Raw genomic sequence first — 72,089 nt, 5'->3', positions numbered from 1 at the left:
ATTAAGAAGCAGAGTTTTAGCGTGAGCTGTTGACTTCATTTTTAAAAAATTAAATGCCAACATTTCTTTCTTAGTAAATAATACGTAAAAGCAAGAACAGCTCTTTGTTATATATTTGTTGGCTTACCCACAAGCTGGCTTTAAATGGCCTTACCTGGCACAGTGAGTGGGTGAAAGTTACTGACATTCTATGCAGACATGTTCCCATATCACCAAGAAAATAGCTCACCAGTTGTGAAATAGCAAGAGGATAATGAATGCCATTGCTGTTGTTTAATGAATATATAAGCAAAGGTAACAAGGGAGAATCAAAGGCCGTTACTTTTAGGAGTCATGGGGAGAGGTGGAACTATTTGTACATTAATAAACACTGAGAGTTTTTTGACATTCCACATTTCATCATTGCGCAGAATCAAATTTTGATTATTTGAGTTAAGCTTTATGTCTTTATAGGGAACTCCCCTCTGGCACTTAGGACTCGCGTATGCCATGTGGTTATTTATGCTAATTTTTCATCTGTCATTATTCCATCTTTCTTACAGAAAGTTGATAGAACCAAACAGGTGGCCAGAAAACTGGAAGGGAAGTTGAAAAATTTAGGGCTTTATAATGAAAGATCTTGAGCCAAGATTTAGAGTTTTCAATGACTGACAGAGAGCAGCAATAGGAGGGAGAGAGGGTGCTCCATTTGAGATTATGGGCCTCAAAGGAGGTTTCATGTGACAAATCCAGAGCCTTGAAGAAGGCCTAGGGACTGGGGCATCTTCTGAAATTTAACTACTGAGTTGTAGTGAACAAGTTGCTCCCATTGAAAAAGGAGGTCAGGGGAGCAGTGACTTAAGAAACATCTTGCTTCAGTTAAATCATGGAGGTGGCAAAGATGAAGCTGAAAATAGGGAAAAGTTAATTGAGAACAGAAGATGTTTGTAGGAAGCTGAGGAGGTTGACGTTCAGACTAGATTTCAAGAAAAAAGGCAAAGAGAAGGCTTGCATTTCCAGCAGTGAACATGTAAAACTGGGATGGGAAGTATGGTAGGAGATCCCAATAGTTTCTGACAGAAAAGTGGGTGATTGCTTCTAATGCAAGGCTCTATGCTCTAGCAGATTACAGGGCAGTGGCTTCCCAAATCACGCTGGGCATCATTTTTCTAGATGCCTCTAAAAGGCACCTGGCATCTAAATATTCTTATTTATCAACACTGAAGAATTAGTTACTCTTCTTTTCCCATGGGATTTGGTGGTTTTCTATATATATTTTAATATATTTTCATATCTTATATATTTTAATATATTTTATATAAAAATATAAATATATATTATATATTTAATATATATTATATATAAAAATATATGTCATATATATTTGTATATATTGATGAAGTTGTACTTTTTTCTTTGACTGGAAGTGTTATATCTTAGATTATAAAGGACAGAGTGCTTAATAAGGTACTTGGTCTTAGACCCAGGCAATAGTAAACTAGTAATTATAGGCATAATAATAATAGTACAACAGTGACTTCTCTACTAGTTGCTAGCATATACTTTTATTATGAATTATTTTATGTTAGACATTGTTTTGTTTCTATATCAATCAATCAGAAAATCAGTCTTCTAAGTAAGTAATTGGGTTCTTCATCCAGGAAATTTGGAATGATGACTGAGGCTAAGAGGTAGCAAGTCAGTTTGAGCTGGTCTCCTAGTGAGGGAAGGCATTCACTAGGGCTACAGATAGTCATTTGTCAAAGGTCTTGAGTGTGTGTTCTTAAGCCAAGATGAAATGAATCATTTTATTGGAGATTTAGGAGTACTGTCAATTCTTTTGATGACTGGAAACCAATTTAGCAAGGTAAATAGAGATGTAGATCATGTATAGGTAAGTGGATAAGGCCACAAATAGTGATTCTAACAGCACTAAATCTCAATTTAGGCCTCCTACAATTACCTTAATCTAGGCATCATAGGATCAGATTCCAGCATTTACAGAAAAACTACCATGTGCTAGGCCACAGTACAAGGTGTCACTTCATCTCATCCTGGTAACAACTACCCTACAAAGGATAAATGATTTGCAACATTTCACAACTGTGATTCAGGCACTACGACTCTAAATTTTGTATTTTTTCTACTATATATGGTTAGCATTCAAGATCAATTTTTTGGGGGGTTTTTTTCCACAGCAGAAAACAAATAGATTCTTAGAGCTTAATAACATATATTTATTAGCACTATTTCTTTTCTTTCTTTCTCTCCCTCTTTTATTTTCTCCCTTCCTTTCTTTTCTTCTTTATTCCAAAATGAAAGGCCAGTACAAACAAATAGGTAAGCAGATTTAGACAAAGAGAGATTTATGGTACAAAATTTTATCAAAATCATGAGTAAGATACATCAATTTGCTTTCATTACAAGAGGAAGGGTTTTAAGCTCATGAGAAATCGAAGGAGGCCATGTGTGTTTGTGTGTGTGAATACTGGGATGGGTTGCCATTTCCTGTCCTATTCCATGGCATCTTTCCCACCCAAGGATAAAATTTGCATCCCTTGTATCTCCTGCATTGGCAGGTGGATTCTTTATTATTGCATCACTTGGGAAGCCCCGAGAGAGAGAGAGAGTTTAATATATGCCTTATAGTGTTTACATACTATACCATCATTTTCATTTCCTTTTTGAGTTACTAACCAGAGTATGATAAAACATTAATATATCTCTAGTACTTTCCACTGTTACTAATACTCACTGGAACCTCAGCAAACTTTTGTTGAGTAAATGAAAGAATAAGTGATTGGCTCAGAGTAACCATGAAATCAATTAATCATCTCATGAAAATATAAAAAGAATTGTAGGAATTAGCTCAAGATTTTTTTTGTAATGATTCACTCCCACCACTACACTAAAGTGGATATATCCCACAAAAATGTGGTTCGTAAATCAGCACTGCTCTGTACCTTTCTCTTTTTTAAATGCACCAGTTTCCCTCTGATTTTTCATTTACCCAATAAGGAGGTCCTTTATAAGAATTTTAGTCCTCAAGTGTATACATAAGATTGAACAAAAAGAAATTACCAATATTCAATCATATTTATTAAAAATAATTATTTTACATACTGAATAATGTATTTTATAATTTTTAGCTCTCCAGTAAGCTGCCACCACTGGCCCTTCAAATATGATTGTATTTGAGTGCATGCCCAGGTCCTTAATCTTGGACAGCTTCATTTTCCCAAATACTTCGATTCTCTAGCACTCACAAATGTTATGCAACAAACACTTTCTGGTTGGTTGCATGAACAATCGTATCAATTTTTATCAACTGTTGTTTTTCCTTTTTAAAGTTTTATAATGCCAGTGGCTAGAAGTATTTGTTATTCTCACTTTTCTTCCTTCCAAATTAGGTAGAATATTCTGATCCAATATTAAATCTGCCACTTATTTAGAAATATATTGAATTTGACACTTAGACAATAATTCTTTTCTTAGACAATATTCAAATATGTATAGTCTTTGGAAGTTTTTTTGCAAAAGTTTGAAATTGACTTAATTCAATCAACATTATATTCAACACTGAAACACAATACGTGTTTATTTTTAAACTTAAGTTAGGAAGATCGGCAGTGTAGCTTCTTTTAGAGCTTATAAGGATCTTACAAAACAAAATAGCGTTTACTCAGGGAGACCAAAAGAAAATTCACTTACAGCATTTTCCCCAAAGAAAGCAAGAACATGTAAAGCTAAAATATCCCGCCTTTTTGGGCTACTGTTCTATTTTGCTTTTCCCGTTTGTTTCCCAAATATTGATATGAAAATGATAAAGTAAACAATAAGCTGTTTCCTAATTTTGTACAGCCAAACCTTTCTGTAAATTTCACAAATTAAAAAAGTATGTGTATTCACTATTGTACAAGTTGTTCTGTGAAATAACTCTAAAAATCATAGTTTATATGCTACATTAGTGTGCGGTTGTGTGGTTTTTAAAGAAAGACTTCAGCAGCTCATAATGTGGTAGTTATTAAGAAAGCAGAATTTTTCCATGAATAGTGAAGGAGCTTGTTTATAAAATCTGCACTACAGGAATTGCCCAGTGCCTGAAGTAGAGGAGCATGACTCTTCTTAAGAATTGTTTTGTATTCTTTGTTAACAGTCAGTAGAGATTATGATTAACTCAAAAGAGTTTTTGGACTGAGGTGTGGATATGACTCTAAGATAAGACCAATGAAAATTTCATTATTGCTAATTAGAATTCTCTAGTGAGGTTTAAACCAGTAACGATTTTCAATGAGTATAATTTAGAATAAGATAGATGTAGATTTTACAACACAAATATTCAATGTCTCTTTTCAGTAGTCTCCTAAAACATCACCAACTTATATTAATATATTTAAGGATACAATTTCTCTGATTTTGATAATCTATTGGTAATGATGGTAATAGAGCTTCCATTAGTACTTCTAAAATGTTTATATTAAAACTGTTAAAAGCTCTCAGTATAAAGATGATTTCTAGAAACCTAACAGTGATTTTCATTAATTTTCACAGTAAATGACTAACCACAAATTGTTTAAAAATTCCTTGCTTTCATTTAAAGCTCTCTAGTCTCTAACCTCTAATTTCTGGGTAAGGAAAAAAAAATGCACTAATACATGAGCCAAGGTATGTTCTGGCTTGGGTTGCAAAATTCTATGAGGAAGAATCCAAAGCAAACCAGAAAACTTTCACTTCATTACAACTGCATTAGGGTAAGAAGTCTAGTCTCCTCTCATAGTTGTTTTACGAGGTGATAATGAGGGGAAAATTCTCTGGCCTAGACAATAACACATATTTTAAAGTGGGTTACAACAGATCATTTCAACCTACCCAACTCAATGATAAAAGGGGTTTGAATGACATCTTCTGGTTGAGAATAAGTAGATCTTTTAGATAAAAAGAAGGAAGTACTGAAAATATTAATGGATCAGCAAACTAAAAGGTGTATTAAAAAAAAAAAAGACAGGCTTTTCCTTATACCCACAATCATGGCCATCTTGTAGGTTTCCAGTATATCACTTTGGCCTTCTTAACAATTGGAGATGAGTAGGTCTGAATTCAGTATTGGTATTCTAACTCCTTCAAACTACATACAATATTGTCCATAGTACTGTGTAATATTCTGATATACTGTAAATCCCAGAGGAAAAAATAAATACTGTTGTTGTCAAAAAGGTTATTGAGCATGAAACATGAAGAATATAAAATAAGATACTTAAATTGTAAAATATGAATTATACTTTTTGCTTTCAAATAATGTGCATGTCACTCCATTAATGTTTTTATTGTAGAAATTAACAACAAAGAATAAACCATTAGCACCATGTCTTAGAGACACTGATCACTACCACAGTAAATTTCCTGTGCTCTCCTGTCATTCTTTCTCTCTCTTAACATTTACCAGACATTTTCTTTTTTTTATACATAGAACCTTTGATTGGGTATATCATGGTAACATTAATAGTGATAACAATAGTAACTGAGAAACATTTGATTGGATATAACAATCTAATAATAATAGTGATGACAAAAATAATAATACTGTTTTCACATTTAGTTTTAAAACTTAATAGCACTTTCATATTTATTAATCCATAAATCCTCATAGCAATTGCATAAGAAAACCAAAGCTCAGTAGGTTAATTCACACATTCACTGACACACATCTACTAAATAAATGAGTTGAGAAAGGACTCCCCCAACAAAGAATACAACTGAAAATATATTACGAAGTGTTCTAAAAAGCTAACACTTTGATTTGACTATGTGTTGAAAGGAAGATCATTTCTTACATTGTATAGTGAATAGTAGGTGCTTTGCAATATTTAAGGAATGAATAAATTAAGTAAATAAAGAATCAAACCATCCACTAATTACAGCTCTACATTTAACAAGCTTCTAGGGATTTGATTTTCTTATACGTACAAAAATACAAGGAGATCTGGAGAAGAGAACATTATGTAGAATCTAAAGAACAAAAGGACTTCCCTGGAGAGAATCCACCTGCGATGCAGGAGACACTGTTCGATTCCTGGGTTGGGAAGATGCCCCGGGGAAGGGAATGGTTACCCACTCTAGTATTCTTGCTTAGAGAATCCCAGGGACAGAGGAGTCTGGTGGACTGCAGTCCACAGGGTCACAAAGAGTTGGACACAACTGAGCAGCTAAGCACACACAAAGAATGGACTATCTTCACAAACATATTTAAATATTTATTCAAATAGGCATTAAAAAGGGAGTTTGGAAATTTTTTTAAAAAATTAAGTATACCAGTATTTTTTGTTTTAACTCACATTACTCAAATGGAAAAGATCCCCCCCTTTTAGAAAATGCTAAATGTACTTTTTACCATAAGAATACCTAAATCCATAAAATAAGACGCAAGTCATTGTTGTTGTTCAGTTGCCCAGTTGTGTCTGACTCTTTGCGACCCCAGGGACTGCAGCAACCAAGTAAAACAACTTAATTATATGGGCTTGTTTTTAAAATACTACTTTACATTCATAATATTTAGAATGTTCATTTAGGAAGAAGAGTAGAACATTTAACGGCCATGTTTTTAATTCCATTGGTTGGTACTTTGAGATAATAATATTTTGTTTTATGAATTAAATATGATCACATACAAATGTTATGCTTAAAATAAGGAAATATCATTTTAAATAGGAAAGGTTGGTGCCACAGTAAACACACTGATGATGTTGACAAAAGTGGAAAGCTGGTGTTTAGCCACCAATTTTCCCAAGGATAGGAAATTTGAGCCCAACTTTTATTCCGAATAGTACATACATAGATTTAATGTTGAATGAGGCATGATAGAAGGACTCCATGAATAAGGAAGGATAAATGCCAATTAACTTAAACTGATTTGATGTTCTTCATTAGTGCTAAATATTCCTGAATTGCCACTGCCTACAGATGCAAGACACAAAATCTCCCAATCTAGCTTTGCATATTTAGTAGCATATGGAGTCTTGTCAGGCAGCCAAGAACTTCCTCAGTTATTTCATTCTGAAGAACAGGGGTTGCCTCTAATATAATACCTTGAACTGATTCTATTTAGGATGTAATCTGCCTTGGGTTGCTATTAAGATATTGAATTTTATGAAGCAGCTGTTTAATACCAGTTGTGAATTATTGGAATCATCATGTAGAATAGAAAAGGCATAAAAAATATAAAACATTACTTTAAAGCCAATTTCTTAATTAATGATGTTTCAGAACTTTCTAGAATTTCCAAAGTGAAATCCTCCAAGAAGATTTTCAATTACAAGGTAGACTATGGAAATTTACTACCAAAATTCAGGAAAAATATTCTGAAGAAAAATCTGTTATGTTTATTGCCCAAGAAATAAATGTTAAGATCTTTTAGTTCTTTCCTTTTATCTGAAATGAGTACAGTTGGTACAAATACTAAATTCTTAAAGAAATTTTATTAATGAAATACACAGACTAATGGGGATGTATTTTTGCCAACAGTTGTAATAGGGGTTTTCTTGAAGGATGAATCATAGGACTACTTTGGGGTACTTCTATGGAACCAAATCTGACATCTTAAAATGCCCAGGAAAATGAGCCAGGAATGTGGGAAGAGAGTCCTATAGAAAAGCTGTTCATTGTGTTGAAGTAATGAACTATATCAAATGGCTAAGACTTTTTCTATACCAGAACCCATATAGATGCATTCAGATATTATTATTCTGGTTTGGATTGCAAAAAGTTCTTTAATGTCCCAGGAACAAATTCAATGGTGTGTGTGTGTGTGTGTGTGTGTGTGTGTGTGTGTGTGTTTGTGTTAGTTGTCAGTTGTGTCTAACTCTTTGCAACCCCATGGACTATAGCCTGCCAGGCTCCGATGTCCATGGAATTCTCCAGGCAAGAATACTGGAGTTGGTAGCCATTGCTTTCTCCAGGAGATCTTCCCCACACAGAGATCAAACTGAGTCTACCGCATTGCAGGCAGATTCTTTACTGTCTGAGTCTCAGTGATACAAGCATTTTATTCACAGCTGGACACTTTGAGAGAATATAGTATGTGAAAATCTCTGAGAATTGAACCTATACAAGTGTTTCTTACACCTTGGATTTAGGCTAGACTAATACAGTCCAGGGGTTTCCCAGGTGGTAAAGAACTAGTAAAGAACCTGCCTGCCAATGCAGGAGACATAGGAGATGAGGGTTCTATCCCTGGGTCAGGAAGATCCCCTGGAGGAGGGCATGGCAACCCACTCTAGTATTGTTGCCTGGAGAATCCCATGGACAGAGGAGCCTGGCGGGCTACATTCCATGGTGTCACAGAGTTGGACATGACTGAAGCGACTTAGCATGCATAGCAGGCAGTATAGTCTAGATTATACAGTTGGCCAGGGAAAGGCAAAGTGATACAAGGTTAATGGAGTGAACAGGGCAAGATGTACCTTAATCCTGGGGTATTTGGAAATCAATCATAGTTGATAAGAACACATTCCCACAGAAAAATTTCAAAAAACTTGTCTAGATTTTGGAGACTATCAAATTGTCATCCAGATTGACCTTATGGAATATTGTCATGAATATGCATTTTGCTACCACATGGAGAAATTCACACTCATTTTCCATTTCATCTAGGCCAAACATGACCTTCTTTGGTGGAAATCGATTCTGATCTAGAGAAAGAGTATCCAACGACATGATCTTTAACAGAGTCCATAAGACTATTTAGAAGAAACCAAGTATATCACTTACTGTGGGTCAGTCTTAGACAGTTTATTTGAGAGGTTGGAGCTGTCTGTCAGGATCTGTTTGTGCATGTGTGTGTGTGATAAAAAATAAAACAGCAGCAGATGTAAACAATTTCAAAATATAAATTATCTATATTAGTAATGCCTAAATAACATATATAGGAAGCATTAGCAACTGAATACTACTTATCCACAGTCATTTGTCATAGCAATAAAATATTTATTTTACAGGGACAGAAAATCTTAGACGTAAGCTAACTTTTTGTTTGAAGTGATAGCCCCTTTATTTTAGTTGAAATTTTATACTGGTTATTTGGAAAGCAAATATTATTATCTAAAAATGGCATTATACTTCCTAAGAATGAACAGAAATGCAGAAATTATAATGGAAAAGTAGGTGGATTTTAATAAAGGTAACATACACCCAAAACAAAACATGTATATTTATTCTTCAGTTCAATATTTAAAAATCATTCTACTACATTGGTAAATGTGGTTTAGGATTTATTAGGGGGAAAAAATTCCCTCTATAATTTACTTGTAGGTAAGATATGGATCTGACTATTATGTTTTTTTCTTACTGGTAGCTAGAATATTACATGCAAATAAAAATTTACATGAAAATGTAAATGCCACATTTTCAAAGACCTGTTTATGCCAATTTTAATTATTCTCTTAATCCTATGGGAATTACACAAGTATTTTGGCCCTTACTCCAGTATTCTTGCCTGGAGAAATCCATGGACAGAAGAGCCTGGTGAGTTACAGTCCATAGGGTCTCAAAGTGACTGAAGTGACTTAGCATGCACACATGCCTCTCTTGGCAAAAAAATCAATCCAGAGTCTACTACTACCTCATCTACCAGGCTCTTGAACTTTGGACCATTATTTTCCTACCTTAATCATCCCAAGGACAGACCCCAGACAACTAGAGAAAACTGCACTCTGCAGCCTGCTGGCATTATTTAAACCAGCCTGCTTACCCTCTTCTTTCCTATGAAACTGCAATAACGGCTCTTGATAGATTTTTTCTCCTCTCCTTCTCCTACCTGGCCTTGGTCCTTCCCCACATTGGACTGCAGGGCATGGCCTGCTCTTTTCTTTTGGGAACCATGAGGCACACACTATCTTTTCAGCATCAATTATCTGCTGATCTGTTGGCATTACCATACTGGAATAATAATAAAACTTCAGAACAATTTCATTGGTCTGGCAGTCACTCTAACCTTTGTCCTTACAGATACTCTTTTGTGTATTATTTTGTAACACTCTCAAATATTTTGTAACGCAAAAGCCCTCTCACTATTTTCTGAATCCCATAGTAATATGGTTGACTGAATAAAGATCTGAATAAGTTAACATGAGCATGCTCCAAGAAAGCTTCTTCAAATATATCCTACATAAGAAAATGTAGGAAAATGTTGCATTTAATTTTTAGAAATATCCAAAATAATAGAACAAAAATGGTGAAGAAGATAAGTATAAAACTAGATGCAAAGAGATTAGAAATTTGGTCCCAAATCTACTATGTAACTTGTTATCTTAGAAACATCTCTAAGCTGTCTCAGTCTCTTGTCTATCTTCCTTTCAGAGATGATGTGATCCTTTCCATTTTAAAATTCCTGCATCTATAATTCTAATGCTAAAAGTCTACCATCCATCAACTGCACATGTCTTATAGGGGGCAGGGTCTGGCAAAGAGAAGCTGTTAGTTTATAGATACAAATTACTGTCTGCCTCATCACACTCTCATGATTACAGCTCTTTCTGTGCACCTTTATTTTCAATGTGTGCTTTTTCAGCATCATTTTATCCTCATTAAGATGTTTCCTTCTGCTCCCTCATACTGAAGTTAAATCATCTCCTCCCAACCTAAAATGTTCTTTACTATTAAACTCTGACATTCCAGACAAGTTCATCTTCATTACAGTAATTGATTTGATCATTATGATATAGACTTGATTTAAATGTCATAGCTGAAAAAAGTTTTGTTTTATTCTGCCTCAAGCAAAAAATTGTTTAGTTTAGCCAACATACAGTAATGCAGACTTCATACAAAGCAACTGAAAATACTGTGATATGTATATTTGATATATATATTTGCACATCTTTAATTACCTTAAAAAATGATCAATTTTTTATGCATTATGTAATACTTAAAATACCTATTTTCAAGTGGAGCTATAAAGTAGGGGGAGAATCTTATAATTGTCAACAATTTATTCTACATAATAAATCTTGTGACAAATGTAGCTACAAACAATATACTATCATATATATATATATATTTCAGCGATAATTTTACTTTTCACTGAAATTAATAAACTAAAATTAATCATTGGTGACTAAAATGCAATGTGCAAGATCTCACTTTTCACTGAACAATCAATATTTATTTCAATTCATTAAAATTGTAAGAAATATATGTATTAGACAAATGTCTAGTTTTTGCACTGAATCTGCAAAAACAGACTCCTTCTTGTGACATATTTCTGTTTTGTGAGTTTATATTTTAACTAACTGATAATTGCTCAAACTCTGAAGTGAGACATAAGGATTTCAGACTCCCACAAATTTATCACACTGTGCTGTTGACATATTAGGGAAATACATTGTTAATAATTTTTCTATACATTTGCATATTAATAAGCTTTGTTTATTAAGACAGGAATCAAGACCATCCCAAAGAAAAAGAAATGCAAAAAGCAAAATGGCTGTCTGAGAAGGCCTTACAAAGAGCTGTGAAAAGAAGAGAAGGGAAAAGCAAAGGAGGAAAGGAAACATATACCCATTTGAATGCAGAGTTCCAAAGAATAGCAAAGAGAAATGAGAAAGGCTTCCACAGTGATCAGTGCAAAGAAATAGAGGAAAACAATAAAATGGGAAAGACTAGAGATCTCGTCAAGAAAATTAGAGATACTAAGGGAAAATTTCAAAAATGTTCTTTGCAAAAAATGTGCAAAGAGGGAAGAAGAGGTGGCAAGAATACACAGAAGAACTGTACAAAAAAAGATCTTCACAACCCAGATAATCACGATGGTATAATCACTCACCTAGAGCCAGACATCCTAGAATGTGAAGTCAAGTGGGCCTTAGGAGGCATCACTATGAGCAAAACTAGTGGAGGTGATGGAATTCCAGTTGAGTTATCTCAAATCTTAAAAGATATTGCTGTGAAGGTGCTACACTCAACATGCCAGCAAATTTGAAAAACGCAGCAATGGCCAAGGACTGGAAAAGGTCAGTAATCATTCCAATCCCAATGAAAGGCAATGCCAAAGAATGTTCAAACTACCAAACAATAGCACTCTTCTCACACGCTAGTAAAGTAATGCTCAAAATTCTCCAAGCCAGGCTTCAATAGTACTTGAACCCTGAACTTCCAGATGTTCAAGCTGGATTTAGAAAAGGCAGAGGAACGAGAGATCAAATTGCCAACATCTGTTGGATCATCGAAAAAGCAAGAGAATTCCAGAAAAAAACATCTACTTCTGCTTTATTGACTATGACAAACCCTTTGACTGTGTGGATCACAATAAACTGTGGAAAACTCTGAAAGAGATGGGGATACCAGACCACCTGACCTGTCTCTTGAGAAATCTGCACGCAGGTCAGGAAGCAGCAGTTAGAACTGGACATGGAACAACAGACTGTTTCCAAATTGGGAAAGGAGTATGTCAAGTCTATAAATTGTCACCCTGCTTATTTAACTTATATGCAGAGTACATCATGAGAAATGCTGGGCTAGATGAAGCACAAGCTGGAATCAAAATTACTAGGAGAAATATCAATAACTTCAGATATGCAGATGACACCACTCTTATGGCAGAAAGTGAAGTAGAACTGAAGAGCCTCTTGATGAAAGTGAAAGAAGACAGCGAAAAAATTGGCTTAAAACTCAACACTCAGAAAACTAAGATCATGGCATCTGGTGCCATCACTTCATGGCAAATAGATGGGGTAACAGTGGAAACAGTGAGAGACTTTATTTGGCAGGCTCTAACGTCACTGCAGATGGTGACTTTAGCCATGAAATTAAAATATGCTTGCTCCTTGAAAGAAAAGCTATGACCAACCTAGACAGCATATTAAAAAGTAGAGACATTACTTTGCCAACAAAGGTCTGTCTAGTCAAAGCTATGTTTTTTACAGAAGTCTTGTATGGATGTGAGAATTGGATTATAAAGAAAGCTGAGCACTGAAGAATTGATGCTTTTGAACTGTGGTGTTGGAGAAGACTCTTGAGAGTCCCTCGGACTGCAAGGAGATCCCACCAGTCCATCCTAAAGGAAATCAGTCCTGAATGTTCATTGGAAGGACTGATGCTAAAGCTGAACTTCCAGTACTTGGCCACCTGATGCAAAGAACTGACTCGCTAGAAAAGACCCTGGTCCTGGGAAAGACTGAAGGCTGGAGGAGAAGTGGACAACAGAGGTTGAGATGGTTGGATGGCATCACCGACTCAATGGACATGAGTTTGAGTAAACTCCGGGAGTTGGTGATGGACAGGGAGGCCTGGAGTGCTGCAGTTCGTGGGATCACAAAGAGTTGGACACGACTGAGCGACTGAATGGAACTGAGTGAGTAAGTGAGTGTGAAATTCTCTCAGTTGTGTCCACTCTTTGTGACCCCATGGACTATACAGTCCATGGAATTCTCCAGGCCAGAATACTGGAGTTGGTAGCCTTTCCCTTCTCCAGGGATTGAACCCAGTTCTCCCTCATTGCAGGCAGATTCTTACCAGCTGAACCACAGGGGAAGCCTGAACTGAACTGAAGTTTTGCCTTAATATGAAAACAGCAAGAAAAGAAAAATAGGAAATATACACATTATATACACTTTGTTTTCAGTGTTTGTTTAAATCAGTTGCAATAACAAAATATCATAGATTGTGCAGCTTATATGCACAGAAAAGCATTTCCCGCATGGATGCTGGAAACTTGGAGATCAAGTCACTGGCTAATTTGATAGCTGGTGTAAGTCAATTTCCTGATTCATAGGCAGCCTTCATCTTACTGTGTCCTTACAAAGTGGAAGTGGAATCCCTTTTAAAAGTCATATAATCAACTCTCAAAAAAGATGCCCTTTTCATTATAGGAGACTGGAATGTAAAAGTAGGAAGTCAAGAAACACCTGGAGTAACAGGCAAATTTGGCCTTGGAGTACAGAATGAAGGAGGGCAAAGGTTAATAGAGTTCTGGCAAGAGAGTGCACTGGTCATAGCAAACACCCTCTTCCAACCACACAAGAGAAGACTCTACACATGGACATCACCACATGATCAACACCAAAATTAGATTGATTATATTCTTTGCAGCCAAAGATGGAGAAGCTCTATACAGTCAGCAAAAACAAGACTGGGAGCTGACTGTGGCTCAGATCATGAACTCCTTATTGCCAAATTCAGACTTAAATTGAAGAAAGTGGGGAAACCACTAGACCACTGAGGTATGACCTAAATCAAATCCCTTATGACTATACAGTGGAAGTGAGAAATAGATTTAAGGGACTAGATCCAATAGAGTACCTGATGAACTATGGATAGAGGTTGGTGACATTGTACAGGAGACAGGGATCAAGACCATCCCCAAGAAAAAGAAATGCAAAAACGCAAAATGGTTGTCTGAGGAGGCCTTACAAATAGCTAAGAAAAAAAGAGAAGTAAAAAGCAAAGGAGAAAAGGAAGGATATACCCATTTGAATGCAGAGTTCCAAAGAATAGCCAGGAGAGATAAGAGAGCAGTGCAAAGAAATAGAGGAAAACAACAGAATGGGAAGGACTAGAGATCTCTTCAAGAAAATTAGAGATACCAAGGGAACATTTTGTGCAGAGAAGGGCACAATAAAGGACAGAAATGGTAGGGACCTAGGAGAAGCAAAAGATATTAAGAAGAGGTGGCAAGAATACACAGAACTGTACAAAAAAGATCTTCACGACCCAGATAATCATGATGGTGGGATCACTCACATTCACCTAGAGCCAGACATCCTGGAATGTGAAGTCAAGTGGCCCTTAGAAAGCATCACTATGAACTAAGCTAGTGGAGGTGATGGAATTCCAGTTGAGCTATTTCAATTCCTGAAAGATGATGCTGTGAAAGCACTGCACTCAATATGTCAGCAAATTGGAACACCCAGCAGTGGCCACAGAACTAGAAAATGTCAGTCTTCGTTCCAATCCCAAAGAAAGGCAATGCCAAAGAATGCTCAAACTACCTTACAATCATCTCACACACTAGTAAAGTAATGCTCAAAATTCTCCAAGCCAGGCTTCAACAGTACTTGAACCCTGAACTTACAGATGTTTGAGCTGGTTTTAGAAATGGCAGAGGAACCAGAGATCAAATTGCCAACATCCGTTGGATCTTTGAAAAAGCAAGAGAGTTCCAGAAAAACATCTATTTCTGCTTTATGGACTATGCCAGAGCCTTTGACTGTGTGGATCACAATAAACTGTGGAAAATTCTGAAAGAGATGGGAATACCAGACCACCTGACCTGCCTCTTGAGAATCCTGTATGCAGGTCAGGAAGCAACAGTTAGAACTGGACATGGAACAACAGACTGGTTCCAAATAGGGAAAGGAGTATGTCAAGGCTGTAAATTGTCACCCTGCTTATTTAACTTATATGCAGAGTACATCATGAGAAATGCTGGGCTGCAGGAAGGACAAGCTGGAATCAAGATTGCCGGGAGAAATATCAATAACCTCAGATATGCAGATGACACCACTCTTATGGCAGAAAGTGAAGAAGAACTAAAGAGCCTGTTGATGAAAGTGAAGAGGAGAGTGAAAATGTTGGCTTAAAGCTCAACATTCAGAAAACTAAGATCATGGTACCTGGTTCCATCACTTCATGGGAAATAGATGGGGAAACAGTGGCTGAATTATTTTTATGGGCTCCAAAATCACTGCAGATGGTGATTGTAGCCATGAAATTAAAAGATGCTTACTCCTTGGAAGGAAAGTTATGCCCAACCAAGACAACATATTAAAAAGTAGAGACATTACTTTGTCGACAAAGATCCATCTATCCAAGGCTATGGTTTTTCCTGTGGTCATGTATAGATGTGAGAGTTGGACTATAAAGAAAGTTGAGCACTGAAGAGTTGATGCTTTTGAACTGTGGTATTGGAGAAGACTTTTGGGAGTCCCTTGGACTGCAAGGAGACCCCACCAGTCCATCCTAAAGGAAATCAGTCCTGAATATCTATTGGAAGGACTGATGCTGAAGCTGAAACTCCAATACTTTGGCCACCTGACACAAAGGACTGATTCATTGGAAAAGACCCTGATGCTGGGAAAGACTGAGGGCAGGAGGAGAAGGCGATGACAGAGGATGAGATGGTTGGATGGCATACCGACTCAATGGACATGGGTTTGGGTGGACTCCAGGAGTTGGTGATGGACAGGGAGGCCTGGTGTGCTGCAGTTCATGGGGTCGCAAAGAGTCGGACACGACTGAGTGACTGAACTGTAACTGTAATTAACTCTCAGACCCCAATTCCAAATATCATTATGTTGGGGACTGGACTTCAATATCTCATTGGGAAACTAAGATCCCACTTGCCACTGAGCATCTAAGCCTCTGTGCCTCAACTAGAGAGACCATGCACCATAATGAAAGGCCCTGTATGTGTCAGTGAAGACCCCATATGCTGCAATTAAGACTCAATGTTTTCAAATAAGTAGTTTTCAAAAAATAAGCAAAGCAGATTAGTAAATTCTAAATGATGGCTTGAAGGTGGTTGTGGCATAATTGCAAGTGTTTGGAAAGAATTTCTGGAATAGAAAAGACATAATGAAGGGACATAAACATTCAGTCTATGGCAGTATTTTATCTGCTACTCAGTGGAACAGCAGGGCCTGTATACGAAATAGCTGTCCCATTAAAAAATGGGTATGTTCTTTAAAGCTAAATGAACAACAAATATCCCTGTATTACTGAATATTGTATAGAAAAAGAAAATGTATTAAGCCTTGATCTGAAGAAGGCACCATACAGTATTAGAGTGTTTCAGAAAAATATCATGATATATTTTATGCACTTGATTTAATAGAAGTTTAGGGACAATAGTTGTATATGGACACAATAGCCATTTTCTATGCTGTAATATTTAACAGCATTAAAAAAAAGCTACTTTAAAGGTATTAAATGGATACATGTATATGTATGACTGTTCCACTTGAAACTATTACAACAGTGTTAATTGGCTACATCCGAATACAAAACAAAAAGTTCAAAAGAAAATAAAAAAATATCAAACAATGTTATACAGATTATGTGTTAGCATGCATATAGGAACTGCTGAGAGCTGGGAATTAGCTGCACTTTTCCTTTTAATAGTGGAGTGAAACTAATCCCTTTAAATATGCTGAGATGCTGCTCACTGCTTAGTTCCTTTTGTAATATTTATAAATAATAGATTAGTATTTCCTACTTAGTAAGTGCATGTGTTATACTTTCAACATATTTTTTAACAACTAAAATTTTACTTTAATTCTATTTTATGAAATCAATTGTAGGATAATTTTCTAGTCTCCTATTTAAAAATCATGTCCATTTTGAAATGAGTAGTAATTGCAATCCTTTTGGTGTTGTTCAGTTGCCAAGTTGTTTCTAAATCTGCGATCCCATTGACTGTAGCACCCCAGGCTTCCCTGTCCTTCACCATCTCCTAGAGTTTGCCCTGGCTCATGTCCACTGATGGCATCATGTCAGTGATGCCATCCAACCTTCTCATCTTCTGTCATCCCCTTCTCCTCCTGCCCTCAATCTTTCCCAGAATCAAGGTCTTTCCCAATGAGTTGGCTCTTTGCATCAGATGGCCAAAGTATTATAGCTTCAGCTTCAGCATCAGTCCTTTCAGTGAATATTCAGAGTTGATTTCCTTTAGGATGATGGGCTTCATCTCCTTGCTGTCCAAGGGACTCTCAAGAGTTTTCTTCAGTATCACAGTTTGAAAACATCGATTCTTAGATACCATCCAATAGGAAAAACTGATGTGAGAGTATCAAGACCTGACCATCCCTGAAGAACCCTTTGAGCTCCAGAGTTCCACGTGTTCATCAATCAGACAGGAATCTCTTCTGTACACTCTGGCTTTCTTCTCCTCTTCTCCACAAGTGTTGGTTCCGGGGCACTCCTTTGTAAATATCCTGAATGTGAGACTCTTTCACAGTTGACTTTCTGAATAATCCATCATGCATCTGGTTGCTTATTGCTCAACAGTTTTTAAGATGGTAGGCACATAGGACAGGATTCAAACCAAGTTTATACAGCTCCAGATCAGCTCTTCTACACTATACTCACAGCCTTCTCATCCCACAAACTAGAAGTCTGTTTCATTCGATCTTCAGTCATTTCAGTTCACTCTCTCAGATGTGTCCGACACTTTGTGACCCCATGGACTGCAGCACAACAGTCTTCCTTGCCCATCACTAACTCTCAGAGCTTGCTCAAACTCATGTCCATGGAGTTGGTTATACCATCCAACCATCTCATCCTCTGTTGTCCACTTCTCCTCCTGCTTTCAGTCTTTTCCAGCATCAGGGTCTTTTCAAATGAGTTGGTTCTTCACATCTGGTAGCCAAAGTATTGGAGCTTCAGCCTCAGCATCAAACCTTCCAATGAATATTCAGGACTAATTTCCTTCAAGATTGACTGGTTTGATTTCCTTGCAGTCCAAGGGACTCTCAAGAGTCTTCTCCAACACCACAGTTCAAAAGCATCAGTTCTTCAGTGCTCAGCTTTATAATCCAATTCTCATATCTGGACATGACTACTGGAAAAACCATATGTTTGACTAGATGGCCCTTTGTTGGCAAAGTAATGTCTCTGCTTTTTAATATGCTGTCTAGGTTGGTCATAGCTTTCCTTTCAAGGAGCAAACATCTTTTAATTTCATGGCTAAAGTCACCATCTGCAGTGATTTTGGAGTCCAAAGGAATAAAGTCAGCCACTGTTTCCACTGTTTCCCCATCTATTTGCCATGAAGTAAGGGGACCAGATGCCATGATCTTAGTCTTCTGAATGTTGAGTTTTAAGCAAATTTTTTCACTTTCCTCTTTCACTTTCATCAATAGGCTCTTTAGTTCTTCTTTGCTTTCTGCCATAAGGGTGGTGTTATTTGCATATCTGAGGTAATTGATATCTCTCCCAACAATCCCGATGCCAGCTTGTGCTTCATCTAGCCTGACATTTCTCATGATGTACTGTGCATATACATTAAATAAGAAAGGTGACAATATACAGCCTTGATGTATTCCTTTCCCTATGTGGAACCAGTATGTTGTTCAATGTCCAGTTCTAACTGCTGCTTCTTGACCTGCATACAGATTTCTCAGGAGGCAGGTCAGGTGGTCTGGTATTCCCATCTCTTTCAGAATTTTCCACAGTTTGTTGTGATCCACACAAAGGTTTTGGCATAGTCAATAAAGCAGAAATAGATGTTTTTCTGGAATCCTCTTGCTTTTTCGATGATCCAACAGATGTTGGCAATTTGATCTCTCGTTCCTCTGCCTTTCCTAAATCCAGCTTGAACATCTGGAAGTTCATGGTTCATGTACTGTTGAAGCCTGACATGAAGAATTTTGAGCATTACTTTGCTAGCGTGTGAGATGAGTGCAATTGTGCGGTAGTTTAAACACTCTTTGACATTGTCTTTCATTAGGATTGGAATGAAGACTGACCTTTTCCAGTCCTGTGGCCACTGCTGAGTTTTCCAAATTTGCTGGCTTATTGAGTGTAGCACCTTCACAGCATCATCTTTTAAGATTTGAAATAGCTCAACTGGAATTCCATCACCTCTTCTAGCTTTGTTTGTAATGATGCTTCCTAAGGCCCACTTGACTTCGCATTACAGGATATCTGGCTCCAAGTGAGTGATCACACCATCATGGTAATCTGGGTTATAAAGATCTTTTTTGTATAATTCTTCTGTGTATTCTTGCCACCTCTTCTTAATATCATTTTTTCTTGAAGAGATCTCTAGTCTTCCCATTCTATTGTTTTCCTCTGTACATTGTCACAAATGTCCATCCGCACTTCTTCAGGCACTCTATCACATCTAATCCCTTGAATCTATTTGTCATTTCCACTGTATAATCGTAAGGGATTTGATTTAGGTCATACCTGAATGATCTTGTGGTTTTCCCCACTTTCTTCAATTTAAGTCTGAATTTGGCAATAAGGAGTTCATGATCTGAGCCACAGTCAGCTCCCGGTCTTGTTTTTGCTGACTGTATAGAGCTTTTCCATCTTTGGCTGCAAAGAATATAATTCAATCTTCAAGATGCTGTCAAATTCTATCCATTATAAAGCAATTCAGTAGAAGACTAAGTTTTCATAGACTTCGCCAAACTCAAATTCTCACACAACTGCCTAATTACAGGGATATCGCAATTTCAGTTCTAATTCAATTACTGTCTTCCAATAACCCCATTTCTAATTAGCCTTCCCGTTTCTTTGAGGCTTTATTTTAACTTACAAGTGGCTAAACTGTGTAATAGTTGTAATTGTGCACACAAATTTAGTATGGTCTAAAGAGATGACCAAGAAACATGCTTTTGAAATACATCAAACACATATTATAGATATTATATTTTGTCATTTGTACTTTATCATTTTCAAGACTTACTTGAAAAATCTCTGGCACTCTTTAACAACTGGATTTGTATTTTTTGTAGCCTGACAGCTCTCAAAATAAGGTTTTAAATATAAAAGCAATTTCTAAGCTTTCAGCGAGATCATAACAATAGATCCATTTGCCTGTGGAATTAACATCGTACCTCAAGGCTATCAGTATGTCTGCATAGGTTAGCAAAAACATATCTTGATTGCAATGAATGTTCCACATCTCAAAATGACTGTTACTTTGCATGCATCATGACTAATGAATACATGCCTCTTAGCAAAGAGCGTTGTTTCTGGAGGAAATAAACTGTCGCTAGTAATGTGTGTTTATTGCTCAGATCCCCTATTCGATGAAAAACATCAATGGTTTTTATTTGTTATTTGTGTCTGATAGAAAATAATCCCAGAAGCCACTGTTCCTCAGATTTCTTTCCCAGACAGTCTCTGCGAATACAGCAGCATCTACATGGCTAAGTGCCCCATGATCTGGGAAGTATTTTACCAGAGCTGCTGCTGCTTCTTTTACAGGGAATGGGCGGGGAAATTCTTTTAAATTAATTCTTTGGGCTGTTCTGAACCCAGACCTCAGCCCACCTTCAGATGTGTGCCTCTGTCCTGGACACTAGAAGGGCTGTTTGAATTTGGACTCAGCTGTCAGCTTCTCCCCCTGGTGTCATCTCTTTCTCTTTTTCTCTTTCTTTTCTTTTTTTTTTTCCTTTTTTTTTTTTTTTTCCTTTTTCTCTTTCAAAGCCCCATTGTTGCAGAAGCTCAGCAATGGGCAGGGACTGAGGCACTCTCTGAAAGGAGACCTAGCTCTACTTTGCCACGGGGCTAAGTTGCGCTGAGCACAACCCACCCCACATCTGTCTAAATCACACTGGAGCGAATGAACTTTTAAACAAATGAGCTGCGTGTTTTTCTCTAATGCTTATTACTAGCTGTGCAGTGAGGCTGCACCGATTTCAAAGGCTTTTCAGTTCCTGCACAGAACTGAGAGACGGTAGCAATGGTTCTTTGAAGAGAAAACACCACCGTTGGGACAGGCGTGCAGCTTGGGCTTGGCTCAAAGACCTCCAAAAGTGACAGGGAACAGCAGAGGGGATGGTTCTGGCCACAAGCAGCTCAAGAAATTAATATAAAAAAGACTTTTCTCTGTCCTCTACTGCAAATATTTTCTCTTGCAAGAAGAATCCTTGGAACCTGTCATACGTATGAAGTCTCTTTCAACTCCAAGGGGCTAGCTTTCATACTTGCCTTTTGGCATCTCTCTGGATTTTAGACATTTTAATCACTACCTTTGATTTGAAAACAAAAAAACAAAAAAACAATTTTTGCTGCAGCTAAGCCTCTCTCTTTTTGCTTTTCCTGATTTGACATTTGTTAAGCATTTCTAAGAGAGGCTGATTTATTTATTTATTTATTTTTTATTCTCCAGAAATGGATTCCTCAATCAGGTATAATATATATATATATATTTTTTTTAATTTAATTTAGGGATAAGAAACTAAATAAAACATTTTCGTGTGTTTCACATGAAAAGAATTCACAATAGGATTTTGGAGAGTGCTTTGGCATGTTAATTAGAAATCATTCTAATCTGTTCAACTATAGAACTTCTATTAGGTGACCTTGATTAGGAGAGTTCAAGTTACAGTCTCTGCCTAGAAGTGATGAAGCTATATTTCTTCAAGAATATCTTATAATTTGGACTTTTCACTCATTTATCCCAACTATTATCTCTTTGATCCAAATTAGTAAGGTTTAATGTTGAAATTTTGGACAATTCAGAAATTCTGATCTAATTAGTGTGAGGAGAGGAGTCTAAAGAAAAATATAAAAAATCCTTGTTAAATATTTCTAAAACTGACAACTGCCCAAGTATCTCACAGAAATCCTGGGAACCCAGAACATTACTTCATATTACAGAGAATATTCATAAAAAATTCCAAATCAAAATGAATCAATTTGTGGAATTAAATAGACTTAGCTTTATTGCTAGCTCTGTCACTTTACAAAATGGAGTTCTTGGTCAATTTTCTTAACATCTCTGAGTCTTGAATGTTTCCTTTGTAAACTGGGGAAAAGATTTATGAAGGAAAATGTGAAAATAATTCATTAGATATCACATAGTCAGTAAATATCATGGCTCCATTTTCCCCTTTTAATTGAACTCTTTAAAATTAGAATTCAAGGATTTCTCTGGTGGTCCAGTGGTTCAGACTAGACCACTTTCCGGTGGTTTGCTTTCCATTGCAAGGGACAGGGGTTCAGTCCCTGGTGCAGGAAGATCCCACATGCTGTGGGGCAATTAAGCCTAAGTGCCACAACTATTGAGGCCACACTCTACAGCCCATGAGTCACAGCTACTGAAGTCTGTGAGCTTAGAGTCTGCACCACAACAAGAGACACCAACTTCAATGAGAAGCCCACACATTGCACCTAGAGAAAGCCCGCACATAGCAATAAAGACCCAGTGCAGCCAAACATAGTAGTAGTAATAATAATAATAATAATAAAATAAAATTCTTAAAAAAGAAGAGTTCAAATGTATTTCACTTAAATTCTCAGAAAGTAAGTTTGTCTGACATTTTATAGCCTCTGTTCAACTTCTTCAGAATTGTCCCTGGATGTTCTCAGAGTGTTGTAATTATTGTTGCTATATTACAAAATTTTTGCAATTTTGAGAATCAATTCTATTGATACCTAATTTCCAAAAAATAAGTGTGCAGTTTGATGAATTTGACAGATTATATATATATATATATACACACACACACATAACCCCTCAAATAAGTATTAACCCCTAAAATAAAGATACAAAGTATTTCTAATACTCCTCAAATTCCCTCATCCTCCTTCCCCATCAACTCCCTACCTCATGATTGACTGAATGTATACTCCCAAAATTCTTATGTTGAAATCTAATCCTTAATGAAGTGAGGGTAGGGAGTAGGGTTTTTGGAGGTGATTAGGTTATGAAAATGGAGCCCTCATAAAGAGGATTGAAAGTGAAAGAAAGAACACGAAATTCGCTCAGTCAGGTCAGACTCTTTGCGACTCCATAAACTATAAAATCCGTGGAATTATCTAAGCCAGAATACTGGAGTGGGTAGCCTATCCCTTCTCCAGTGGATCTTACCAACCCAGGGATCAAGCCCAGGTCTCCTGCATTGCAGACAGATTCTCTACCAGCTGATCCACATGGGAAGCCCAAAGATACTGGAGTGGGTAGCCTATTCCTTCTTCAGTGGATCGTCCCAACCCAGGAATTGAACTGGGGTCTCCTGCATGCAGGCGGGTTCTTTACCAGCTGAGTTTAGCCCTCAGAAAAGAAATCGCAAAGGACCTCTCTCACCTCTTCCACTACATGAAGACACAGTAAAAACACGGCTGTTTTTGAATCAGGAAGAGGGCTCGCACCAGAAACCACTGGTGCCTTGATGTAGGACTTCTCAGCATCCAGATCTGTGAGAGCAAAACTTCTATTATTCATAGCTGCCAGCTACGGTATTTTTTATTATAGAAGCCTGAATGGAATAAGATACCCCAAACCTAGCAATGATCCATTTTCTTTCACAGAAGATTAGTTTTGCCTATTCTAGAATTTCATGTAAAAGTAATACTATAGATTCTCTTTTGTATCTGTCTTCATTCATTTGGCATAATTTGAAATATTCCAGGTTGTTATGTTTATTAGGTTTCCCTGGTGGCTCAGACAGTAAAGAATCTGCCCACAATGCAGGAGAACTGGGTTCAACCCCTGGGTCAGGAAGATCTTCTGGAGAAGGAAATGGCAACCCACTCCAGTATTCTTTCTAGAGAATTCCATGGACAGAGGAGCCCAGCAAGTTGTTTATTGCTTTTTAATTTATATTTATTATCTTATGTTTATTATGGAAAAGATCCTGAAGCTGGGAAAGACTGAAGGCAGGAGGGGAAGAGGGAAACAGAGAATAAGATGGTTGGATGACATCATCGACTCAATGGATGTGAGTTTGAGCAAACTCTGGGAGATAGTGAAGGACAATTAAGTCTGGCATGCTGCAGTCCACGGGGTCACAAAGACTTGGACATGACTTAGTGACTGAACAACAACAGCAACAAGTTGTTACGTGCATCAAAGGACTAGATTACTGACTAGTATCCCATTATTGTATATAAATACACACTTATCTATCCACATGTTGAATATTTGTAATGCTTTTAGGGATTTTATGAAATAAAAATACTCTGAAAATTTATGTACACTTTTTTGTAGACATATATTTTTGCTCTTGTGGTTAAGTATATAGGAGTGGAATCGCTAGTATGCATGGTAAATGTAGGTTTGACTTTTATAAGAGACTGCCAAACAGTCTTTCAATGAATATAACAGATTATGCTCCCACCACCATTGTGTAAGTGTGGCATTTGTGCTATCCTCAGATGTGGAGGATTCATTCATTCATTTCTCAGATCATGGCATAATATTAGTATTGCTCCATTTTATTTGTTGTTTACTAGTCTGTTTATTATTGCTGATGTTTATTTATTCTATTTTATCACCACACCTCAACCCCCTTATCCTCCACTTATGGAGAAAACCACTTTATTATGTTTAATGTGTATGTTTTGTGTTTGTGTTCTAACAAGATTTCCCATTGCTTTCTTTGCATATATTTTTAATTTGTCTAAATCATTTCATCTGATGTGACTTTTCTTACTTTTTTCAAACCACAATGTATTTCTTAAGATCTCTCTATGTTGCAGGTAGCTTGAGTTGCCTTATTCAACAGTGTGTATTGATGACATTTAGCTTACTCTCCTCCTGAGAGACACAGAGAGTCTTTCTAATTTCTGCCAATACAAATGACATTTTCATGAATATCCTACACATGATCTGGGTTTGCATCACTTTTCTCTGGAATATGAATATTCTGGGTAGAGCTGCTCTCCTCTCCCTAGGAATGGTAATGATTAATCCAATGTGCTCCCCAGGCTAATTGTACTGGTCTATGCTCTCGTCAGCAACACCTGAGTGTGTCTTACTCCCCACACCTCCACCAACACTTAGCATTAGCCATCTTTCCAGTATTTTTCAGTCAATTGATGTAAAAGCATATCTTCTTACAATTTGCATAGTAATAGAAATTGGTAGTGATTTCAAGCATATCTTCATGAGATGTTTTTAAGTTTTTTTTTTACCACAACTCATCAAGAGATAAACTTAGAATTAAAATGACATTTGATAACTTCTTAAATGAAGATAAACAATCCCATCCTCCAAATTCACCATAGACTTTAAGTCAGTACTACTGTTTCTTTTTTTAAGCTTCACTTCATATACATGTTTAATCAGAGAATATTTAAGCTAAAACTGATCTCAGTCACTTAGACCAAGCTTTTGCTTTTAAGCGTGGGGTATCAGATTTGGGGGGAAATTTTGGAATTATAATAAAAATCTAGAGGATTTTTGTCTTGGAGAATAATATCACTACTGATATAATTATGTTCCAGTATTTCTCAGTTCTTTGCACTTCTGTCTAATCCACTAGTTACCTACTCTTTAGCAATTAGTCTATATAATCAACTCTAGCTGCTCTCTTAATTTTTTCAAGTCTTTGGACAGACTTACTTTTTTAAAATCTACTTTTAAACAGCAATTTTAAAACAGATACAGTAAATATTTCACTTCTGTCACACTCATTTTGAAAGGTATGTGCTATGGAAGTGATTTTTTTGAGAGTTCTGACATCAGATGGTGGGCCCTTTGTCATATACCTAAAGTGTTATGGATAAAAATGCAAAGGTAGATACATACTTGCAGTTTCCTGTTTATGGGGTAGATTGAATTTCAGTTTGGAGTGTAATTTACACCTTTCTAATTTATTGAAGCAAAACACCCCAAGCAACGAGGAAATCTGGTTTCCTTGATTTCTTGCTACTCTTCTGTCCAATTAGCTTTTTATTTATTTCTTCCCCATAGCCTAAACACCACACAATTACTTAATTTTATTTTCTAACTCTATTTTCCTTTAGTAGATTCCAAAAAGGAAAATTTCTCACTCTGAATGTAGGATCTTCATAAGTTTCTGATGGATTTTTGTTTGCCCAATGTGGTCTATCATAGATTACAGTTTATAGTTTTTAATATGTGTTTAATTCTTAGACCAGTTTAACTAGGAAGATAAATATCTCTATAAATGTCAATGATTCATTAGACATAACAGCTGAATCATTAGGCTTGTGGATTTTGTTTTGTTTTGTTTTACTTTTTCTCTAAACAATAGAATAATAATTGTGTAAAAAATTATGTCAAGAATTTATTTCCTATAGTTTCCCTCCCTACCATCTTTTGGAGGGGTCCCACTCAATTTCATACATATATTAAAATTTATTTCATACTGCTGACTGTGTCAATATATGTGTTGATTGTATATAATTGTACTATTGCTTGATATATTTTATAGGTTTCCTGTCAACCTTTACTTAAATTCCAAGCAGAATTACAGATGACTATAATCTTGTCATGACACAAATAGAGGTGTCTCTCAAAGAGATAACTCCCAAACAATTGAAGTATTTCATCAGTAATTGAAGTGGAGAACTGTCTGTTTTAACTTTTTTACTACCACTTGGGGGTAAAAGAGAATAGTGAAGACCAATATCTCAACGAATAACATGAATCTCTATTTTTTTCTCTAATTTTACCTATACTGTTAAATCATAAAATCCAAACAATAGAAAATTAATTTTAAATATAGTTACTTAACAGATTAGAATAGAACTGAAGTAAGTAATATAAATTCTATTTCAAAGTGTTCAAAACTCTCTGCCAACCCAGAGTGTTGATTGAAAGACTGTTTCTATAGATCTTCATGAAACTGGACAGTTGACATAGGCTTGGATCTGAGTTCTGATGCAGGTTAGTTCAGTCACTCAGCCATGTCTGATTCTTTGCAATCCCATGGATTGTAGCACGCCAGGCCTCCCTGTCCATCACCAACTCCCGGAGTTCACTCAAACTTATGTTCATCGAGTCGGTGATGCCATCCAACCATCTCATCCTATGTCGTTCCCTTCTCCTCCCACCTTCAATCTTTTCCAACATCAGGGTCTTTTCAAATGAGTCAGTTCTTTGCATCAGGTGGCCAAAGTATTGGAGTTTCAGCTTCAGCATCAGTCCTTCCAATGAACATTCAGGACTGATCTCCTTTAGGATGGACTGGTTGGATCTCTTTACAGTCCAAGGGACTCAAGAGTCTTCTCCAATACCACAGGTCAAGAGCATCAATTCTTCAGCACTCAGCTTTCTTTATAGTCCAGCTCTCACATCCATACATGACCACTGGAAAAAAACCACAGTTTTGATGCCGTTTGGGGCCTCAATAAACAGGTAGAAGAGGGACAGCTTCCAGTTCACAGCTTCATCACAACTGAAACCTCTGCATTTTGCATAGCACACTCCATTCAATGTTATCATGAAGAGACACGATATTATATGGAGACACTAAGAGGATCCAAGGAAAGAGAAATAGTATGCTTTGGATTCTAAACTATCTATCCCACACTCATTTATTAATATATTGCAAGTAAATTACTTATTGGGTTTCTGTTTTCTGCAGTGTTCTAGTAGACATAACATCACCAAGTCTCTTCTCTTCTGTTATCAGGACTCTCAAAGAATCAGATTTTGCTTTTGTTTTAGTATTTAAATGCATGTCTTTGAGATGTGTCCAAGACATAAGGAAGAACATTCAGTGTCAACTGGTCTGTGATAATCCAGATTTTATACATAAACATTGTCATATTTTATTTCAGTGAAAAGAATTCTCGTGTCCTTCTATATCAATCTGGTTACAATGAAAACAATGACGTCTTTTTTATGACTTCCTATTGCCTTTCCTAGGGTTCCCCTAGTGGCTCAGATGGTAAAGAATCTGCCTGCAATACCCCTGCAGGGTACCAGTTTAGAACTTTGGGTCAGGAAGGTTCCCTGGAGAAACGAAAGGTAAACCCATTCTAGTATTCTTGCCTGGAGAATTCCATGGACAGAGGAGCCTGGTGGGCTGTAGCTCATGGGGTTGCAGAGAGTCGAACCTACTGAGTGACTCCCACACACTCACATACATAGCCTTTGTCTTAACTGGTTCTTGAAGATTTAAAAAAAAAAAATCATTTCTGAAACAAACAAACAAATAAAATCATTTTTGCCCTCCAACAGAAAATAGCTCTTTGACAATGAAATTAAGCTTATTTGATATGTCAAATATTCTGCTACTATGATGTTTTTATTTTTGTATCCCTTAACTAACTGAGAATCTATGCTACTGTTGATTTGTAGAAAATGTTCTTAAAAAATTGCTGTCAATATAGAAATCCAGAGTCTGGCCAGTCCTCAGAACATTTAATGGTGCTAGGGAACCCTCTGGGTAAATATCTGTAACTGTACTTCATCATTCAGGCAATGTTGACAAGTTCATTGACGCAGACATTTTTTACTGCACTTAATATGTTTGCTTCTTTCCATCTCTATGTTCATCCATATGTTTTTTGATAATAAGAACTGAGAAAAAGCTAGGGTTTCAGCGTGGGTAAGTCTATTCTGAGTGACCCATTCACTATGATCCACATGTCCTTCTAGTTACCTTCATTATGTCATTAGACTTCCCAGGAGAATACTGAAGGGCATACATTTCCTGTCTTCTGAGTTACAGTAGATATGGAACTAACTCTCATACCATCATCTTGTTTCCAGTGAGGATGAACTTGAGTGGCATAGTTATAGAGTGGCTCTTATGGGTTAATTAAAATCTAGATGAAAATTAAAAATTAAAAAGAATTCATTTGAATCAGTTCTAATGAGATGGATGAAACTGGAGCCCATTATACAGAGTGAAGTAAGCCAGAAAGATAAACACCAATACAGTATACTAACGCATATATATGGAATTTAAAAAGATGGTAAAGCTAACCCTATATGCAAAACAGAAAAAGAGACACAGATGTACAGAACAGACTTTTGGACTCTGTGGGAGAAGGCAAGGATGGGATGTTCTGAGAGAATAGCATTGAAACAAGTATACTATCAAGCGTGAAACAGATCACCAGCCCAGGTTGGTTGCATGAGACAAGTGCTCAGGGCTGGTGCACTGGGAAGACCCAGAGGGATGGGATGGGGAGGGAGGTGGGAGAGGGGATCAGGATGGGGAACACATGTAAATCCATGGCTGATTCATGTCAATGATGGCAAAAACCACTACAATATTGTAAAGTAATTAGCCTCCAACTAATAAAAATAAATGAAAAAAAATTAAAAAAAAATAAAATAAAAAAATGAAATCTAGACGAAAGATGAAAAGTATCTTTCTCATCTATGAACAGGGAGAAAAATGAGTACTCTTTAAGTTTGATTATTAAGGCTTTCAAGCTTTTTCAGATAATACATTTTTATTCTTTTAAAACATTCTACATGCACTGCTCAATACTTTTTTCGTGAAGTTAGGAAGACATTCACAAACTTGATAATATACTCAATCTTGGTATTTAAGTTTTAAGTAAATACTGTTAATACACTGTTAATACAGCTGGTTTCCCTTTGTAATTAGTAAGAGCATCATTTTATTAGATGCTCAAAAGCTGCTTCTGCTTCCTCAGAATATAAATAAATTTATTTTTCAAGTTGATTGGCATAATTATCTTTTCATATTTGAAACAGCACCAGCTACTGTTTTAAGCTTTTAGTTCTCTGTAATATATCCTGGCAAAACTCTTGACAATGTGTAATAGTTACAACACTTTTCACTTTGGTTTTAAAATGGAATTAATGCCCAATATTCTAGGATTTTTATTGTGTGTAATGAATGAATTTCTATGTATCTATTTTAGAAAGTGAAAATGTTAGTCACTCAGTCATGTTTGACTTTTTGCAACCTCACGGACTGTAACCTGCCAGGCTCCTCTGTCCATAGAATTCTCCAGGGAAGGATATTGGAATGGGTAACCCTTCCTTTCTCCAGGGGATCTTCCTGACCCAAGAATCAAACCTGGGTCTCCTGTTTTGCAAGCAGATACTTTCCCCTCTGAGCCACCAGGAAAGCCCATCTATTTTAAAATGTTACTAGCTACTTCTCATTCTGGAGATAGCTGAGAAAATAATCATTCAAGTAATACCCAGTAGAGCTTAATACTTTGTAAAAATCCAGTTGAAAAAAGTTGGATTTAAGTATTTCCAAACATTTTTAAGAAATCAGAATATTTTTTCTTCAAATAATACATTATGTTAAAGCCAGAATGGAATAATGAGTAATGTCCTTTTGGAATAATGAGATAAATTTTCTCAGAAAAAGAAACATAATATATATTCACAACTCCAGAAAAATAAATCAAGTGGTAGCTTGTTCTGGAATTATGGAATAGATATACTTTTTTCCTCTTCTTTCTATTAAGTACAATTCAAAGCTCTAGATATTACATATTTAAAAAAGAAACATAGAAAGACTGGAAGGTGGAAAGATGGAGGCAGACCAACTAGTGACATTAGGACCCAAATAATGACACAGTGGTGAGTTTACCAGATATTTTTTTTGTTTCATATAACCAAACTTGGAGCTAAAGAAGGTGGTGACTTGGAAATACCAACAAATACAAACCATAAAGGATCCATTGAAAGGCTATTCTCACTGCCAAATATTAGCAAAATGGTAGCCCAGTAAGGGTCTTCCCAAGTAACTCAGTGATAAAGAGTCTGCCTGCCAATACAGGAGATGTTGGTTTGATCCTTGGGTAGGGAAGAGCCCCTGGAGAAGGAAATGGCAACCATTCCAGTATGCTTGCCTGAAAAAGCCCACAGACAGAGGAGCCTGGCAGTTCCAGTTCATGGGATCACAAAGAGCTGGACATGACTAAGTGACTGAGCACACAATCCAGTAAAACAAAAAAATGTTTAGGCAGTAACCACTATATGCCAACCAAAAGACCACAGAACAAATGACCCACCCCCAGTCATGGCAGCAAAGGCTTATTGACGATCCTAGACTTCCACACTTACCAGAAGAAAATGAGATGCCTCAATCCACCTGCTAGTGTGATGTCAGACAAGACCAGGTATCAGGCTGTGGATCATCCCTGACAGTTGGTAATGAGCCCTCTAACACTTTGGTGTAAATACGGCACTGAGGGGATCCTGGAATTCCAAGGTTATACCACAGTAACAAGGTACTTCTCTCTCCCTAGTGGAGTAATAGCAGAGGAGGACTAGTGTAACGTCAGAAATTTTGCATTGTTTAGTGTTAATGAAGCCACATCACCATTTCTGCGGGGCTACTGGAATGATGGTAATGAAGACCAAGTGAGGAATACCGACAAGGCGCTCCTACTTCTTCCATTCAAAGAGGGGCCAGTGGAGGCCTGGTGAGGCACACGAACTCCCACCCCTACTCTGTGATAATTGCCCATTTCCTTGAGTCTCAAAGGAGGCCCTGGGGAAAGCTGTACCGCATTTACTGCCACCTGGCAGGCGGGGGCCTTTGTCTTCTTCTTCCCTTGTTAGGGAAGTGTCAAAGGAAGCCATCCAAAACTGATTTCAATAAGATCCAGGATCCCATTACATAATGCCTAAGTGCTCAGGCTTCAATATGAAACTGTCAGGCAAGAACTAAGAAGATCTCAAGCTAACTGAGAAAAAGAAAAAAAAGCACTCAATAGATGCCAACACCGAAATGACATAGATGTTAGAATTATATGAAGAGTTAAAAGCAGTCATCATAAAATTCCTTCAGTAGACAATTACAAAAGTGTTTAAAACTATCTAATGAGATGGATGAAACTGGAGCCCATTATACAGAGCGAAGTAAGCCGGAAAGATAAAGACCAGTACAGTATACTAACACATATATATGGAATTTAGAAAGATGGTAACAATAACCCTATATGCAAAACAGAAAAAGAGACTCAGATGTATAGAACAGACTTGTGGACTCTGGGAGAAGGTGAGGGTGGGATGTTTCAAGAGAACAGCATCAAAACATGTATATTATCTAGGGTGAAACAGATCACCAGCCCAGGTTGGATGCATGAGACAAGTGCTCGGGCCTGGTGCACTGGGAAGACCCAGAGGGATCGGGTGGAGAGGGAGGTGGGAGGGGGGACCGGGATATGGAATACATGTAAATCCATGGCTAGTTCATTTCAATGTATGACAAAAACCACTGCAATGTTGTAAAGTAATTAGCCTCCAACTAATAAAAATAAATGGAAAAAAAAATATTAAAAAAAAAACACAAAAGTGTTTAAAACTAATCTGAAAAATAGGAAATGTCTACAAATGGATATTTTAAAACTGATAAACACAATAATTGAAATAAACACTCAAACAGATGTGCTCAAAAGCAGAAGGGGACAGAGGAAGAATCTGAGAAGTCAAAGAACAATAGAATTACCCAATGTAAGAAACAAAGAAAATACACTTAAAAAATGAACACAATTTCAGAGATCTCTGAGACTTTGATGATAGAGTTAACATTTGTGTCGTTAGAGTCCAGATAGAAAAGGGGGAAGCGGGGGAATGAAAAAGTAATTGGAAAATAATGGCTGAAATAAGTTCCCAAATTTGGCAAAAGACATATTAATACATTTACAGATTCAAGAAGTTGAGCTAAATGGGATAAATCCCCCAAATCCAAAATAAGACACACTATATTCAAGCTTCTGAAAACTAAATCCAAAGACAACATTAGAAAACATCAAGGGAGAAATGATACCTTATCAAAAGAAGCAGAACAGTTTGACAGCAGTTTTCTTGTTAGAAACTATGAAAGTTTAAAGGAAGTGGCACAATATTTTTCAAGTGTTGTAAGAAAACTGTCAGCTAGTTATCTTAAGTCCAGTGACAGTATCCTTCAGAAATGCAGGGACTATCCAGACAAAGGAAAGCTAAAAGAATTTTTGCCAGCAGACCTACACCAAAAGAAGGACTAAAGGAAGTTCTATAAACAGGAAAGAATGATAAAGAAAGAAATTTGGAAACATCATAATGGAAGAAGGAATAGAGTAGGCAAAAATATGGAATTATATAATAAACTTTCTCTCTCCACTTTAGTTTTCCAAATAATGCTTGATGGGTGGAACAAAAGTTATAATACCACTTGACATGGCTCTAAATATATGTAGAGGAAATATTTGACAATTATATTATAAATGAAGGAGGATAAAGAGATGTAAAGTGAAGTAAGGATTCCACACTTCACATGAACTGGTAAAATGATACCAAAAGTAAACTGTAAGTTATGTATATATAATATTTTGAGAAACCATTGAAAAAAACTACAAAAAGATACACTCAAAAATCCCATACATAAATCAAATTGAAATTCTAAAAAAGAGTTGAAATATCCCATAAAAAGAACATTTAAAAAAAGGAGAGAAATTTAAAAATAGAAAAATAAGAAAAAATACAAAATAATATAGACTTAAGCATTAATATATTAATAATTAAATCAAACAAATGATCTAAATGCATCAATTAAGAAAAATAGAGACTGACAGAATTCATTTTAAAACATGATGTAACTATATAATGTCTATAAGAAACTAATTTAAATATAACAATGCAAGCAGGTTAAATTGGAAGGATGGCAAAAGTTTTTTCATATAAATATTAATAAAAAAACCCATAATTGACTAAATTAAAATTGCTAGAGATCAGGAAGGATATAATATAATGAAAAAGGGCCAAGCTATCATGAAGAACAGTAATCAAAAATGTGTATGCACCAGAAACAGAGCTGCAAAATATATGAAGTAAAAACTAATAGAACTAAAAAGAGATGTAGACAAATTCACAACTATAGGTAAAGATTTCAGAGACCTTCTCTCAACAGTTGATAGAAGAACTAGATAGAAAATCAGCAAGAGAAAAACTCAGTGGTGCCCATGGAGCATATACCAAAATAGTCCATACACTGGCCACAAAACAAGCATTATAAATTTAATTTGAGTTTTAATAATTGATTTCATATAGAATGTGTTCAAAACTCAGCATTCAAAAAACAAAGATCAAGGCATTCGGTCCCATCACTTCATGGGAAAGAGATAGGGAAAGAATGGAAACAGTGACAGACATTCTCGGGCTACAGAATCACTACAGATGGTGACTGCAATCATGAAATTGAAAGGCATTTGCTCCTTGGAAGAAAAGCTATGACAAACCTAGTCAACATATTAAAAAGCAGAGACATTACTTTGCCAACAAAGGTCCATATAGTCAAATATATGGTTTTTCCGGTAGTCATGTGTGGATGTGCGAGTTGGACCATAAAAAAAGCTGAGCACTGAAGAATTGATGCTTTTGAGCTATGGTGTTGGAAAAGACTCTTGAGAATCCCTTGGACTGCAAGGAGATCAAACAAGTCAATCTTAAAGGAAATAAATCCTGAATATTCATTGGGAGGACTGATGCTGAAGCTGAAGCTCCAATGCTTTGGCCACCTGATGCAAAGAACTGACATTGGAAAAGACTCTGATGCTGGGCAGGAAGAAACGGGGATGACAGAGGATGACATGGTTGGGTGGCATCACCAACTCAATGGACCTGAGTTTGAGCAAGCTCCAGGAGTTGGTGATGGACAGGGTAGCCTGGTGTGCTACAGTCCATGGGGTCTCAAAGAATCAGACCTGACTGAGAGACTGAACTGAACTGATTGATAATGTGTTCTCTGGCCACAAATGAACCAAACTAGAAATCAGTGGTAGAAGTATAATAGGAAAATATCCAATCACTGAGAAACTAACCAATACACTGCATCAAAAAGGGAACAAAATTTTTAAAAATCCACTGAACTGAATGAAAACACAATATGCCAACATTTGTTTGGCACAGCAAAAGCAATACTGAGAGTGACATTTATATCACTAAATTCATATATTAGAAAAGCTTATAATCTAAACTATCTCAAGAACCTGGAACAACAAAAGCAAAATAAAAAGCAAGTCACCAATCATGCCTAGTGTCATTTAATATGGACATGTGCCAAAATTAAATACTATCTTACTATAACGTATAATTATGTTCCCTGCTGAAGAGTGTGTCTCACCAAACATATCTAGCGATAGAAGACAAATATTACTAATTGCATCATCAACTTACAATTAACTCACACGTGTTTTTCTCTTGCCTTTTCAGAGGTAAAATGTTTTCAAAGTACAACATTGTATACACACCTTCCCTGATGGCTCAGTGGAAAAGAATCTGCCTATCAAGTAGGAGACTCGGATTCAATTCTTGGGTAGGGAAGGTCTTCTGGAGAAAGAAATGGCAACTCACTCCAGTATTCTTGCCTAGGAAATCCCATGGACAGAGAAGCCTGGTGGGCTACAGTCCATGGGGTCACAAAAGAGTCAGACATGAATGAGTGACTAAACAGCAATAGCAACACGCATTTTCACTACATATGTACTTGTCTGTTCAATTAGTAAAATGCATTTGAACACGCAGTACAAACTTGTGTAGGCCGAAAAACAACCGTTATATTTAGGCTCCTTTAGTTTACGGATAATAAAAAAGTCAGTGATTCTAGAAATGTACCATTTTAAACAAATTAAGACAAATTAAACAATAAAGTTTTGTACTACATAATGAATTAATTTTATTTTAGCAAATCTTGAAGAAAGTATGTGCTATGATCTCTAGACTAAAATGTACTTAGAAAATAAAAATAAAGACATTGTCTCACATTTGAAAATGGATGTCAAATTAAGTGACTAAATTAGAGTTTCTATGATTACATACTTTTCTACTTCACATATTCAAGAGCAATGTAATGGCATAAAGGAAAGTTTTCTTTGAATACTTGAAAAACAATATGGCATTTAATGCCTTCAAAGTTATCCCTTTATCTCTGACTAGGGTGTGTGCCAAAGAAAATTAAAAGAAGAAAGTAAGTGAATACCACAATGGGCAACATGGTTTGGTAAAAATCACAGTTTGAGTTATATCAGTTATGCCTTATTGAAAACCAAAAGACAATGGTAAAGCTATTTACATTTGAGCATTGCTGAAACATTCTTCTTTGCTTTTCATTGGATCCTAGGGAAAATTATGTAATTATTAAGTATAATGATGCTTTTTTAATAAGAGATCGTTTCATAGGATCAAAAGACAGGCTGCCGAATTTCTTATTCTTTCCTTTTTTTTTTTTTTGTCCATCAAGCAAAAGTAATTGCTTTCTGTTTATTCTTTGCCTATTCTATGAAACTTATTTTGAAGGTAGTCATACAAAATGCTGGCATGGACAATAAGAGGTACTTTGTAGGGTAGGTGTTATTTAATTAAATATAAAAAGCAAATTTAAAATAATACTATGCTCACAATAATGAGACAGCTCTAATTGAAGGCCACTAGAGTGCTTTTAGCACACTCCTCAGCATCGAGCAGCCATGGCAAAGTAGCTGTTCCTTCACAAACCGTCTTTCATCAGTTCTGTCTTATCCTCTTATCCTGAGAGACATATTCCATATAATTATATCTTCCATTTCCCCATTTGTCTTTAATTGGTTAGAATACTATCAATTGTCTGAAATGGGGGCCCTTTAAATATATATATATATGTTTAAATTATATATTAATATATACACATATATTTGAAGATGTAGAAGAGCCAGAGAGAATATTACAATCTCAAATTGCATCTTTCTTTTATTAAGACAATAAAATACAACTCAGAATATTTTTGAGTCACCATCATTAAATTATTAGCCCAATATTACAGGAACAATAGAGTAGAGCACTGAGGTTATTAAACAGTATAGACCTAGATTATCAATGTAATAAAAAAATCAAATTTTTGTTCAAAATTAAAGAACTGTATAAATGTTTCCTTTGCTAAATTCTACTACATCCTCTTCCGTGTTCTGAGTTATATTTGTCCGTGTAGAAAAGTATTTAACATCAAATTTAGATATTTTTGAGTTATGCTGTCTTGAATACTAATATCTTTCACCAATTTGCATTTAGATACTACTATTAGCCAAGGAGTTATTGATCTATGTTAGGTATTAATTCAATGATCAACATAAATACTCTAAGTAGAGCTATAATTACACAGCTAAGTGGATGCTTTCTCTTGAAAAGATTTTAAAACTATTTTAGTGGTATAACAGGATCAGCACAATACCTCCAAACTAGCACCCTGGGATATTAATAAATGTAAAGTTTTAAAAGATTCCATGGGCAAATAAGTTAAGCAAATACAAAATTAAATACACTCTTTTTTTAGTGTAGTATGTCTCAGAATTTTTGTTATGTTGATGAGTATATTAAGTGGGGCAAACATTTAGAAATGCTAATCTTTCAATAGGATTAGTGAAAAGAAGATTTCTATGAGTAAATATATATAAGAAATATTCTCTTTTCCAACAGACGTAAACAGAAGTGTCTGACAAAGTCGTCTGGCCCAGGACATAAGAATAATGCATTTAAAAGAATCATCTGCTGCACATTTTTCATTTGTTGTGGTATTTGATCCAAACTATTTCATGTCTCCCATTTAACTTTTGAATAAAAAATTAAAGCTAAAAGCAGGTTTAGTACAGGAGAAGAGCCGCAGAGGGCCAGAGCTAAGCCAGTGGGCTCTATTTTTGAAGCAGCCTTTTATTTCTGCATCTCTGATATCCAAGGCATAGCTTTCAAAAACACTTCTCTTGTGACTAGGTTGCTTTTATCTTTCCCATTTTATTAAAGGAGTTAAATGGAAGGTATTCTGAAACTCCAATTTAGCTTTTATTTTTCAATAAAAATGACAGTAGAAAAACAGTATAACCACAGGAGAGGCAGGGCAGCCTGGCACAGAGGGGGTGGATGCCCGCTGAGCTGGGAGTACAAAGTGTTTGGATAACACACTCACCAGGCTTCCTAAACACCTTGGTGAGACACTGTCAGAGGAGGGCAAATAATGGTCTTTATCTTTGAATTCACCCCAGCTCTTTCTGCTGTCATGAAATTTTTATTTAAAGAAATCTAAAAAGAAGACCATTTGAATATGGTTCTTAAACACTCCAATGCACTTATTTGGGTTTGATGTGCCTTTATGCCATAACTTAGAAAGTATAAATTTCTCATCTTCATTATAAGTAGAATAGGCTATCCCCAGGTCTCTCCCATTAATCATACTGCTCATTTGACAGTATATCCATAAGTAATATTTACTGAATTTATAGTGAAGTCCTAAGTTGTGAGCATGAACTGCCTCCATAAATAACCTTCTAAAACATCGTGTGTTTAGAAAAGGTTTGAGATTGTCAAAAGTGCCATAAACCTTGAATAATTTTAAAATAAAATCTCAAAACAGGCAGTGATTTCTAAAATATGCCATAGATATATTAATATAACTGATAGGGAAGAACATGCTGCATTGGTTTATTTTTTGCCAGCATCATGCAGGGTTAAGGTGCTCTTGTTCACTTGTTTATTTTAAGGATGATGTGTGTTCATTGATGATATGATGATACTAATACTTGGTTAATTATGGTGTGGAAGTTCATATTGAATCCAATATAACAATATAACTTGGAATTACACAGAACAAATTATGTTAATATTGTTAGTCTTATTTTTCAAAATCTTAGATGAGAAAGGAATTTACATTAGTATTGACCAACAGAGACCTGGAGGTAAATGATAGAGGTAGAGATGAAAGAAGGGGGAAATCTTTCCATAGTATATTTTGGGAGAGGCACAGAGTCAACAGCTCAGATTTGTGGGTCTACTATCCTAAGCTGTAAATTCCATGATCTGAGGAGCAGATCTTAATGTTCTTCCTGGCTTTGCCTTGTTCCTGGGTGGAGATATTCTGAATTGATTTAAAGCTGAATAACACTGGGTTTTGCAGTGAGTGGTCCCCTCCAAGTCTTTTCACTTAGATGTGCCAAGTAAAAATATTAGTGAAAATGATTTTCTATAAGAAACATGAAATGAGATACTTAAAAAGCTTCAGAAATGTAGTGTGTGCCCTAATTGTTAGATGTTATTAAAATGTGACATGGAGGGTCTTCATATTCACACAATTATCAGATTAATACATTAGCACATTGTCCTCTCAATCTGAAATTAGTAGTAGCTGCTCTAGAGACATAAATGCTAATCTAGCCTTCTTTTTACCAGTAGTCACAAGTTCATCAAAATACAAAAATAACTAGAAGGTTATCAAAGATTTGGGCTGAGAGCATGGGAAGTTCCATGATAACAATGTCTGAATCTTCAGGGTGTCTTCCACATCACTTTAGAGGTATATTTTCCTGGTTTTCCACTGGTTTCCCTTTTATCTGAACCAGATTAACCAATAGATTTCACCTGATAAACTTCTGTTGAATTTGTGACCAGATAAATTGTTTTGACAAGTATGCTTTGTGAAAAGTATCTAAAAGGTGGCTTTATAGTTACAACAAAAGAACCTGTTCCCATATTTAAAATGCAATTATAAATCTGAATATTTTAAATTTACAATTAGTTGCATCAAATTACTGAAACTCATAATGCATCAAGAAAAAAATGTTAATATGTTGTTACATTTTTGGTAACTGTTTAAAGTTAAAGAAAACAGACATGCCAAGTAGATAATACCTAGCTTCCATTAAAGAAATAAGATTAACTGTTACACGCCTTTTTTCATAATGAAGAAAGCCATCTGCTTTATCCAAAAAGATTCCTGGAATTGTAACTCTTATTTGGCTCCTTTATTATAGTTTCCATTTGGTAACATTGACTAATTAATAGATTGATTGCATTTTGTCTATTTTGACTTTACAGAAAGAAAGCTTCTTGAGAGATGTGATAACACCAGAAATGGTATTCCAAAGGCCCTGTGATTGCATGACCTGGAGATAACTCATTACTGAGGCAGAGAGAGTTGCTATTAAGGATGGAATATAAGATGCAGAACCTTTATGACTATGTTAAAAACGTTTATACTTCAACATATCATACTGCCCACTGTCCCAGAAGTGGAAAAATAGATTTATCATCTAGATAATTCAGACTGAACTTCCCCTTTGCCAGAGTTGTTTGGAAAATTATATTAATTTTCTTTGCTCAAATTAGAAAGCTTTTTTTTCCCTGAAATTTGAGAACTGTTTTGACCATTTGAAGACATTCAGAAACTCCTCTGCCCTCTTTAAATTCAGCATCATTATTAGAAAGTGTGCTTTCTGTTATAATTATAGCAATTACGCTGAGCTTAATTTCTAAACAGGTTCAAGTTTTATTTTATTATGAAAATAATATACGTCATTGGAAAAATTCAACCAATGCAGGCATGTATAAAGTAAAAATGCATGCGTGCATTGTCACTCAGCTGTGTCTGACTCTTTGTGACCCTATGGACTGTAGACCACCAGGCTCCTCTGTCCATGGGATAATCCAGGCAAGAATACTGAAGTGGGTTGCCATGCCCTTCTCCAGGAGGTCTTCTTTACTTAGGGATTCATATCTCCTATGTCTCCTGCATTGGAGGCATATTTTTTCCCACTTAGCCATTTGGGAAGCCCTTAGGATAAAAGTTAAGGCATCCATATGCAAACACCCCTACCCTGATACTGTCCCCAAGTGGCTCAGTGGTAGAGAATCCACCTGCCAATGCAGGAGATGCAAGAGACAAAGGTTAAATCCCTGGGTCAGGAAGATCCCCTGGAGTAGGAAATGGCAACCCATTCTAGCCTTCTTGCCCAGAGAGTCCCATGGACAGAGGAACCTGGCAGGCTACAGTCCAGGAGGTCACAAAGAGTCAGACATGACTGAGCACAAAAAAAGAAGAAAAAAAGACCCTACTACTCTCCCTAGAACTAGCCACAGTCAGCATTGTTAAGATCACTTCTCTAGACATTTGACAGTTCAATACATCTTCATGGGTGTATACTAAATAGTTTATACACATAAATCGGTACAGGTATTTTTCTACTTTTGGCTTTTTGAGATAACACTACATTTTGGAAATCTCTCCATGTCAGCACAATGAAAACTGCATAAAGTTACAAAGCACTGAAGTACCAACATTTATTAAGCAGCTCTGTATTAAGTTGTGCTAGTCTCTTGAAGATTCTGCTAGTCACAAGAAACAGTGGTCACCATGAAGGATTTTGGTGTTTTTCTAGATATGTGGAGAGACAAGAATCATAAAATCAGTTCCTAAGAATATCTAACTATCTAAAACCTGCCCTATCAATTTTCTAGGACCACAAAGTGCATCATTTCTGCTCTCCACCCTGAACTCCTTCAGCGGGTGATGGAGATAGCAGCTCCAGCAGGACAGGATTTAATCCTTGAAGAGGTAGATCGCAAGCACCCACGGCAAGGGCCAGTGTGTAGCTGACAATGCTCAAGAAGCAATAACTTATTCTGTATTTCTGGCTTTATACTGTTCTTTGCAAATCTCTCTTTCAACAGAATAAATACTTATCATACTTCTTTTTATATTTGTTGTGCCCTTGAGTATTTATATTTATTAGTTTCTCTACTATATGGTGAGGTGTTATCATTATTATCACATAATAAATAAGCTGCTTTAAATTATTTATATTGAGTTTTATTTTACTATTTCTCTTCTTAAAACTATTTTTGAAAATCTGTTTTTTACTTAGACAACAGTATAATACATCTGAGGAAAGCTACTTATTTTAATGAGAGGCAAAAAAATTATACTAACTTTCTTGGAAATATTTGAATTGTGTATAGGAGTACATTTCCCTAACTTCCTATTTCTCCTCTCTCTCCTTTTTTTTTTTTGACCAATGTTCAATTATCTCTTTAAGGACCTACAGTTTAATGATAATTGAATTATCTTAGATAAGATAAACCACTCCCTAGGATTCAATATATTATCTGCTCTTGGCTTCCTAATTTAAGCCCACAGCAGAAGAGGCAATAGTTTTCTTTGATTGTGCAAAGTTTTAGCCTAGAGGAAAAAGTAAAGAAAGTAGGAATAACATCTGAAGGTTGAAAGGTAGTTTCTGTTTCTTCAGGATTCTGAAAGAAATCTTGAAGATTTCTTCAAGTAAAATAATCCATACAGTTTTCAAGCGCTTATTACTGAATTTAAATACAGTTGGGAGAGAGATCCCTTTGAGATGAGATGTAGCCATTGGTTCCTATTCCAAAAGGATTCTATTCCTTCAAGAGGAATCCACTACAGTGCAATTGATTTCTTTCCTATGTTCTAATCTGCTCATGTCAAAAAAATAAAATGTGGTTGTTTCAGCAGCATATATACTAAAATTGGAATGATGCAGAGAAGATTAGTATGGCCCCTGTGCAAGGGTGACATGGAAACTCCTGAAGTGCTCCAAATTTTTATTTGCGTCATTGTAAGGCAGAAGCAAACACAACACTGTAAAGCAATTATCCTCCAATTAAACATTTTTTTAAAAAATAAAAATAATTATCAAAAACAAAACAAAATTACTAAGAACTCTACAAACTGTCTCTCTCCTATTTTAATATCTTTCGATTTCCATTCATAATGTGTTAGGAGTCTATTCATGTGTCCCTATACCTTTTTATACACTCACTCCCATGTTGACTGCAGCACTATTTGCAATAGCCAAGATATAGAAACAACCCAAGGGTCCATTAATAGATGAATGGATAAGAAAGGATGCAGTATATATACACAGTGGAGTATTACTCAGCCATCAGAGAAGCTGGAAAGGCAGGAAAGAAATTCTGCCATTTTCAACAAATGGATGGACCTTGAGCACATTCTGCTGAGATAAGTCAGACAAAGTAAAACAAGTTTACTGTATGATATCATTTGCTTCCCAGGTAGCTCAGGTGGTAAAGAATCTGCCTGTAATGCAGAAGACCCAGGTTCAGTCCCTGGGTTGAGGAGATCCCCCAGATAAGGAAATGGCAACCCCCTCCAGTATTCTTACCTGGAGAATTCCGTGGAAAGAGGAGCCTGTTGGGCTCAAGTCCATGGGGTTGCAGAGTTAGACATAACTGAGTGACTCATTCACACACATACACACTCACACAAACACAAGATGTCACTTGCATGAGACATAAAAAAGTCAAACTTATAAAACACATAGAGTGAAACCATGTTTAGCAGAGGATGGAGGAGGGGAGTATAAAACTGATGGACTTTAAGGGCACAAACTTGGCAGCGAGTAGTAAATAAGCTGTAGAGCTCCTCCTAAACTCTTGTATTCCTCCCTGCTAAAGTCCTGAATTAAGTGTGGAATCTGACTCCAGTGAGAACAGCTCCAACCAGTATTGTTAAAAAAATAAAATTTATGACTTTGGCAATTTCATCCTTCTGTTTCTGTCTGATGTATTTCTCTAATTTCATCAGGATATTAAAGTCATCTAAGTTTTGTGTTACTCTTTGTATTACTTAATTTTCTCCTATTCCTGACCTCTTTATGCCTGTAATTCTTTTAGGAAAAGGGACGTGTCGCTATTCTCACCTTCATAATATTTACTATCTGCAAGATTCCACTCTAAAGTTTCTTCACTCGTCTCTTGAAATATTTACCAGTCTGGGACCTTAAAGTTTCCAAAGGTAACAAAAACTTCTCTTTTAAAAATTAGTGCTTTCTTTTTAGAGTAGGAGATTTCTACAATATTGCATTTTGCTAATACAGAGTGATGGTGACAACAAAAGGTACATTTCTACTATGATCTCTGTTTCCTGCTGTAATGCTTGCTGCTTCTTTCTCTTTATCCTTTTATTTACTTAAAAAAAAATTTTTTTTTGATATGGACTGTCTTCCTACTTTCTTTCAGTGCAGTTCAGCTGGATTTGTCAAATATTAACCTTTCTTTCTACTGGTGCTAAATCTAACTGGACTCAACTAATTCAAATGTTGTTTCCCTTTCCCCACTTCCCAAATCTCCTGTTAGAAATGCAGTAATAAAGCATAATATTAAAGTTGGTTCCATTCCTCACTGACTTGTTTTTCATAAGAATCCAGGACAATCTTATGAATAATTATTTTAATACTGTATGAATTGTATTATGGCCATCATGATTTGCAAACTGGGCTATAAATACCCTTGAGAACGTAGCTTCTATAGTAGGAATAATAAAAGCTCTTGAAACTCCTTAGAGAATCAACTCTACTCAAAGATTTGGGAGAAAATTATTTAGTATTTAAAAAAACAACATTGACATATTATAGAAAATGTCATAAAATTATTTTAAAGGGTAAAGATGAGTATTTAAAGGAATTTTATGACTACATTTTAGCAGTTTTGATCTAAGCTCAACAAATGAATGAAAGTTTACATGCATTCTTCTCTGTCCTTATTGACAGATGCTGCTAAAAAGTTCTGACCCAAATGTTTTGAAATAGTTATATCAAATAAGTATTTTCATTGCCCCTGAGAAAGCAAAGATGCTTCAGAATGAGACACTAACTTAATTAGGTTAAAATATATACAAACGCACATAGACAATAAAAATTCAAGTTTTCAAAGAACATTTAATAACATTAGAAAAGTTTATGGGCTTTTTAATTAAGTGAAAAATAAAGCTGGCTATGAAGCTTATTGATGATGGGAATTCAACTTTTTGTTACAAAATACATATATTTTATTATGTGTGCATCAGCTGCTCAGTCATGTCCAACTCTTTACAATTCCATGGACTTTCACCCACCAGATTCCTCTGTTCTAGGATTCTCCTGGCAGGAGTGCTAGAGTAGGTTGCTATTTCCTTCTCCAGGGGAACTTCCCATCTCAGGGATCGAACCCAGGGCTCCTGCATTGCAGGCAAATTCTTTACCATCTGAGCTGCCACTATACACATAAACTAAATGCAAATGAACACAATACATGAACATGTTAAATGTCAAATGCTCTGTTATGTTGGTGGAATTTGGTGATTTTCATTTTCTTGTTTATATTTTTCTCTATTTTTATCAATAATTAAACATTCTATAATCAGAACAAATCTGTTTTAGTACTCAATAAAAACTTTCATATTCTATTATATATTCTTTTAGAATAGTGATTATATCCTATTTAACTTGAGTCACTCGAATGAAAGCTGAAACCACCTACAGCACACAGCCTATTCTCTACATTAACATAACTCTACTCCACCATTAGGCTGTCTTTACCAATATCACTTTACTATTCCATTGTCTTCATCAACCAACATACGTTTACTATTCCAGGAAACTCTTGACCGGGAAGATAAGTTGAAAGTAACTTTATTGTTCATTTAGAAGCTTCCAGGAAAAATCATTTAAATGAACATCAAGCCATCAAGACTTTTCAATACATAGCATTATACAACTATTTAGTCTTCTAGTCTTTTCTCTTTGTACACCCTCACCTCAAGACCCTCCCTTTGCAGTGTCCACCAATACACACTCTCACATCATAATTATTTTTCGGTGCTAGTCACCCCTTCCCCCATCACCCCCACATTGAAAGATCCTCCGTAAACTGACTCCGAAATCTCATAAATATCTTACCTTTGCCTTCTTTCTTCTCTGAGGCAAGGAAATCTCTATCAGAGTAGTGTCCTCACTTATAACATAAGAATAAATTTACTTTTTAACAGGTTTGTCTGGTGAAGTTCCTTTTAGGGAAGGGAAGTTTCTTTTAGATGACAAAAGTGTGAGCAGCACACAGTCATATACTGTAACAGGTGTTCAGTAAGTATATATTGAAGTAATATTCAAATGTAATTCACTACATTATTGTCAGTGTCTTTGCATCTCTAAGGATACAAACACTCAATCCACTTTGTGACTGTGGACTCCTGTGACTCAATCCAGTTTGAAGACAAACATAAATTGCACCATACTTGCCTTTTGGTATCAATGGGCACATTTCATTAGAGAAATTTAATTTATACTTTGACATTTGCTCTCATTACAGAAGCATACTTCAGTAATATTGTTCAGTATGAGAAAATGCTTTCCATACTGTTCTTTTCCTTTACTTCCCATTGAAAATGTAATATTTAGTTATGATGTATTGTTGTTCAGTCACTCAGTCATGTCCGACTCTTTGCACCCATGGACTGCAGCACGCCAGGCTTCCCTGTCCTTCACTGTCTCCCAGAGTTTGCTCAAACTCGTGTCCATTGAATTGGTAATGCCATCCATCCATTTCATCCTCTCTTGTCCCCTTCTCCTCTTGTCTTCAATATTTCCCAGCATCAGCGTCTTTTCCAATGAGTCTGCTCTTCTCATCAGGGGGCTGAAGTATTGGAGCTTCAGCTTCAGCATCAGTCCTTCCAATTAATATTCAGGACTGATTTCCTTTAGGATTGAATGGTTTGATCTTCTTGTAGTCCAAGGGACTCGCAAGAGTCTTCTCCAGTGCAACATTTTGAAAGCATCAGTTCTTTGGTGCTCAGCCTTCTTTACTGTCCAACTCTCACATCTATGCATGAGTACTGGAAAAACCATAACTTTGGCTATACAGACCTTTGTCAGCCAAGTGATGTCTTTGCTTTTTAATATGCTGTCTAGGTTTGTCATAACTTTTCTTCCAAGGAGTGTCTTTTAATTTTAGCTATGGTGGATTAATGTAATTAATTAATTTTATTATCTGAGTTTTCTTGTAGACCTAAGTTTTGAAATATTAGCCTAGTAAAGGAATTTATTAGCGCTATTAAGAAATGCAGTGGGTGCTTGATTTCTGGAGGTGTGTTTATAATCGTTATTCCTTGCTTTCAGAAAGTAAGATTTCTCCTTTCTTTGCCAGTTTACAGCGGAAGAACTTAAGAATGTGCACTGAGAGTTAAACTTAAATCACACACATAATAATCAGCACGGACTTGTGCCAAGTCACTTCAAAGGGAAAGTGTATAACAGCATGTCCTTTAGAAAGTATTGACGTATGTAAAGACAGAATGTTTCAATGGATAGGGGTTGTGGTGAATTCCTATTATGAAAGCAGAGACAGAGGACACTCTACTAGAGACAAGTGGGCCTACCTGGGCAGAGCACTTTTAGGCTCTGAGGCACTATCATAGTTAGTGTGATCAAACTTTAATGTACATACAAAGCATTTGAAAATCAGAGAAAAATTCAGACTCTTGTTTGAAGGTCTAGAATGAGACTTGAAATTCTGTGTATTAAAAAACTGCCAGGTTATGATAGCACATTTTGAATAGTAAAGATTTAACTGAAAGAAACTATGGCAAGTGGACTTGTCTTGTTTATCTCTGCTTTTTTGATTTTACATCCAACCAATCAATTTTTGATTGTAACATGGCTTCTTTTTTTGTTTATCTAAATAAGAATATTGTTAATCCCAAGGTTGTACTTCTAACTGTAAGTTAATATGTGAGCATTTTAAATTTATGCACTTATTTCTGTGATTCATTAACATGTGTTTGCTTCTATCACATGAGATTAACACAAATGATAGTAGTTGATATTTATTGAGCACTTACTCCATGACAGTTGTTATGGTTCTCTTTATACACAGTACAACCTAATCTTATCCTCACAACAATCCTACAAGTTCCTATTTTGAGCATCATTTCACACATAAGAAGATATGGGCTTGGGAAGTTTAAGTAATTTGCCTTAGGAAAAAACCGCAAATAAACAGCAGAACCAGGATTGAAACTGAGGCAGTCTGCCCTGTGGTAAACAGAGTAATGACCTCCAGAAATATCCACTTCCTGATCCCCTGAACCAGTGAATATGATACTTTACATGCTAAAAAGGACTTCGAGCATACGACTAAGTTAAAGACCTTGACATAGGGAAGTCATCTTGGATTATCTAGGTGGACTCAATGTAGTCACAAAGTATTTATAGGAAAAAGAGACAGATAGTAATACTGGAATCAGGAAGGTGAGATATAATGATAGAAATAGTTGGAATGACGTGAGTTGAAGATGAAGGAAGGGGCTATGATCCAAGGAATGCAGGTGGTCTCTAGAAATTGGAAAAGGTATGTAAACAGATTGTCTTCCAATATCTCCAAAAGGAATATAGCTCTATGAAAACCTTGATTTTAGGGTTATATCTTGATTTTGAACACAAAATAAATTTGTGTTTATTAAACTTGTGTCACCAAGTTTATGCTGGTTTGTTACAGCAGCAATAGGTAATTAAGAAAGGCCCTGAAGCTCAGGCTCTTCAATCAGGTATTATGGCTTCAGAATAAGAAAAAGGCAGAGAAAATAGAAAGGAGGAACTGAAGGCAGATTTTAGAAAAAAGAAGCAATAAAACTAGTGACCAATGAGGAATAACTATTTATTTAGCAACTGCTTTGGATACAGCACAGTGCTTGACTTTTACAGATAATATCTTGTATAGCATTATGACAATTTTCTGCAGTCTCTTGTTTTATTTTTTCTGCCTTCAACTGAGTGACTGGATGACACTAAATGATGAGTGTACAAGGGAGAGAGCAGAAATCAGGGAGCTGAGCATGGGAACCTGGAGCCACCACTCACTAATGCATGGCTGTGGCTAAGTTACTGATCTTCTAAACACTTCAGGGTCCCTCTTTGGTAAAGAGAAACACTGTTAATTATATCTCTATTATAACATTATGAGAATTAAATAAGAGAATTTCCTAAAACATATAGAATGTTTAGAGTATAACAAAACACTACTTAAATATTTGTAAATAAATTGAAAATTTTCAACTCTGAGCAATATAGAAACAGTCCAGTGTTCTGAGCTAGCAGCATATGCCTAGAGTTTAAAGAAAAATAGGAGAGTTCAAAACAATGAGAAATTGGTTTAACTTTAAAGTTCATTGTATTCTTTCCTAGCTGATCTTTTAAAGATGCATTTAAAATGTTAAGTAGGAGAGGAAAAGTTGGAATCTTAAAACACTGAATGTTTGAAAATTATTCTCTCATCTGTGCATCCTTAGATATGACATCCTGTCTTTGTACAAAATTTAATAACATTTACTATTTGTTTACTGTAATATTCTGACCTTTCTGATGGGTAATATCCTTTAATACAAGGAAAGAAATATGTTGTCTTTCCTAGGTTTTTGGTTGTCTTATCCCCTTTCCATATAACAGCAATTAATGATCTAAAGCTAGCACTGTTCTCCAAATATTTCAGGTTCAGATTGTCCCCTCATCCTTCATTTCACCACTAACCATTTTCATTAGCCTCCAGTTTGTGAGTAAATTTGTCCAAAAATTTCTGTTTTTAACTTTCCAATCATTTTGCTAATAATAATCCATGATTGTTTCCAGCTTAATTTTTTTACTTCAGTCTCAATTATGGATTACTCTCTTCCATTTAGTTGGAGATCACTTGAGACTTAGTTAATGATTGGGCTCTCTTTGCATTCAGTAGTACTTTAGATTTTTACCTTTTATTTGACAATATTGATTAAATCCAATCCCTGCAACATTTATTGAACACCTATTCAGACTAGACGTAGTGCCAGGTTCAGAGGTGGATGTAAAATGATGATCAAAACATCCTTTGTCTGAAGGAGTCTACCGTCTGATCAGGGAGAATGATAGGTACATAAATAGCTTTTTGAAAAGGCAGAAGAGATTAGTTTGGAATCTATACAACTGACAAAAGATGGCATATAGCTTCCTTGAATCCCATGCCTGGTTTTACTGCAATCACTACTGTTGGCTCCTCCTATATCTTTTAGTGACAATTAGGTCTAATGGCCTCATTTCTATGTGGAGGATCAGAAGCCAAGCAAAGGATAAAATATTTCAGACCTTTCTATAAAATGTTATTTTTCTTCATATGCTACTGAATTTCCTATAATTGTTCATTTCCCTTTACATTCTAAGAGAGCTTATAATATGTATCATGTAAAGATCTTTATAATAATACACTTTTGAATTAGTTACCCATACTTCTAGAATATTAGAAAAACTCTGAGTCTGTGCTCCCACAGAATTACTCCTAGTTAGTTGAGGAATGTGGGTTTTATTTTAGGTTAACACACGTTTTGTATTTTCATAAAGTTTATAATAATATTATTGAATTTGCTTTCTCAGTGTTATTCTTAGATTCCAAACATTTGAAATCTGGCTTTAAATAAGAAACTTTGTGAATGCACTTCAGAATGTCTAGATTTAATTGATTCATTTTTACTTACTTCCTTAGTGTAGAATCCCAAGTAGCAGCGTGTGAATGAGAGCTGCTCATATTGTTCCTTAAAACTTACTGTACAGTTTTGGTAAGAAAAAAATTTCATGCTGAACAATAGAGCTAATACTGAATTTCCCTTTTACCACTGAAGAACAATACGTGCTTAATATTCATGTCTGCTAAGTGACTATATAGATATATTTAAATTACACAAAGCATTAAGGTAGTAAAAACCCCATTTACTTCAGAAAATTTGCATTAGCCCCACCTATAAATACAAATTTTTTTTTCCTTTTCTATTCTTAAAAATATAGTTTCCTTGCTACCATCTCTTATATCACCAGACTAAAGAAAATTGTACCACCAGCTAATGAACCGAGTATTCCCATTAATTTGGATAATTTTGAAGAGCAAAAAGAAATTGTGAAGTACAAAAAGATATTAAAATGATTAGATGTTTTGGTGACAGTTCTTCAAATACCTTAATTAATTCCCAGGAGGCTCAGTGATAAAGAATCTGTCTGCCAATGCAGGAGATGCAGGAGACTCGGGTTCAATCCCTGGGTTGGAAAGATCCCTTGAAGGAGGAAATGGCAACCCACTCCTGTATTCTTGCTTGGAAAATCCCATGGACAGTGGAGCCTGGCTGGCTACAGTCAATGGGGTCATGAAGAGTCAGAAATGACTGAGCAACAGAACACACACATTTTAGATCTTGATGCTATCCTCAAAATGTTTTGAAATCACCCTGAAAAGAGATTGCTACATGTTTCATATTCTCTGCAACTTCCTGTGGTCCCAACAAAAAAGACAGGCAGCTAGCTGCAGAGGTTTAACCTCGACCCACTGACCCCCACACCCCATTCCAGCTTTGAAAATGGAATGTCACTAACAGCACATTCTTCTTCTTCTTCTATCCCTCCCTGGTTCTCCTGAAGGAAAAGATTAGTTCCACTCATAAAAGTGTAAGGATTTATGCTATTTCTGGTTTCATGTGATTACATCATCAGTTAGTCAACAGTCAAAAGTCAATAAATATTTACTGAACACATATTACATGGTAGGCACATTGCCACTTATATCAATGTGGATTAGATTCCAACAGTTATGGGTTTTTTGGCTATACAAGAGTCGGGTTCAAAGAAATAAATAAATGCAACATTTCTATGGAAATATTCATTTATATCCTCTCATCTAATGGGATTTAATGATATCTGAGGCTATCCTGAGAAAAAGAATTTGAACCTTGTTTATTAATAAAGATGAGTAAAGCAGGCCTGATGGATTATGGGAGCCCTAGTATATGTCAGATGACATTAGCAAATAAAAGGCCTAGACCCTCAAATATCAGAGAAGAGAGAACGCATTCCTATATGACTCTGGTAAAGAATCTCCTCTTCTGTCACCAAGAGAATCTGACTTTCAAAGATTCCATTCTCTGAGCACAACCTATTACTTTTCAGCTAATTCTCTTTTAGTATTGTACTCATATCATTCTTTGTTTTGGTCCTACAAGTGATTTATCCTACCACTTTTTATTATCTCTCATCAACTCATATATCTTCTTTTCCTTACCTTACTTTATAATCATTGATTTTTATTAAACAAAATATTAGGTGCATGGGTGCATGCTAAGTCACTTCAGTTGTGTCTGACTCTTTGAGACCCTGTGGACTGTGGCATACCAGGCTTCTCTGTCCAAGGAATTCTCCAGGCAAGAATACTGGAGTGGGTTGCCATTTCCTTCTCCAAATACTAGGTAATCTTGGAAAAATTCTATATCTCAAAAATTCCAATGCCACATGAAATATAGATTTTAATATATATGACTCTTATTTAATTTATTTAATCAAGATACGCAGGAGAAATATCAATAACTTCAGATATGCAGATGACACTACCTTTATGGCAGAGGTGAAGAGAAATGAAAGAGCCTCTTGATGAAGGTGAAAGAAGGGAGTGAAAAAGTTGGCTTAAAAGTCAACATTCAAAAAACTAAGATCATGGCATCTGGTCCCATCACCCCATGGTGAATAGAAGGGGAAACAATGGAAACAATGACAGATATTATTTTCTTGGGCTCCAAAATCACTGCAGATGGTAACTGCAGCCATGAAATTAAGAGACGCTTGCTCCTTGGAAGAAAAGCTATGACAAAGACAGCATATGAAAAAGCAGATGTTACTTTGCCAACAAAGATTCACATAGTCAAAGCTATGGTTTTTCCAGTAGTTATGTATAGATGTGAGAGTTGGACCGTAAAGAAAGTTGAGCACGGAAGAATTGATGCTTTTGAACTGTGGTGTTGGAGAAGATTCTTGAGAGTCCCTTGGGCTGCAAGGAAATCCACAGTCCATCCTAAAGGAAAACAGTCCTGAATATTCATTGAAAGGACTGATGCTGAAGCTGAAGTTCCAATATTTGGCCACCTGATGCAGAGAACTAACTTATTGGAAAAGACCCTGATGCTGGGAAAGATTGAAGGCAGGAGGAGAAGGGGACGGCAGAGGATGAGATGGATAGACGGCATCACCAACTCAATGGACGTGAGTTGGAGCAAGCTCTGAAAGTGAAAGTGAAATCCCTCAGTCGTGTCCGACTCTTTGTGACCCTGTGGACAGTAGCGTACCAGGCTCCTCCATCCATAGGACTTTCCAGGTAAGAGTACTGGAGTGGGTTGCCATTTCCTTCTCCAGGGGATCTTCCCGACCCAGGGATCCAACCCGGGTCTCCCACATTGTAGGCAGACACTTAACCATCTGAGCCACGAGGGAAGTTTGAGCAAGCTCTAGGAGATGGGAAGGACAGGGAAGCATGGCATACTGCTGTCAGTGGGGTTACAAAGAGTTGGACACAACTGAGCAACTGAACAACAACCGTTGAATTTAGTATAGGACTGTACCTGTCTACCATCTTATCCATAGCACCTAGTGTGATATCTGACACATAATAGGTACTCCGTTATTACTTGCTGAATACATAAGTAGACAAACACATATAAAAAGTATTTGAGAACCACAGATTTGAAAAAACCTAAATTTAATTAAAAAATTATCTGAAACTATAAATATTTCTGGTTTTGTGAATGGCAAAAAAAACATTTAAAACACATAAAAGTTAATTCTTATACATTTCCATCAAAGTAACTAGAAAATAATAAACATCATGAAATGTGCAAGTTAAATGAAATCTGTAGTTGTCTGCTCTATCAAGTAGGCTGTGTTATGAAACTATTATTATTTTTGGTCACTCTACAACTGATGGTGTACATTCAAGTACATGTGATTGTGCAGTCACCCATGTAGCTTGTTGTGACTGTATCAAGCATTATGTTAGTTCTTTTGGTTCAGTCTCAGTTCCCTGGATTTTGAGACGTAAAATAAAAAACATCATTTTTAGTGCAAATAGAAAAAAAAAAACCTCTAATGCTGTGTCATCAGAATAAAAACTGTCCCTTCAACTTCTCCCTTCAATATTTTCTCTCAGCTCTGAAAAAAAGTGAAAATGAAAGTGTTAGTCACTCAGTCGTGTCTGACCCTTTGCGACCCCGTGGACTGTGTAGCCTGCCAGGCTCCTCTGTCCATGGAATTTCCCAGGCAGTAATACTGGAGTGGGTCCAAGGGATCTTCCTGATCCAGGGATTAAACTTGGGTCTCCTGCATTTCAGGCAGATTGTTTACCATCTGAGCCACTGGAGAATCCACAAACTGTATTACTGAGAATCCATGTACTTTTCTAAAGCAGCAACTTATTATTCTAATATATTATCTGAATTTATTAGTATTATTTCCTTGAGATCATACAAATCCTAGTGTTATAATAGATATTTGAGGTTCATTTGTCTAGCCTCCAATTATTGGTGTTGCCTAATGCATGAAAAGCAAAATCACTTGATAATCACACTGGCCATGAATTATCTGATTGAGAAGAGAAGCAGCAGCAATCAAAAATACTCCTTAATGTATTAACTCTCACAGATAGTTTTTAGTCTCCTAAATGGCATTTTTTATCAAATGAGAACAAAGAATTCTAAAATTTGTATGGGAACACAAAATGTGCTAAATGCCTGTAACAATCTTGAGAAAGAGCAAAGCTGGACATTCCACATTTCCTGACTTCAAAAGGTACTACAGAGCTACAGAAATAAAAATATATGATGCTGGCACAAAACCAAACACATAGATCAGTGGGACAGAATAGAAAACTCAGAAATGAACCCACACTTACATTGGCAATTACTCTCTAGCAAAGGAGGTAAGAATATACAGGGGGCAGATAGCCTCTTCAATAAATGGTTTTGGGAAAACTGAACAGCTATATGCAAGAGAATCAAACCAGACTACTCTCTCATATGCACAAAAATAAGTTAAAAATAGATTAAAGATAAATATAAGACTGGAAACCATAAAACTTTTAGAAGAAAACATAGGCAGTGGTTTCTTTAACATTGGTCTGAGTAATATTATTTTTTCCAATTTGTTTCCTCAGGCAAAGGAAACAAAAGAAAAGTAAAGAAATGGGACTATATCACACTAAAAACTTAATTAGAAAATAGTTATGCACCTCTATGTTCACTGCACCATATTTACAGTAGCTAAGATACGGAAGCAACCTAAGTGTCCATCAGCAGGTGAACAGATAAAGAAGATATGGTACACATACACAGTGGAATATTACTCATCCATAAAAAAGAATGAAATCTTTCCACTTGTGGCAACATGGATGGATCTAGAGGATATTATACTAAGTAAAATTTGTCAGATAAAGGCAAATTCCATATGATTTCACTTATATTTCAAACCTAAAAAACAAAGCAAATGGACAGATATAACAACAAAAAGGCTTACAGACACAGAGAACAATTGGATGGATGTCAGAGGGGAAGGAGGGTGAGGGAGGGAAAGAAATAGGTAAGAGAGATTAAGAGGTATAAACATTAAATTGCAAAATGAATGAGTCATGGATATGAAATGCACAGTGTAGGGAAAATAGTCAATAACTATGCAACGTCTTTGTGTGGTGACATATTGTAATTATACTTATCCTGATGATCATTTTGAAATGTTTAGAAATATAAAATAACTATGTTGCATAACATGAACTAACCTAGAGTTATAGGTTAATCATATATCAAAACAACTCATATAGCGAGATCAGATTTGTGGTTACCATAGGCAGTGAGTGAGTTGGATGGAAAAAATATAACTTCCAGTTATATGATAAGTACTTAAGTTGTAATGTGCAACATGGTAAATATAATTAATGCTGTTGTATGCTACATATGGAAGTTGTTAAGAGGGTAAATCCTAAGAGTCTTCATCACAAGGAGACATATTTTTTTCTATTTATTTAATCTTGTATCTATGAGATAATGTCTGGAGAAGGGAATGGCAACCCACTCCAGGATTCTTGCCTGGAGAATTCCGTGGAAAGAGGAGCCTGGTGGGCTATCATCCATGGAGTTGCAAAGAGTCAGATACAACTAAGTCACTAACACACACACACACACACACACACACACACTCACGAGATGATGGATGTTCACTAATCTTGTGATAATCATTTCATGCTGTATATAAGTCAAATCATTGTGGTGTACAACTTAAACAGTGCTGTATGTCCATTATATCTCAATAAAACTGGAAAAAAAAAAAACACCAATGATTTCTGCCTAGTAAACTTTTTATGTAATTTTAGGTTCCCCAAAGCCTGGTACTTAATAAGTTTATAATAAATATTTAATGAATGGCTGAATGAACATAATCACAATCTTCAAAGAATACATGCAATACTTTATTATCATAAATTCCAATTCTTTTGAAACAGATTTATTGATATCAGCTAAGGAGTAAGACCATGGCATCTGGTCCCATCACCTCATGGGAAATATATGGGGAGACAGTGGAAACAATGTCAGACTTTATTTTGGGGGGGGCTCTAAAATCACTGCAGATGGTGACTGCAGCCATGAAATTAAAAGATGCTTACTCCTTGGAAGGAAAGTTATGACCAACCTAGATAACATATTAAAAAGCAGAGACATTACTTTGCCAACAAAGGTCCATCTAGTCAAGGCTATGGTTTTTCCAGTGGTCATGTGTGGATGTGAGTTAGACTGTGAAGAAAGCTGAGCACCAAAAAATTGATGCTTTTGAACTATGGAATTGGAGAAGACTCTTGGGAGTCCCTTGGACTGCAAGGAGATCCAACCAGTCCATCCTAAAGGAGATCAGTCCTGGGTGTTCATTGGAAGGACTGATGCTGAAGCTGAAACTCCAGTACTTTGGCCACCTCATGCGAAGAGTTGACTCACTGGAAAAGACCCTGATGCTGGAAGGGATTGGGGGCAGGAGGAGAAGGGGAGGACAGAGGATGAGATGGCTGGAAGGCATCACTGACTCAATGGGCATGGGTTTGGGTAGACTCCGGGAGTTGGTGATGGAGAGGGAGGCCTGGTGTGCTGCAATTCATGGGGTCGCAAAGAGTCAGACACGACTGAGTGACTGAACTGAACTTGAACTGAAGGAGTTCAGTGATATTCTTGGCATTTCTTTTTCCCAATCACCATTTTTCATCTCTGTTCTGTCAATCCCCTCTTTCTACCCCTTACTGATTTAAAACCTTTTTTTTTTTTAATCACACTCTTTGATTAAAATTCAGTCTGGCTTGGATAAAACTCCTGTATTCCAACTGAATTATCATTAACACCATTCTCTTTCCCACTAGGTAAATCCATGGCTAGAATGGAGGTCCTTCTGCTTCTCAGTTCCCACATTCCTTGAAAGTGAAAGCTGCTCAGTTGTGACCAACTCTTTCCAACTGCATGGACTCTCCATGGGATTCTCCAGGCCAGAATACTGGAGTAGGTAGCCTTCCCTTCTCCAGGCGATCTTCCCAACCCAGGGATCAAACCCAGGTCTCCCGCATTGCAGGCGGATTCTTTACCAGCTGAGTCACAAGGGAAGTCCAAGAACACTGGAGTGGGTAGCCTAGCCCTTCTCCAGGGATCTTCCCGACCCAGGAATAGAACCGGGGTCTCCCACATTGCAGGTGGATTCTTTATCAACTGAGCTACCAGGGAAGGCCCCACACATTCCTTGACTCTTTAGCATTTTACATGGTGGACCATGCCTTCCTTCTGAAAACAATTTTTTCACTTGACTTGGATGCTACATTCTCTTGGGTTTGCCTTTCTCCACTGACTGTACCTACTCAGTTTCCATTACTTAATCTAGTTCTTTTGCTGCTCTCTCAACAATGGAGTGCTACAGGGCTTTGCCTGCAGTTTTCTCTTTTCTCACATTTACTTTCAAGACAACTTCACCCTAGCATAATATTAAGTGCCATTCATATGCATATGTTAACCATTCATATGCATATGTTTGTCACTCAGTCTTGTTTTACTCTTTGAGACCCCTTGGACTGTAGCCCAACAGGCTCCTCTGTCTGTGGGATTTTTCCAGGCAAGACTACTGGAGTGAGTTGCCATTTCTTTCTCCAGGAAATCTTCTGGACACGAAGATTGAACCTGGGTCTCCTGCATTGCAGGCAGATTCTTGACCCTCTGAGACACCAGGGAACATCAAAATGTGTTTCTTTCATATCTCCAGAGTTATTTAACTATCTCATATCTAATCATTCAAGTTTCAAACTTCAGTGACAAAGACAACTCTTAAATTTCCTTCTTCTTTTCATCATCCACACCTCAGGAAATGACTTCTGTTCATCCAGATGATGAGACCAAACATTGGGAGTCAACCCTGATTTCACTCTTTTCTTTATATCCCATATTAGTATAATATTCTCTCCTAAACTAGTGTAACATTCAAGGCTTGCTCCATCTTTATCCTACTCTTATTCCAGAGTACTTTCCTGTCCCCAAAGGACTGAGACTGAAAGCTACATTTTCCAATGAAAATGGACCCCTTTGCTAGGTTTCTCAAGTGTGAATTTATTTTTAAAATTATATATACTTGCTCAAAATTTGAAAGGCAAAAGTAAGGTAGAGACTATCTTCTTCAATCTTAGATTTTATTTTTCCTTGCTCACTAGCAAAGATACAGAAATTGAATTTTTTCTGTGGCATCTCTCTAGAGTTCATTCTCCAGTTTCCTGGGTGCTGAAAAATAGTTGTAACATCATAGATGATGACCAATGACATCTCACTTCTGGCTTTCTGGTTCTTTCTGACATAGCAGAAGCCATATTCTAGCTCATTCCTCTGATCATTTAAAAGAATTTTGGAGGCTCCTACTTTCCTGTACCACATTCTTTCCTGTTTAAATCAGTTAGAATCACTTTTCATTCTCTTCATTGACAGAACTTTTAGTTGGCATTTCTCCTTTTATTCTTGCTTGTTAGAGTCCTTTCTTCACTCAATAGCCAGACAATCAAGACATTTCACTCCTCTGCTGAATATCCTCCAATCACCTTCCTTCTTATTTAAAATTAACTCTCTATTCCTCTTCATAATCTCTAAGCCCATTTATGATTGGTCACTGCTCACATCTCCTACCACCTTCTCTTAATTCACTCCTCTCCAACCACTCTGATTTAATCATACTGCCCTAATATATCAGTTTCATTTCAAGATATCTGCACTTTCTGTTTTTTCTCCCTAAAATTCTCTATCTTTCTTTGCTTTATTCTTCTCTTCATTCATTACTATCCATAAATACCACCTTTAGAAAAAGGCCTTCATTCCCCAAATTTGCATTAATATTTCTGTTTGTTGGCCTGTCTCTCCTAGGAGAGGAAAAATCCCATGAGGACAAGGACCTTGCCTGTTTTATTTCTCACTGTACTTACACAGTTAGAACAGTTCCTGAAAGAAACTTTAAAAAAAAATGTGGATTAAATAAATAAATGAGGTCAGTTTTTGCAAAAGCTTTTGGCCAAAGAGAAAATGTATCTAAATATGATCAATTTTTGACCATTTAAAAATAAGATAAAGGTTGGATTTGAAGTGCCTGCTACCTATATGTCTTATTTGAGGTTAAATATATAGATTATCTTTCTTCTAATAATTCAAATTCATTACCGTTTAAATGCTTTGGACTGAATTGAAATTTAAATATTATAGCTTACTTGCTTACTCAGTTCTGTTCAGTTCAGTGGCTCAGTCACGTCTGAATCTTTGCAACCACATGAACTGCAGCACGCCAGGCCTCCCTGTCCATCAACATCTCCCGGAGCCTATCCAAACTCATGTCCATTGAGTCAGTGATGCCATCCAAGCAGCTCATCCTCGTCCCCTTCTCCTCCTGCCCTCAATCTTTCCCAGCATCAAGGTCTTTTCATAGGAGTCAGTTCTTCACATCAGGTGACCAAAGTATTGGAGTTTCAGCTTCAACATCAGTCCTTCCAATGAACATCCAGGACTGATCTCTTTAGGATGGACTGGCTGGATGTCCTTGCAGTCCAAGGGACTCTCAAGAGTCTTCTCCAACACCACAGTTCAAAAGCATCAATTTTTTGGCACTCAGCTTTCTTTATGGTCCAACTCTCACATCCATACATGACCACTGGAAAAACCATAGCCTTGAAGACAGACCTTTGTTGGCAAAGTATGTCTGCTTTTTAATATGCTATCTAGGTTGGTCATAGCTTTCCTTCCAAGGAGTAAGTGGATTTTAATTTCATGGCTGCAATCACCATCTACAGTGAGTTTGGAGCCCAAAAAGATAAAGTCTGACACTGCTTCCACTGTTTCCCCATCTATTTGCCATGAAGCAATGGGACTGGATGCCATGATCTTAGTTTCCTGAATGCTGAGCTTTAAGCCAACTTTTTCACTCTCCTCTTTCACTTTCATCAAGAGGCTTTTTATTTCTTCTTCACTTTCTGCCATAAGGGTGGTGTCATCTGGGTATCTGAGATTATTGGCATTTCTCCCAGCGATGTTGGTGCCAGTTTGTGCTTCTTCCAGCCTAGCATTTCTCATGATGGACTCTGTATATAAGTTAATTAAGCAGGATGACAATATACAGCCTTGATGTACTCTTTTTCCTATTTGGAACCTGTCTGTTGTTCCATATCCTGTTCTAACTGTTTCTTCCTGACCTGCATACAGGTTTCTCAAGAGGCAGGTCAGGTGGTCTGGTATTCCCATCTGTTTCATAATTTTCCACAGTTTATTATGATCCACACAGTCAAAGGCTTTGGCATAGTCAATAAAACTTGCTTACTAGGTATTCAGTATGTGCTTACATTGGCTACACGTTTGAATGTTTGTTTTATGGGTCAAAATAGTCTTAAAATGCAACTTTAAAATTTTTAAATACTAGGTTTTTTTTTTTTCTTTTTTATGGCTGATTCATGTTGATGTATGACAGAAACCATCACAATACTGTAAAGTAATTATTCCAAATAAAAATAAAATAAACACATCTTTTGATGTGGAGAGGACCTACTCTCAGGCTGTTGGCTTCACACATACACACCTCATTCAGCTTCATAACTAACCTCTTCTTGAGGTCAGCACAATGATGCCAACACACCTTGCAGGGCTTGATTCCATCGCTCTTATTAAAGTCATTAAGAGCTTCAGAGAGGTGGGGGATGGCAAGGGGGGAGTCGGGGGGAGTCTGGGGGAGCCTTTTATAGTAAAGGCTGCAAGGCCAAGCCCAAGATGGTTACTTTACTTGGAAAATGATAAACATTCTAATGTGTAAACACATAATGTACACTTTCAAATATCCAGAGGTAGTTAGTGCTACTGTGTGAGAAGGAAAGAATATATTATTAAAAACATTGTGATCTTAACTGGAGAAGGAGAAAGGCTATCTAAGTTCTTGTCTTTATTTGAACTTTATTTTGTTTTATACTTTATTTTACATGATTACTGCAGAAACAGTTCAACCAAAAAAGCTATTGCCATTCAGGCAATATTCCTTTTGTTATTTTTACTGGTGTTGCTTCATTGAACAACAAAACTTCAAGACTTCGTTTATTTATTCAATATGTAAATGTTGCAGTTAACTCAAGCCAAGAAGAAAAAAATATATAACAGATATTAATGCATAAAAATGATTAAAATAATAAGAATTTTTGTTAATTAAAATATTTTGACAGAATAAATTTATGTTCCAAAGTCAGTCACCTTAACATTTATCTCCCAGATCAAAATGTTTATTATGCTTTTAAAAATACTGTGTATGTACATGCCCTAAACAGTAGGACTATAAGCATCAATGTTTAGTTTATATTATAATATTATTAAATTCTGAATGGGTTCCAGTAAACAAAGAAAATTGCTCTTTAAATTATTGTGCTAAGAACTGTTTAGCATCATGTGGGTCAAAAATCAAACAGTTGTTTTCAGCTGACATTCTCCAGTGTTCATACAGGCAAAACTACATAACCATTTCCCGCAGATCAATTATGACACTATTTGAGCCAGTGGTGAGCATGTTATGACACTGAACTAGTTAAAATTAATTAACAAAAGGGTGCCAAAATGAAACTATTTCATGGTTAACTAACAATTGGGAAAAATTACTAGGAAAATACTTTTTGAGATTTAGACCTTAGTTGCATCAATAACTGTAAGAAAAATGTTTTTCCTTCTTCACCACAATGACTGAAATTAGCGAAGACTAGAAGCTTTAAATTAAAGGCCAACTGAGACCACTTGATTATAGATGCAGCTTCTTGAACTTAGGTGAAAATACTGTGCGTCAATTGGAAGAATTTTATAATTAAATTTCTTTTGAAGCTCACAATTTGTTTTCATCTTGGCTACTTGCATTTTTTTTTGTAAAATTCAGACTTTAAAGAGTTAATTCACAAATAATAAAGATACTAGAAATACTCAAATAACAAAGATACTAGAACATTTTCCTTATTCCTAGAAATACCTTCATGCCCTTTTACCTCCTTCTCAACCCCTATGAGCAAAGATAGTTTCAACTTTTGCTATAGTTTTAAACATAATGTAAACAAAATCAAAGAATATACGTTCACTTGTGTCTGTTATTATTTTTTTTTCTTTTTAAAATTTCCATTGTGTTTATGTTATTGATTTCAGGTCTCTCTTCTTATAATACAGCATTTAAAGTCATAAAATTAATGACTTTGGCCTACTTTATATGCATGTGAACATTTCCTTTTTTTTTAAACTAATATTCGTTGAAATATTTTTGAGTTTTCTTTGTGAACGATATGTTATTTAGAAGTGTGCCGCTTAGTTTCTAAGTATTTGGAAGTTTCTTAGTATCTTATTGCTATGAATTTCTAATTTAATTTCATTATAGTCACAGAATATACTCTGCAAATTTCGAATTTTTTCAAAATTTGTTGAAGATTTATTTTTGCCCTAGGATAACGTTTGTGTTAACATATACCCCATGTACACTTAAAAATATTGTGCACATTATAGATGTTGGGGGGTAATATCACATAAATCTTGGCTCCCTAGGTGGCACTAGTGGTAAAGAACCCACCTACCAGTAGACATGAACCCACCTGGAGACATGAGAGACATGAGTTTAATCCCTGGGTTGGGAAGATCTCCTGGAAAAGGAAAGGGCAACCAACTCCAATATTACTACCTAGAGAATCCCACGGACAGAGAAGCTTGGCAGGCAACAGTCCTAGGGTCGCAAATCACATAAATCTTAATTATGTTAACTTGGTTTATCATTTTGTTCAAAATCTTTATCTTTACTGTTTAATCTCCTTGTTCTATCAATTAGGCTTCTTCCTGTGTGTATGCTCAGTCATGTCTGACTCTTTGCAACACTTTGGAATGTAGCCCGCCAGGCTCCTCTGTCCATGGGATTTTCCAGGCAAGAATACTGATGTGGGTTGCCATTTCCTCCTCCAGGGAATCGTCCCAAGCCAGAGATCCAACATGCGCCTCCTTAGTATCCTACACTGCCGATTCTTTACCATTGAGCTATCAGGGGAGCCCTATCAATTATGACAGTGGGTGTTAAAACTTTCAGTGATGATTATTTGATTTGTCTAATTCTACCTTTAGTTATGCCAGTTTTTGCATCATATGTTTTGGCATTTACAATTTTCTATCTGCCTAATAAATTATCCATTTATCTTATCAGTAGTCACTCTTTTTCTCTGGTTAATATCCTTTGTTCTGACATCTAATTTACCTAATATTAAAATAGCTAGAGAACTAGTAATAAAATTACAGTACGACCCAGCAATCCCACTCCTAGGCATACACCCTGAGGAAACCAAAATTGAAATAGACACATGCATCCCATTGTTCATTTCAGCACTATTTATAATAGCTAGAACATGGAAGCAGCCTAGATGTCCATTGACAGATGAATAGATAAAGAATCTCTGGTACATATACACAATGGAATATTACTCAGCTATAAAAAGAAAATGCATTTGAGTTAGTTCTGATGAGGTGGATGAACCTAGAACCTATTATACAAGGTGAAGTGAGTCAGAAAGAGAAAGATAAATATTGTATTCTAATGCACATATAGGAAATCTAGAAAAATGGTACTGAAAAATTTATAGACATAGAGACTAGATTTATGGACATGGGGAGAGGGGAGGAAAGGGTGAGATGTATGGCAAGAGTAACATGGAAACTTGCATTACCATAGGTAAAATAGATAGCTGATGGGAATTTGCTGTTTGGCTCAGGAAGCTCAAACAGGGGCTCTGTACCAACCTAGAGGGGTGGGATGGGGAGGGAGATGGGAGGGAGGTTCAAAAGGGAGGGGATATATGTATACCTATGGCTGATTCATGTTGAGGTTTGACAGAAAACAACAAAATTCCGTAAAGCAATTATCCTTCAATAAAAAATAAATTAATAAAAAAGCTAGACCATCTTTTCTATGCTTAATATTTGCATATATGCCTTTTACTTTCCTTTTCTATTCAACCTATGTCTTTAGAAGTAGACCAAATATGGATAAGCCTTCCTTTTACACATAGTCTGACTCTCTCTTTCAATAGCAGTATTTACTCCATATCTATTTACTGTAGTTATTAATGTGATTTTGCTTAGATCTACCATCCTACCATTTATTTACCACTTGTCCCATCATTCAATTCCTTTTTAACTCTTTTGCTCTCTTTTTGTATCAATGTAGTATTTTTTTTTGTATTTCATCTTCACTATTGTCTTATCAGCCCTTTATTTTTCAGTCATTACTCTAGAGCTTGCAAATCTTAACATGTTACAATCTAATTAGAGTTAATATTTACCCTTTTTTGTAAATGTTAAAACTTGAAAAATACAAAGTATTGTTTTCATACTTTGTCACTTTATTTATAAATACATACATTATAAAGTTTCACAATGCAATGTTATCATTTTATTAAAATATCCAAGTAACGTTCAAAGAACTAGACAAGAAAAAGAAAGTCTTTTGTATTTACCATCTACTGTTTTGGAGTACTTTTTAGTCTTTCTTACTGACTTCAGTTTGTTGATATTTCCTTGTAATCTGAAGAATTTTTTTTAACATATCTTACAGCACAGTAAGCTTAACTCAGCTTTTATTTATCTGAAAAAATGTTTTCATTTCACCCTCATATGCAAATAATGTTTTTCTGGATAAGTAATATTCAGTTGACATAACTTTTCAGTAATAGATGACCTAAGAGACATAGTAATCATTTCTTCGTACAGATGTTCCATGTATAGCTATATTAATTCAAGCCCTGGAAATGTCTATATTATTAGCTCATTACAGATTGTCTTCATTCAGTTAGGCATTGACATAATATCACTGACTTCTACATTCATAAAAATCTTAATGAAGAAATTGTTTTACATCTTCTATAAAAGCTCTACCAAATATGTTGTTTATCAGTGTCCCTCACATTAAGATCCAGAATTCTATTAGACTTTAGAAATAGAACAAAAAAGTTTATCTAACTAGGAATATAGGTTTTCTTTAATTAAAATAATTACATGAAAATACATCATATTTCCCTTTTTTACCTTGAGAGTCAAAACAAATCTTAAGGAGCAGCTTGAGTAACTGAATTAGCATAGATGCAGACAATAAAAAGAAAATTGCTTTTTTGTATGTGATAATTTTCTATTTTAATTTTATTTTTTAAAGTAGCCAGGGTATAGATATTTTACAAATTATTATCTTACATCTGGCAGAAATAACATAATTCAAAAAGGTTTTATATGTATAAACTTACATCATCTTGGCCATTAAGCTCATTCAGGCTTTTTGCAGAAGCTGGTACAGAAAACTCAAATGAACTTTTTGGCCAACCCATATATACATAATATTCAGTTCTTTTCTATTGGCATGGATAGCTTATCAAGTTTCAACCCCCACCCACTGCGTTCTCTCCCCTATACCACACCATGAGGAAAGCTTTCTGAAGGCACATCTCTTGTCTAGAGCTATGGTTATGTCACAACTAAAAGAGTTGAGAGTTGAAAGGTAAACAAGTGACTACAAAGGAATCATCAGTACAAACAAAGAGTGGAATAATTATATTATAGGTTTTGAGGATTGGAGTACAACACAATGAACTAATGATAGGAGCACTGAAATAAGGCTCTGTGAACAAATAGGAGGCAGATATTAAAAAAAAAAAATACCAAGAGAACTGTTTGCTACTTGTACCTGCTTGAGCATGTTCTATCTGATATGATGTTTAGTACTTTGGCTCCATTAAGAAAAAGTTAATGGTTCACAAATAGAAAAACATAAAACTATAGATATGAAAAATAGCTTTTTTAAAAAATGGTGCTTATTTTAAAACATATTTGACAAATAGAGTAAAAATGATTCAGTCCATCCTTGAACTTTTGCTTTTTTATTTACTGAAATATATTTACTGAATACATAACATAATCAGTTCAGTTCAGTCACTCAGTTGTATCTGACTCTTTCTGACCTCATGAACTGCATCACCCTATGTTTCCCTGTCCATCACCAACTCCCAGAGTTTACTCAAACTCGTGTCCATCGATTCAGTGATGCCATCCAACCATCTTTTCCTCTATCATCCCCTTTTCCTCCCACCTTCAATCTTTTCCAGTATCAGAAAAATAAATCAAATAAGCAAATTTTCAAATAAGTCAGTTCCTTGCATCAGGTGGCCAAAGTATTGGAGTTTCAACTTCATCATCAGTTTTTCCAATGAATATTCAAGACTGATTTCCTTTAGGATGAAACTGTTGGATCTCCTTGCAGTCCAAGGGACTCTCAAGAGTATTCTCTGACACCACAGTTCAAAAGCATCAATTCTTTGGTGCTCAGCTTTTTTTAAGGTCCAACTCTCACATCCATACATGACTACTGAAAAACCCATATCTTTGACTGGATGGACCTTTGTTGGCAAAGTAATGTCTCTGCTTTTATTATGCTGTCTAGGTTGGTCATAGCTTTTATTCCAAGGAGCAAGCATCTTTTAATTTCATGGCTGCAGTCACCATCTGCACTGATTTTGGAGCCCCCAAAGACAAAGTCTCTCATTGTTTCCATTGTTTCCCCAACTATTTGCCATGAAGTGATGGGACTGGATGCCATGATCTTAGTTTTCTGAATGTTGAGTTTTAAGCCAACATTTTCACTCTCCTCTTTCACTTTCTCCTTCTTTCACTTAGTTCTTCTTCGCTTTCTACCATAAGGGTGGTGTCATCTGCATATCTGAGGTTATTGATATTTCCCCCTGCAATCTTGATTTCAGCTTGGGCTTCAACTACCCTGGCATTTCATATAATGTACTCTGCATGTAAGTTAAATAAGCAAGGTGACAGTATACAGCCTTGATGTTCTCCTTCCCCGATGTGGAACCAGTCTGTTGTTCCATGTCCAGTTCTAGCTATTGCTTCTTGACCTGCATACATTTCTCAGGAAGCAGGTAAGGTGGTCTGGTATTCTGGTCTTTTTAATAATTTTCCACAGTTTCTTGTAATCCACACAGTGAGGTGTGTGATCCACACAGCTAGGGGTGTGATCCACACACTTAACATAATGAGGGCATTTAAATTGTGATGAAATAAACATAGACTTAATCTTAAAGTCATTTTATTTTCATCCAGTAGAGAAAGATAAGTTCATAAGTATCTAGAGTCCAAGGTAAATGTATTCTATAAGAGATGTATAAAAAATATGCTAAGGAAGGTGACTAAAGAATGAAATGATTTCCCATGAAGACTTTATATATGGTTCAAAAATATCCTTGACTTTAAAGAAAAGATTGATGATTCAAAGTCGAAGATACAGGTGAAGACAAAACATTAATATTATGAATGTACATTTTTTTCTTTCTTTGTTTTTTTTTAATAATGGTAATGAGGTGAAGGTCGGGTGGTGATCTTAATTACAGTGATAAACAATGATTGCATAGAAAATTTTATAAAGAATGTAGCACCATGTATCTTCCAGTATATAGTTACTATTTTAGGAATAATGGTCATTATGTGTGCTGTTCTTGGATGTTTTAATTATAATTTTCTTTTATATAATTAGACTATAAAGCATTTTAGCTAATATCCTTGTTGACTTAAGTGGCACAAATCCCACCTTTCCTTCTCCTGTAAGGTAGCTAACATTCCCTTTGCCTCACTGTTTGCTGTGATCCTTCAGACTATTTGCCATGGTAGTGGATGGAAAAGTATTTAATCCAGTCATGGGACAATCTGCACTATTTGAGGGAAAGAACTCAGTAACTTGGGCTTACGTAAAGGGCCTGCTGGCCAGCAATTCCCTTGCAGCTCATCCTGTAATCATAGGATGAATGACATGCTCATTTATTTCTTTTGAAATACTTATTAGTCACAGCAGCAGGATTTTTCCCAGGAGCAAATAGCTGACCAATTCTTGCTGCAGTTTAATAGAACTTCTTGGCCTCGGGGATCTCTCTAACTGGGGATTCCACTTGCATAGTACGTGACACAGCCAAGGAAGAAAGCAAAGGTGAGCTCTGCCTTCACCTGCCAAGGGCTCTGTGGTTGACCTCTCAATAAAGGCGGAAAGCGGTTTGAAACAGTGGTCATGCCTGACTGACATAGTGACCAACCAAAGTCCTCAGAGGAAAGAAGATACTGGGAAAGTTGTTTAAACTCTGCCTGAATTGTTTAGCATTCAGGCAGTCAGCTTCTCTGAGAAATTATGAACCTAGATGACCCTTGTGGAAAGTCTGACTTTCTGCTTTAAAAAAGATAATGTAAAAATGAAAGCCAAGCTTTTTAATCTTTGGACATTCTAACATGCCATATTTATGAATTTGTTAATGCCGTTTAAAAAAAATCAGAACTTTGCAACTTGCAGTGGGTGATGAGTCATCCTTCAGAAACATGCTGTACATTATACATTTTCCTTTAACTACTCATTTATGACACAAAATCCATTGTCTCAGGCTTAGGTGCTTTCCTGTACCTGATGCATATAACAAAAAGTTTAGAAGTTTTATGAAGGCAAAGATTTTATCTGCTTCATCTTTGTCTCACAAGGGTCTAACATAATGCCTGGTTTGATTGCCAATGTTTAGTAAATATAAAATGTTTAATAAAATTACTCATAATATGCTCATGTATACTCATTGGTTTAGATGTTTCACAATAATTAAAAAAAAGCTCCCAAATGAAACATCGTACTAGCAACACAAACAAGACAACTCTCGTCCTCTTATTTAATCTCTCATCACCACCTAGAGCAGTGATCCAGATGGAAAACTTCAGAATCTTCTTTTCAGAATCATCAATCATTAGTATTTGAAAATGTCAGTTCACTTCTTCAATAAATATTTTGTGATTTCTTATAGCTATACAACATGAATTACACTAAAATGTATAAGTTATGGTCCTTCAGTCTGCCCAGAGTCATTTTGATACAGAAAAGGCCTTCATAATTAAGAGCTTACATTGACGGTGCAATTATTCAAGTTGTTCTTTTAAACAGTGTAAGTGATTTCTCTCATTTAATCAACAAAAAATTAGGCAACTACTATTATGAGGAAACTGAGTCACAGGGAACTTAGTTGTTCCTTAATATTATTCAACTAAGTATGGAATCCAGTACCCAGAGACTGAATTCTGAATGCCTGCTATGGTAGTTGTTTTGATATTGCATACTTACTGAGTTTTTTTAAGACTATTGGTTGTATTTCTTTTAATAAACTAAGATATATTGAGCTAACTTTTTCTTTACTGGAAATTCTTTCAGAGTCAGGTAATGTTGATTTTGGGGAACAAAGGGAACAGGAGTATCTGATTAATTGTGATCTGTATTGAAAAGGGATTGATAGGCATGCATTATAATGACTAATGGAAAGACAAATAGTAATGGTGGAGAAAAATCCATGCTTTTAGGCTTTTGGTCTCATGTCAGCATGGTGGTGTTGGTGGTTTATTTGCTAAGTTGTGTCCAACTCTTGAGACCCCATGGACTATAGCCTGCCAGGCTCCTCTATCCATGAAATTTTCCAGGCAAGAATATTGGAGTGGGTTACCACTTCTTTCTCCATCCCATCAGCACATTGGCACCTATATCCTTTCCCTGCACTTCATCTCATTTTCACTTTTCTAAGTTTTCAGAAATGTTGGAAACATTTGTATCTTTTTTCTGCATCCTCTCCCTTAAGTTTATCGATATACTTTCAGTGGTAATTTGAGTAAACAAATCTTTGCTCTTCAAGCTGTGAATTTAGTTGAAGTTTGTAGCATTGTAGATAATTTAGTGAGTGAAATTAACTTTGTAAAAGATCCAAAGGGTTTGGTTAGGACATCTGACATTCTGTCAGCAACTAAAAGTCCAGGATCTGTTGACTGGCACCCAGATGGCAAGAAAAAGCATCCAGGAGCTGGGGAAATCTGTCCTGCAATGGGTAGTAAGCATTCCAATGTACAATTGGCAAAAATTCCACAATGGATAAGTCAGTATCCAGTAACTCAATTCAATTCAATTCAATTCAGTTGTTCAGTCATGTCCGACTCTTTGCAACTCCATGGACAGCAGCACACCATGCTTCCCTGTGCATTACCAACTCCCGGAGTTTACTCAAACTCATATCCATTGAATCGGTAATGCCATCCAACTATCTCATCCTCTGTCATCCCCTTCTCCTCTTGCCTTCAATATTTCCCAGAATCAGGGTCTTTTCTAATAACTCAGTTCTTTGCATCAGATGGTCAAAGTATTGGAGCTTCAGCTTCAGCACCGGCCCTTCCAATGAATATTCAGGTTTGATTTTCTTTAGGATAGACTGGTTGGATCTCCTTGCAGTCCAAGGGACTCTCAAGAGTCTTCTCCAGCACCACAGTTCAAAAGCATCAATTCTTCAGCACTCAGCTTTCTTTATGGTCCAACTCTCACATCCATACTTGACTACTGGAAAAACCACAGTTTTGACTATATTGACTTTGTCGGCAAAGTAATGTCTGCTTTTTCATATGCTGTCTAGGTTTGTCATAGCAGCATTTCTTCCAATGAGCAAGTGTCTTTTAACTTCATAGCTGCAGTTACCATCTGCAGTAATTTTGGAGCCCAAGAAAAGAAAGTCTCTCACTATTTCCGTTGTTTCCCCATCTATTTGCCATGAGGTGATGGGACCGGATGCCATGATCTTAGTTTTCTGAAGGTTGAGTTTTAAGCCAACATTTTCACTCTTCTCTTTTACTTTCATCAAGAGTCCTTTTAGTTCCTCTTCACTTTCTGACATAAGGGTGGTGTCATCTGAATATCTGAGGTTATTATTATTTCTCCCAGCAATCTTGCAATCAGGTAAGTACCTTTCCTCAATTGACATGGGGATTTTTAGAAAGATATTTAGAGAGAAAATAACACTGTCATAAAAGAGGTAATAAAAAGATCTGTTTAGTGGCACTTATGAGTTTAGTTTTTGATGCATAAAATGGGAAGAGTCAGTGGAATACTCTAGGTAGAAGATTTTAAAAGTTAAAGAAAATATACAAAAGTAATTGAGAGAGCATAGTCACACATTATGGGGGCTTCCCAGGTGGCACGGTGGTAAAGAATTTGCCTGATAATGCAGGAGATGCAAGAGATGTGGGTTCAATCCCTGGGTCGGGAAGATCCTTTGGCGTAGGAGCTGACAATGTACTCCTGTATTCTTGCCTGAATATCCAATGGACAGAGGAGACTAATGGGCTAAAATCCTTGGGGTTGCAAAGAGTTGGACACGACCGAGTGGCTGAAGTTACACACAGTCACAGATTATACGGTGAGAGTTCTGTGTGCCTAGTCATTCAGTTTTGTCTGACTCTTTTGCAACCATTTGAACTCTAGCCCACCAGGCTTCTCTGTCCATGGGATTTTTCAGGCACAACTACTGGAGCGGGTTGCCAGTTCCTACTCCAGAGTATCTTCCTGGCCCAGGAATCGAACACATGTCTCCTTCGTCTTCTGCATTGCAGGCAGTTTCTTAACTGCTGAACCATCAGGAAAGTTCCACATGAATAATACAACATGATGTCACATGAGTGGTTAAGACTCACTGGAAGAGTGTTAAAAGGATAGGAAGAGGTAGAAAACAGTGATATATAAGTTAGGGGTGGGATTTAGACAATGTTTCTCATTGGCAGCAAGAGAAAGAAGAGCAAAAATAAAAGTGATAAACCAAAGAAATTCTAGAAGGAGTTAAATGATTCTGTTTGTTATTAAGTATTAATACCACAGCTGGGTTTTCTGTTTGTTTGATATTTTTAAAATAGTAACTCTTGCATCTGCCCCTCTCTCTCTATTCATATAAT

General features: G+C 36.2%; 1 long non-coding RNA gene and 1 other non-coding gene across 2 annotated transcripts; both read left to right on the top strand.

Annotated features, from left to right (window-relative positions):
• The first annotated feature begins 39,512 nt into the window (after nucleotides 1-39,512).
• Nucleotides 39,513-41,812, top strand: LOC110152637 (uncharacterized). The gene is made up of 2 exons (XR_002318454.2): nucleotides 39,513-39,632; nucleotides 41,573-41,812. It is a non-coding gene; the product is annotated as an uncharacterized lncRNA (long non-coding RNA).
• Nucleotides 41,813-42,587: 775 nt separating this feature from the next.
• LOC139038559 (U6 spliceosomal RNA) lies at nucleotides 42,588-42,690 on the top strand. The gene has a single exon (XR_011491600.1). It is a non-coding gene; the product is annotated as a U6 spliceosomal RNA (small nuclear RNA).
• The last annotated feature ends 29,399 nt before the right edge of the window (nucleotides 42,691-72,089 follow it).

The sequence above is a fragment of the Odocoileus virginianus genome, chromosome 15, assembly GCF_023699985.2.
Source record: "Odocoileus virginianus isolate 20LAN1187 ecotype Illinois chromosome 15, Ovbor_1.2, whole genome shotgun sequence".
In the NCBI taxonomy this organism is placed as follows: domain Eukaryota; kingdom Metazoa; phylum Chordata; class Mammalia; order Artiodactyla; family Cervidae; genus Odocoileus; species Odocoileus virginianus.
The sequence above is the reverse complement of the archived record's forward strand: the minus strand, read 5'-3'. Positions and strand labels throughout refer to the sequence as shown.